This window comes from Musa acuminata, chromosome BXJ3-4 (assembly GCF_036884655.1).
Source record: "Musa acuminata AAA Group cultivar baxijiao chromosome BXJ3-4, Cavendish_Baxijiao_AAA, whole genome shotgun sequence".
Classification (NCBI taxonomy): domain Eukaryota; kingdom Viridiplantae; phylum Streptophyta; class Magnoliopsida; order Zingiberales; family Musaceae; genus Musa; species Musa acuminata.
The window spans coordinates 30,677,171-30,749,259 of record NC_088352.1 but is presented as its reverse complement, the minus strand read 5'-3'; the positions used below and the strand labels follow the sequence as shown (position 1 = coordinate 30,749,259).

Below are 72,089 nucleotides of genomic sequence, written 5' to 3'. Positions count from 1 at the left end.
TCTATCAACTTCGTTTGGTCCAAACCACTAGCAAAAATGCTTAAACTGAAGTTAATAGTAGTAAATTCATCAAACCCTTATAAGTCAATCTTAGTCTTGCTTACTTCTAATGTAGGACTAATCGGAGTGTTACATGTGCTGGTCATAGGTACCCTACAAGCCAATCACGTGAGTGATGGCACGTGCGACATGATACATATTCTTTTTACTTATTATATTTTATATTTGATCACTTTATATTGCTTGTTACATGAATATATTATGATGTCCATAGATTTGTGTAATGAGAATTCGATTATGATAAGATCATGATAATGAGATCAATTCACCTTTAAATATAGATCTAAATAATCCCAGTCATAGATTATTCGAGAGAGACATTGAGATAACTGGATAGACTAATGTACTATATACCCATCTATATAATGAAGGCAACTAGTCTCATAGCTGCTCATATGCGGAAACTAAGGATACAATGCTTGTGCTCATTGAAGAATGAGTTTACTGATTGATCCGTTCATGGAATGCTGGATAATTGATTATGCTTTATTGTTGGACAGTCATTTCTTTGTCTTAGTGATATATCTGATCCTTAGACTTGAGATATCAATGATGTCTTGTATAAGAACTCCACACTTTGATGCCAGACTTATATGCCTAGAAGTTTCAAATTTAGGATACCCGATCATTGGGAGTGGCAACCAACCTTACGAGGGCTATTGAGTGTCAATAGAGGATCATCCACTCTCAATGTCATGAAAGAAATATCTTATATATTCTTGCTTAGACAAATCCCTAGCCAAGGTCATTCGAATTGAGAGAGAATGAGTTCTCCGGGAGAATCCGATTAGAGCGAGACTCGAGTAGAAACTATGTGGGTCTAACAATACCATACCCGGTATACGGTCTTTGGGATATTAGATGAATGAGGGACTATAGATACATAGTAACTAATGACAAATAGGTCCAATGGATTAGATTCTTCTATATCGTCTAAGGACTATGGTGTAGTGGCCTAATACCTCCGCAATCGATGAGTCAAGTGAATTATTATGGAGATAGTAATTCACTCATACAGAAGGAGTTCTAACAGGTATGACTCATGGCCAACTCGATATTCAATCTAGAGGGTCACACACATATGATAGGTATTACGACAAGTAGAGATTCAAATATGAGATATCCGTTGGAGCTCATATCTTATTGGATATCCAATAAGCCCCTAAATTATTGGATCTAATGGATGAGATCAAATAAGAGTCAATGAGATATTATTGGGTAGAGGCCCACTAATCTAAGTAGCATGGGTAGTTGGATGGAGATCCAACACATAATATTGTATGATCCATTAAGGTAAATTGATAAGGGGCCTCTATAAATATGAGGAAACCAAAGGGCCATGGGCTAGGTTCTATTTAGTTGTCTCCTATTCTCCTCTTTCCCTCTCCTCCTTATACTACAGCTCCTATTTAAGGCATGTGGATAGCAAGAAGTGACAGCCCGCTCTTGATTGTGTGGTGCACGCGATAAAGAGATTTAGGCAGCGATATGAGGAGCGACTTCGTAGCCCCTATAGTATGGATCACCACTAGTGAGGACAACAGTTGACCTCCTTCATCCTCTCCCATAGATCTGTAGGTTTTCAGGGATATACGATCTCCCTATGTAACATATCTTTCTTATACATATAGTTTTTTGGTTTTACGAGTTTTTACGCACCAATCTTTGCACAATAATGAAACATTATTATTTTATGGGAATTCTATGATTTTATTTTCTGTTCTTCCATTGCACAGAGCCCAAAATTTCCCAACAACATGTGCTATAGTAGAATAAGATTGTTGAAAGGCAAAATCAAACAATTATAAGAGCTTGATAAGTTATTATTCGGTACTTGAATCAATATAAGGAAAAGCTTTAAAGACGATTATATATATCTTAACATGGAAAGCTCTTTTGAGTTAAGGATTGATAGAAAACTCATCTTGAGACATTTACATATTTGAAATTATTTTCATCTTCAATTCACATGAATAGAAATTTCATTCAATGATTAATTTTAAATATTTTATTAGTAATCTAGGAAAATTTAAATAAGTATAGATTTTATTACTCTAATCATATTACAAGAATAGTTTAATTTGGTAACAAAAGATTCCTAAAAAATAAAGAATTAATAGAAGTAAAAATCTCAAAAATTAATCTTAATATTGAGGAGATAATACTCGTTTATCATTTTATATTTAAAATATTATTATTTCTTAAATCACTAAACTCTTTGATAAAAATGAATAATAAAATAACATGAACTCACTCATAAAATTGATATCATTGTTGATGGGCTTGTAGAATAAATCATAATTGATAGTTTTAATAATATCTTAAAGAAAAGGAGATATATCATTTTTTTTAATTATGTATATCTATAAGAATCAAATTATAATATATGAATTAAAAGGATCTCTCATTGTTTTCATAAGTTATGAAAATTAATTATTCTGAAACATTATATGATACAATAAAAGAAAAATTAAAATTAATAGGCCAAAATGGTGTTTGAGAACTCATTAAATTATATAATAACTGTAAAAGAAACTATTATATAAATATTATTCAAAAGACAATATCAAACGATATAATGACTAGACTTGTGATCAAAAGTTTTACTCATAAAGAATATATTCATCATAATAAGATATTTTTTAATTTTTTAAATAAACTCATTAAGAATCATCATGATATTAGTAGCTCATTATGATCTTAAATTGTATCATATAGATGTAAAAATAAGTTTTTTGAATATGGATTTAGATTTATATAGGTTCACTTAGATGATTCATAGAGAAAATGAAAGAAATACAAAATTTGATATGTAAATTAAAAAATCTATTTATGACCTTAAATAAGCTTCTAGACATATATAAAGTTTCTTGATATTATTACTTTCTCTAGATTTAAGAAAAATACTATTGATTAATATAAGCAAGTTTATTATATTGGTCTTATATATGGATAATATTTTGTTTGCTAATAGTGATTTTGGTTTATTATACTACACTAATAAATTTTTCACTAAAAATTTTAAGATGATTGATATGAATGAGGTATCTTTTGGTATTAGCATTAAGATGTCCAGGGATAAATCTCGAGGATTATTAGAACTATCTCAAAAAGGATATTTTAACTCTTAGAAAGATATACTATACAACTTTATTCGATAAATGATAAAATTAAATATTTTAGTCAAAATAAGTGCTTTTATAATAACTTAAAAAATAATTAGATAAAAAAATATTCTTTATGTGTGCATAATTGGAAGTCTATTATATACTTAAACCTATGCCAGATCATATTCTAGTTTTATTATTGAAATACTGAGTAGATATTAGAATTACCTAGGAATAAAAATACTAAAGGATTACTAAGAAAATAATAAGATATTTGGAAGAGACAAATTATTATATGTCATATATATGAAATAAAATTAGTTTGAAATGATGATATTTTTAAGTGTTGACTCTCTAAATTATCTCAATAATAGAATGTCCACTTTATGATTTATATCTATATCGGTTGGAGGGATAATTTATAGAATAAAATAAAATAATATATTATTATATTATTAATAATAAAAGCTAATTTTGTAATATACTTTGAGACCATTAATCAAGTTTTATAACTATGAAATTGTATGATAGGGCTTGGTGTGGTCAGACTTAATTACCAATTCGCTAAAAATATTTTATGAGATATCATTGTAATTTTTTTCTCTAAGAATAACAAGTACTATTGTATCTCTATACATTATGGTATAAAATACTTAATGATCAGAAAGAAAAAGTCTAGAAATAATTAATATCAATTAAGAACTTAATTTTTAATATATTGATTACTACTTCATCCACTTATGACTTATAGCCTAGAATGTTTAAAAGAATATATTATTATGATTGAGTTTATGAATAACTTATAAAATATATGATAATACATGTCTTAGTGGATATTATAATTAACATTCTTATTTGCATAATCAAAATTATTTGTTTTTGCTATCATGTTCATTTTTATGCATATACATATTACGGTTGAACGTGAATACTATTGATAAGATAAATTACATAGTTCATTTTGGACTGCATTAGGAAAGACTAATAATATTATAATATATAGAAGGAAGTATGACATTGATAGCATGTAATCACTATAACTCGTATTGCTAATCACACTTAATATACTATTATTATATTTATTAAAATTAGTATCTTTTTTTTAATTCATGCACACATAAATGATTTTCAAATTTTCAAAATTCAATTGAGTAAAATTATTTTTAAATAATTTTTTTTATTTTGAACCTTTTTATATCTTTCTAATTAATAGGTTAAGTGAGAAAATATTAGATTATGTGACTCTATTTAATTAGATAAAATATATTATGGATATGATTGGATTTCGATTACAACCATCGACCAATAGAAATGAAGTTCAATTATTATAGAATTCCTTAAGAGATAATCATGTGAGAGAAGCTTTTTTAATTAATTATTCTAGATCTTTTGCACTCATTTATAAAAATACAAGACCTCCTAGGAACTTATTGTGAATACATGGATATGTAACATTATTGAGAGATTATAAATCTTCTCTTATCTACCCTTGGTTACGTGAACTAGTCAATGAGATATTATAGTTCTTCTCTCATTTTTATTTTGTCCCTAATTCATCGCTCGTAATAGTCCTATGAAGAATAGGAAGAGAAGAGAATGTAAGTCTAGTTCTCCTTACATATCGGTATTGCTATAGCTTTCAGATCCAACGATGATGCGGCTATAGATCAGATAAATTTTTTTTTAATTGCATCGAAAGGTATGTATCATAAATTGAATATATTGTTTTTTAATTTTATATTTTGATATTAAATTTTTTTGCATAACAATAGCATAAGAATGATTTTTATACTTACAATAGTGACCTTTTTGTATTTCTTCATAATGTGTATGACATCATAATTTTGGATCACCGATAAAATATATCATTGCTAATGATACTATGGAATCTTTTGGTTTGATCACTCTGAAGTATTATTCTATATTGAGAGTTTTTACTCTTAATGAGAAATGGCCATGAAACATTTCTCCGCTCATATGCACTGCTTGCATAAGTATTAACACATGAGCAATCAATTCCCTTACTTTTGTAAGTATTGCACAAACTCTCTCATGTCATTCATCAACCTTTTGACTTAGATCTCCAATTGATCTAGTTGTGATTCGGACTCTACCACCTTGAAGTGTAACCTGCTTAGAGAGTTCTACCGACTGTTAGTTTATAATGTCAAGCTGTAATTCTAACTTAGTCCTTTCTTTGGTACTTTTATGCCACTCAGGCTATCATTCAACTTGTGTCTCTTTTATAATATCAAGCTGTAGTTCTAACTTAGTCATTCTTTCTTTGGTACTTTTATGTCATTTAGGCTATCATTCAACTTGTGTCTCTTTTGCATGAGAGGACTTTTGTGTCGTGGAAACATCACTACAAATGCCATGCTTCTCTTGAGTCTATATGAGTGCTTATCTAATTCTCCGAAATGACTATGCATTGTCATTGTCCATCTTATACAATATTGCTAGTTTTGTCATGCTACTCTACTATGGCAATTCGATATTTACATAGCCTTCCTTAATAGCACTTTATCATGTCTTTAGTTGGGATTATCCAAGGCTTACAATACCTAAGCAAAATTTGTTCATAAGGGATAACCCAAACCTTAACCTCATGCAGTTCATAAAGGATCTATACAATAAGAAAATGTTAGAAAAGTGAAAGTATAAGCAATATGTGCATGAAAAGAGCAAGATAACTAAGATTGCAAGTAACATAAAACAACCAGCTTTTATTAGCACAAAAGGCTTTCGAAAATGGGCTAAATGAATGCACACAAATGGGGTTCTAAAGGCAAATATAAGCCTAATATTCACTAACACTTTTGTTGAATAAAAATAAGCACACCAAAGATATTGCATCACTCTTGGAGGTCTCAAGGTGCTTAGAATAGGATTGTTTTGGACTATTTTCTCCTTTACGTGACACTCACACCCAAAAATATTTTTGAGTTTTACAAGACAAACACACAAAATAAAAACATTGATGATAAATAAAAATAGGATTAATAGTAGTAAATTCTGCCACATACATGCTACTTTACATAAAATACTTGAAAACACTAAGAAACGATAGAAAACAAATCATGAACATGTGTCGATCACCTTGACTGCATAGGCAAGGCGATGGTGGTGAAGGCAACAGACAGAGAAAGAAAGGGAAGGAAAGGACATTTATGAGATTATAAAACATCCTGCACTATTTAGGAAAAACAAAAACAAAGGTACATTATGAGAAAAAAAAAAGAGGATATTTTCAATTAACTCATAATGTTTTGTGCTAATATTTTATAAAATATAATTATCCTAGCTAATCACAATTTACCATCTTAATTTTTCTTTAAAAATGATAGCAATTTGATAATTCTTGGTTAGAACATGTACCATGCTAATTATAATATCTCAAATTCTCGAATATATTGGGACCTAATAATGTCAAACCCTTAATCAGAAAAAAAAAATATAATATCTCTAATTTAATCTCATATTTGAAATAAAAGTATATTTGAATTGGTTTATAAAAGTTTATGTATGTGTTACCATGAATTAATTTGGACTTAAGGACTTTATCATATGGTTTAGACTCAACAAACTAATGGGTCATAACAGAATTATAATTCTTATCTGTTTATATCCTATAATGTCCATTACAAAGAAAATACAAGTTTTTTTTCACTTATCGAGTGATGCAGTTGAATTTTCTTTTCTTTTTTGTGCTAATAAAAGATATCTATTGTAATGCACATAAGAGAAGATTTTGTTTGGGTTATAAGGTTTAAATGGATCTACTTACTACTAATTTAAATTTAAATATTTTGAATAATGTGATTGTAACTTAAATTGAAATCATTTTATCTCAGAAGGATAAAATGCAACCGTATTTTCTTGTGAGCCTACAGCTAAAAACTAGTCTTCTCCTGTCCTACATGTCATAATTGTATTCCTTAGAATAGCTTGTTGATGGGGTCCTTTAAATGATGCCTTTATTCACCCAATAAAAAATAACATACGTGGATAGAAATTAATATCCTCGAAGGTTGGCTCTCACAATATTGAAAAATCCAAAAATCATGATCATTGATATAATGGGTCCATTATCCCCCATTTACATAAATGACATATAAAAGGTGTTTACTATAGACTTAAAGACAAGAAAGGCGTAGTCATGTCAACAATGTTGTGAGGCTTAAATTAAATGTGTTGGACAAATTAATTAACATCTAGAAATGGACATCATACTTATTTAGGATTGTAAAGCTTTAGTTATTGGCTTACTGAGAGAAATATAAGTTACCAAATTCACCTTTGGATTATAGTGTGGAACTTCAGACCTCATTTCCTTTTAGAATACTTCATGTTTAGCACATAATTTTTGTTTTTTTTTTATCATTTAATTCTTACATGGCTCATTTCTTGCTAATGCACAGTAATGAGAGAGAGAGAGATGTGAGTTCAATATGCAGCAGCCTGAGGAACCTTGTTCAGTGGTACTGCCGATGCGTTCAGTAGACGTGAAGAGTATGCATATATATGGAGGCAGTATGCTTCACATTGGACGTCGATGATTCACTGACAACGGCGCAGTGGTTTCGCGTGAGGCTGAGGAGGTCCGGTTGCAGTAGAGGAGGGCGTCCGGAGCCTATACTACATACCACAGGCTACGGGGGGCTCTTGACGACCACGATGTCCCACAGAAAAGGGTCCAAGTTGCTGATGTCCCAGAGATAAGATTCCATGATGTTGGCCGTGACGACGGTGGCTTCGCCCAGCATCGGACCGTGTGACGGCGACCGGTCCGCCGCCAGGAAATTGCCGAAGAAATCCCTGAGCATGAAGTGGAGGCCGACGGGAATGGGCGCCCAGTCATTGCGGGCGCCGAAGGCGTGGTGGGAGGACTCGGGTGAGGCGCCGCTGCAAATGAGGCGATTCAAGATACTGCTTCTGTTGTCTGCCATGGTGACCCAGCGGTCATGGCCAAGGTAGCGGTAGCCCATGAGGTGGTGGCTGAAACGGAGTCGGACATGGTTTCTGCTGTTGGTGATGACGTCCACGGTCCACTGGGCTTCGGACGGGACCCGACCTTCGTAGTCTCTGAGATATATCGATCTGCCGTCGGTCATGAGGGACCGTCTGCAGCTTATGTTCAGCAGGCTCACGACATTCTCTCCATCGAGGAAACCGCATATCCCTGTGAATGGGAAACCAGTCAAGGATCCGTTTTCCTACCTTCCAATTATCACACGGAGAGATGGATATGTAGAGAGAGAGAGAGAGAGAACTACATGATGATGATGACGATGACGATGATACCAAGAAGAGCTAAAACAAGGCATGGCCATACATATGCAGCCATGAGGAGATGAAGAAGACGAAGGAACTCACCTCCCCAGTTGACATCGAACACCGCCAGATGATGAATCAACTCGTACTTGGGTGGCAGCTGTAAGTTGAGCGGTGCAAAGCGATGGCTTAACCGGTTCCAGGCGCACACAAATATGTCATCAAGCTTTGTTGCCGCCTTCAACGCGTTCGTCAACTCGGCGGTGCTGGTTCTTGTGAATGCCAAGGTACCAACTCCGCGTTTCTCATTTACGTTCCCAGAATTGTCCGCCATAAGATAGCCGATGTTCCGCTGGCTCACCTGGTGCTTTCAGCAGAAAAAATAGATCCAGATTCATCTATGACGGAAAGCTTCAAATTAAAGCAGATGGGCTTCTGCTTGACAAGGAAAGAGAACAAGTTTCTTGATAGTCCCATTGCTTTAGAAATAACACAATCCAAGAACTATCAAGATTACCAAGTGCAAGAAGATCATGCTCATGCAGGGCCGCTTTGTGGTGAGACCAACGGACCTTGATCCCAGACGGGGATGCCTTCGCTGCTCGGGACGGGGGCGGGCATGGCAGCCGCTCGAGGATTTCGACGTGCCACAGATAGCATTCCATGCTGTCGCGCCCCCAAGGAATGCCAACCGCCACCGAGTCGTTCAGGTCGTCGTCATCGTAAACCCGGAGGTAGCGGAACAAGTAGCACCTGAACAGGAAGCCGAGGCCACCTTCGACCGGCTCCCACTCGACGTTCATGCTCAAGGGATCCGGGAGCTGCTTCAAGACCGGGTCGACGGCGGCGAGGTAGTGGCCGCACCAGCTCCGGAGGCGGAGTCGGCGCTTGTTCTTCACATTGGTGATCACCTCGACGGTCCACCGGGTGCCGACCAAGCTGCCATCTGCGTCCTGTATCACGCTACTCTTATCTTGCGCCGCCAAAAGGTAATTGTTGCAGAAGCTTCGCAGGCGGACTACTTTGGCATCGGTGAAGAACTCCATGCGATCCGACTCCTGCAAACAAGACACTGGTCCTTGATATCCAAGAACCCAAGATATCTGTTGTATGACAAGAATCGGGAATCAAGCTACTTGGTTTCCTACCTCCTAAATGTCAAAGGGATGGAGATGAAAGGACACCTTGATTCTTATCCGTTTGTGCCTTTCATTAAGAGGGATTGTTATGAACCTAGCTACGCTGTAAACAGAGGGCGGGCGTGCGTGCAGCGAATAGTGGCGGCGCTGTGAAATGATCGAGTGGTTAAACTTTATTAATTTTACCTTAAATTTTATGTGAAGAATTCTTATAATAAGTTCTATAATTTTACGATAACTGATACATAGTTTATTCTTTCTAAGATACTTTTCTATTATATCTATTTTATAAAATTCATATGTGATGATGATGATATGTTATGATTGAGTCAATATCTATTTTCTTGATATTATTATGATTCTTTAATTATTCTGAAGAAGAATCATAAAAGTTTGAATTGGACTACGGTCATGATTTTTTAGTTTTTCACGTAAAAATTTCAGTGTCTCATTTTATGATTGATTTATTATTCTATTTTTTAATAATTTTTCACGTAAAAATTTCAATATCTCATTTTTCACGTAAAAATTTCAGTGTCTCTCGTTAATATTTATTTTTTATAATAAATTGATATTTTGATTAAGAAACCATTTTGATACAGGGAAAAAAAATTATTTAGCTAACTTTTCCCGATTGGAAACATCTTGACGTTGGAAATTTCCGCATCACAGTCACGAAGAACCCTAGGATCAATGAGACGTCTCCGAGACCTGATTCCACTGATCTCTTCCAACGTTTTTTTGCACTAATATCCAGAGACATTGAGGAGGGCCCGGCGCTGGCGTCCTCGGAGGACGATGATCCTGTGTTCGAGGAGGCGCTCTCGAGGATCTCGATGTGTCACAGAAACTGATCCAAGGTTTTGCACGAGGACGGGCGTCGGACCCCGGATAGAGGTCGAAGCTGCACCTGAGCATGACCCGGGATCCCACGCGGATCAGCGCCCACTCCTTGCGGGCATCGTGCATGTCACTGACCTGCTGGAGGACCTCAGAGTGCCCCTTTGCCTTCGGAGAGGCGTTGCAAGGTGAAGTCGGTCAGGGGAGCGGCAAGGTGGACGCCGAAGCAATTCCTGAAGCGGAATCCGAGCTGGTATCAGTGGAAAATGCGCTCGACGCACCACCAGGCACCCACCAAGGAACCGTCTTGCTGCTGATCCAACCGGAACATGTCGTCGGCCGCCACCGTGAGGCACTAGTCGCGGATGTTTCGCAGGCGGACGACTCTCGCCGCAGCGAGCAACTCCGATACCCCTGTAAACAAGAAGCGGTAGTAGAGGAGTTGTAATGCTACCTTCCAAGTGCTAAAGGAGAAGGGGAAGAAAAGACCTCGGGGATTGGCATCGAACACCGCCAGGTGATATTTGGAATCGAACTTGGGTGGCACCTCCTTTTGGAGTGAGAGGAACAAGAACGGTGCCGGTTTCCCATCTCCGAACGCAGACATATCCGTCGTGGATCCCTGTTTGCACCTCCATGCTGCTCATCAATTCAGAGGTGATCGTTCCGACGAATGTGAAGGAATAAAATCCACCTTCCTCATCTACGTGTCCATCGTCCTCCGCGACGAGAAAGCTGATGGGCTGATGGTCCAGCTAGCTCATTGAGCAGAAAAAGAAGGCGACGGAATGCTGCAAGAAGATTTCAGATTCCTGTGTGAGACAACATCCCAGAAGATTTCAGGTTCAGGAACTCCGGAAAGAACACGGTCCCAGAAGATTCAAGACTAGCGATATCAGAAAGAAGATTGATAGTATGACTCATGACGAGAGGATCAATGAATCGGGGTTTCTGGCGAGCGTGGCGAGGCAGGGGAGGAGGGAGCAGCTGAGATGCCGACGCCTAATGTGCAGAGGGAGAGGACTACGGTGGAAGAGGATGCTTCGGCTTCCATGGAGAAGGCGGAGAGAGAGAGAGAGGAACGACTGAGGGAGCAAAAGAAACGGTTTATTTTGATTATAATCAATTGCAATTGGAACTTCTTGATCCTTTCGATTATAGAAAAATCATCACTAATCATAATAATAGCTTTTGTGATGAGAGGAAAAAAGAGAGATCATGTCTTAGTGACTGCTCCATTGATCCAAGTGTTCTTAGTGACATTGATGCACATACAGACTTCAATGGCTGATCAAAGCAAAGGAGTTCTCATTTCCTCTGTTACGTCAAAAACATGTTGCTGTAACATGAGACGGTGCAGATGCACTATGGTCGTGAGGAGGGCCCGGCTTCGGCGGCGGCCAGGGAGGAGGAGGGTCCGACAACCATGGACGAGGAGGCGCCGGCATCGCTCTCGAGGATTTCGACGTCCCACAGAAACGGGTCCAAGGTGTTGGACGAGGACGGGAGTTGGACACCCGCCGCGTCGCTCCCCGGCAAGGGATCGGCCCACAGGAAGTAGTCCTCGAAGTTGCACCTGACCATGAACCGGGAGCCCACGGGGATCAGCGCCCACTCCTTCCGAGCGTCGTGCAGGCCGCGGATCTGCCGGAGGACCGCAGAGGCATCCTTGCCGCCGGCCAGACGCTGCAAGAAGAAGTCGGACAGGGGAGCGGCAAGGTCGACGCCGAAGCAGTTCTGGAAGCGGAGTCGGAGCTGGTTTCTGTTGTCGGTGATTCTCTCGACGCTCCACCAGGCGCGCACCAAGGAACCGTCGTGCTGCTGCCTCAGCCCAAGCATGTCGTCGTCCACCGTAAGGAACTTGTCGTGGATGGTCCGCAGGCGGACTACTCGCGCCCCAGCGAGCGACTCATATGCCCCTGTTTACCGGAAGCCAGTAAAGATCAGAGAGCTTAGGATCTTTGTGAAGCATGTTGACTCACCTCTGGAGTTTGCATTGAACACAACCAGATGATGAGTGCACTCCAACATGGAAGGCACCTCCTCGTGGAGAGGAACAAACACATTCTGGTCTTGCCAACTCCGAGCGCAGACGTATACGTCGTCGAGCCCTGTTCTCTCCCGCAATTTGCTCGTCAATTCAGACGTGCTGGTTCCTAACAATCTCGAGGTAAGAACTTCCTGCGGATCATCTGCCTTTCCAGCATCGTCGGCGATGACATAGATGAAAGCCCGGTCCTCCGCCTGGTGAATTGAGCAGAAAGAGAAGATCACTGAGGGTCGCAAGAAGACATCGGATTCATCTCCTAAATCATTCGTTCGGAACAAGAAAAATGGAAGCTCTCAAATCAAGGTGACGATTAATTTCAAGAACATCCGGGATACCTATCTAATAGAAAAGATTAAAGATCGATTAACATCTCCGAAAAGAATACGATCCAAGAAGCATCAAGATCACAAAGAACGGAAAGAAGATTAACAACATGACCCATTTGATCGTTGACAGGCGTACCCTGAATCCAGACGGGGGTGATACGGTAGAGGAGGAGGGACCGGCTGCCATGGCGGAGGTGAATGCTTCACCTGCCATGGAAACTGCTGCAGGTACAATCTCCGATGAGGAAGGGATGGCTGCCATGGAGGAGGAAGCACCGGATGGTTCTGCTGCTTGGGACAGGGGTCGGCGAGGAGGGGGCTCGTCCAACCGGATGATATGTACCTCCCACAGATAGGAGAGTCCCATGTGTTCACCTGATGGCCTGTCGACCATCACCGAATTGGGGAATATCAGGTGGCCAACTCTCCCTCGGAGGTAGTCCCCGAATGAGCATCTGAGCCGGACGAAGAGGCCCTCTCGGACGGGATGCCACTCCGCCAAGATTCTGCGGCCGTCACGGTGCTCCTGGAACACGTTCTGATCTTTGAAAATGCCGTGGAAGCAGCGGCGCTTCGAAGCGTCGGGGGCGAGGTAGCAGTTCACGTAGCTCCTCAACCGGACACGGGGATAGTTTCGGTCTCTGTTGACGATTTCGACGTTCCACAAGGCGTTGTCTGAGGCGTCCGGCTTGCTTAGGCTCACGTGCTTCTCGTCCTCGTTCGCCATGAGGTACATGCCATAGAAGCTCACCAGGCGGACCACGCTCGCTCCGGTAAAGAACTCCATGAACGATTCCTGCAAGCATGAAACCCACCGGATCTCCGAGTCCAAAAATCGAAGAATTTGTTGTGTGACAATCAATACTGGGGATCAGAGCATTGTATTCCTACCTCTTCGTGCCAAAAGAAGAGAGAGAAAGAGATGGGAGACTGGCTGAGGAAGACAACAGACGATGCAGTGAAGGAAAGAAATGGCTCAAGGAAGACGAAAGAGGAGGAAGAGATAGGAACGAGAAAAGGTTCCTCAGAAGATGGATTCAGTCTTGGTTTCCCGCCATCTCTAACTAATTAGTTACTATCTACTTAATTCCTCCATCTATCTAAATTTGAAATTTCACAAGGACATATACGTAACATTATTGCGGCATAGGACATTAATCGACATCACAGACAATAACAGGGGAATACTTGGATTAAATGAAATATAACACACAATAAACTCGGCGTTACATCATACATGATTTGCTGCAAGTAGATGGATACGATTAGGTCACCCTTGATTGCTTATATAACAAGTCAACCTTGATTTGACTCATTCTTAATGACAAGTCAACCTCTCTCTCTCTCTCTCTCTCTCTCTCTCTCATACGACTAAAATCTTTGATTCTTGGAATCAAAGACTTGGTTTCTTTGTAGTCCATGGAGTTCTTCGCCGGAGCGAGAGTAGTTCGCCTGCGGAGCTTCAACAACAAGTACCTCATGGCGGAGCACGACATGAAGCGCGTGAGCCTGCACCAGCGTGATGCCTGGCTCGGTGGCCGGTGGACCGTCGATGTCATCACCAATCACCTAAACATGCCTGCGCTCCGTTTCCAGAGCTGGTGCGGCCATTACCTCGCCGTGGACAGGAAGGTCTTGCGGCAGATCCCCGATGGTTTCAGTGAACATGTAGGGTGGCAGCCGCTCCAAGAGGGCTCCCGTGTCCTTCTCAGGTGCAACTTAGTGGACTACCTCCGGGCGCATGACAGCCACATGCCGTGGGAACCCTCTGTGACGGTCGGCACCCCGTCATGGCGACAATACCGGAACTGGTATCAGTGGCACGTTGAAGTCGTCGAGACGCAAGAGCAGCCGCCAATCCCACCGCCGTTCCAACCAGTAGAAGCAACCTTCGGCACTGCCATTGCCTCCACATCCACGGAAGCCCGACCCTCTTCCTCCCGAGGAGCGGAACCATCCCACCGTCCCAATGTTCCTACCCGAATTCTCAGCGGCGCTGGTGCTCCCTCCTCATCCATGGTTGTCATCCCCTCCTCATCGGCCAATGCGCCCGCTCCGGCGACCGGAGGAGCTGCTGCCTCCTCGTCCATGGCTGCCATCCCCTCCTCATCGGCCAATGCGCCCGCTCCGGCAACCGGAGGAGCTGCTGCCTCCTCGTCCGTGGCTGCCATCCCCTCCTCATCGGCCAATGAGCCCGCTCCAGTAACCGGAGGAGCTGCTGCCTCCTCGTCCATGGTACCCGTCCCCTCCTTGTTGACCACTGACGCTGCAGCCTTCTCCTTGACGGCCAGGGCTGCTGCTCCTTTACCCCTTACTGCATTCCAGCAGTTACAGGTCTGTTGGTTTCGCAGCAAACTGGCCATGTTCTTGGACTGTATTCTTTCTGAATCTTGAAGATATTCTCTGCCCGATGATGTTCTTTAACTTACTTTCGTCTTTCATTTTTCTTGCTCTAAACGTGCTTTTCTTCTGCTCGATGCACCAGACGGAGGATCGGACTATCAGCTATTTGATCGCGACTGATTATGGAAACGTATATGAGGGACGAGGAGTTGGCAGCTTCATCTTCACTGGATCCAGTACCTCTGAGTTGACGCGAAGGTTGCAGGAAGAAACAGGTCTCAACGACATCTACGTGTGCGCTTGGAGCCGGCTAAACCATCACTACATTCCTCTCGGCCAGCAGCTGCTACCCAAGTACGAGTTCACTCATCACATGACGGTGTTCAATGCCAGTTCCAGGGGTGAGTTTTCTTCTTTCCATGGCTGTGAGTTGTGTCTTCTTCTTTTCGGGACTGGTTTCCTTCTTGGTTGCAGCTGTGTACGGTTCGTTCGCCGGGAAGGATATCCGCCTGCGCAGCGTCCAGGAAGAAAAGTACGTCGTGACGAACAGGTGCCGGAACCCGGACAATCACGATGGCCTGGTGGACCGTGGCCGATGGACGGCGGAGGTCATCACCAACAGCAGAAACCAGCTCCGTCTCCGGTTTCGGAACTGTTGCGGCAGGCACCTTGCTGCTCGCCTAGAGTTGTTCATCTTGGATGGGCTCCGCGACGACGAAGCAGCGCAAGTGCGCAGCGCCCGCTATGAGTGGTCGCTGGTCCCCGTGGGGTACCGGTTCCTCCTGAGGTGCTTCTCCGACGACTTTCTGAAGGCGGTTCCGGAGCCGCAGTATGTGGTGGTTCACGAGACAGCCCTAAGGTTGTACAAACTATCGAACTGTCACATGCAGGGCATCCACACGTTGGACCAGTTTCTGTGGGAAATCGAACTCGACTTTGCCGATGCATCTTCTTCGTCCCCACCCTCTTCCTTCCAGCCAGCATCCATGCCCAATAATATCGAACCACGTTAGTCGATGGGACCACCCTCCGCCGCTTGTTGTCTCTCAATTCCGTATGAATGTTGTCCTGATGCAAATCTGTGGATTCTCGATTGGTCTGTGTTGCAGACTGGCATCCTTGCTCGTTGTTTGAGCTCAAGTTCGATATGTCATCAATTTTAGTAGTGCTGAGATAAACTGAACCGAAGTTGTTCAGTTCAACCAAAATAAATTTGTTTCGCGGAGGATAAGTCTTTGTTGAAGCTTTTCACCGATGGTTACAGTGCACATATAAGATATGCTCCACCAGGTCAAAGATGTGCGATCATCAGATACAGCTCCACAAGTGAATGAACTCAAACAGTGATCAAACACAAAGGTTCAACTAAGACATAACTATTATACTCGTCTAAAGTATTTTGTTCCTTGCATATATATATATATATATATATACTTCAATCAATCTCTAAAGATTAGGTGGAAACTTAACGAGGGGTAGAAGTAACTTCTCCTCACATGTACCATGGTGAGTGAGGAAGTCAGAAGGCTAGTTCGCTTCAGATGGGTGAAAGAGAATATTACTTGTTCAAACCTCTATCGAATCAAACTCAATTTGCTCAAGAATAATTCAACAACTCAATATATTCAAGATATTCATTGTAACTTTAGAATCGGACCACAGGTGGAAGGAGTCAGATTCTTAGAGCTAGCTTTCAAAAGACCTAGTAAGATAGTGTGTAACTCGTGAAAAAGGATGAGACTTCTTTGACTATTTTTGTCGCCACTATAACTATTGACATACCCATATGATCTCTGAGTACTCCACCTAACTCGGTTCTGAAATCAGATAACAAGGCATTTGCATGTAGAATAACTAAATAAGTGATCGAGTCCAATGATGCCAAGTGTACTCGAGAATCTTAAAAATGGGGCGCAAATTTCAATTTTCAGTGATGGCTGCATTGTTCTTCAACATAATTGAGACATCTCTATAATATTTTTGTAACATCATCAATTATTACAGAGAAGATAAGGTCTAGAGATCTCTAAGTATTTTTTAAAAATCTATTATTTCTCTTAGCTTATACATAATAAAACTATTATTTCTCAGCCAACTAAAAAAACTATCGTTTGTCACTTTGGCTACTTTTATCACTTTGGCTAGATAGGTAGAGACAAAGTATATCCCTCATTTAAATAATCTATCCATAGTATTCAGCCTATTTAAACAAGCTAACTAAGAGATAAAAGAAAATTGAGGAACGTGTCCTTTGAATCAAATAAATTTACGGCCTCCAATGTTTGGTAAGTTGATTTCAAAATGAATTCACTAGAATTTGAAAGCTTCCAAACCACACAGATCTTTCTAGGTTATAAAAAAAGTGTTAGTTACACGGAGACTATCCCAAATGGGAATGAGGGCCGGGGAACGGGGGTGGTTGACCTTCAAAGCTCGTTACTTGTGAATAGGAAGGATATGATATCTAATATTATTGGAAAAAATCTGTTAAAACGGAATATTATTTTTTCTCTTTGTCCTCATCAAAATACCAACTTAATATCCAAATATAAATATTAACGAGCACAGCATAAACAATAAAGCAAATAATCAATCACACAGTGAGACCAAATCTTTTTAACGTGAAAATCCCAATGTGGGAAAAACCACGGAACCGTAGTCCACCTCGAACTTCCACTATCAATAATAATGATAACAGATTTACAGTAAATCTTCTCTAGAATAACTAGAAGATTACAATAACATCAAGAACATAGATCTTGCCTCTACAGTATCATCATATAGGATGAATCTTCTTAAAAAAAAATTATAGGTCTCACAAAATGATTATCGTAAGAAAATACCTTAGAGAGGGTAAACTGTAGATCAACACCGTTAAGATTATAGAGTTTACTACAAGGATTCTCCACATAAAATTTGGATTGAAACTGACAACGTTTAGCCACAGATCATCAAGCAGAAAACTTAGAAATCTAATCTTTCTCTCTCCTCTTTTCACTGCACGCGTTCACTGTACGCACACCCAAACTGCCATCATCCAAATTTGCCCGTCCCAAATTTGTCCAAGCTAAGCTGGACCCAACACATATTATATAAAATCTCCGATGACAAACTTTAAAACTTGTTAATAGTCAAGTCAGATATAAATATATTCCCCATCATCAATAATATTAATAATATTGTATAATTCATTACTTTGAACCTACAATATGCTTGTAAAGCTCTAGGAGCAAATACTAGGGATAGAAATATGATTGTAAAGTTACGGTTCATATACCTTCTTGTAATCTATCAAACCCAAAGTGAGTCCTTTTTTAAAGCAACTATCCAAATAAACCATTACAAGGATTCTTGGTTGAGGGATTTGGTGTTTTGAAGACCAATCCCACATGTATGCAGTGATTTACATACAGCTTACCTAGTGACCTTATGAAGTCCCTTAGATTCTTCTCCTTATTATAGGAAATAGATCATCATTTGCTCTAACCGATGGATAATTTTCTAACGGAGAAAAAATATGCTACTTAATATATTATTTTTTCAATAATAATTTCTGGAATCAATTGAATACAGCCAGCATAGGAGAGATGGTGACTCTTTCAACACCTAGATTCTGTTCATAATAGACTGCACGAGGGATATGTAATCTAAGTAGGATAATATCTTGCTAATCAAATGTATGTCTAAGAAAGTGGTAGGAAGAGAACCAATAGGCATGTGCAATAAGTTTGATACATCTGAGTATCTCATAGACATCTTGGAAAGAATAGAGAGACTTTTCTACATTGTCTTACAGTCCAAAATCATTACCATGGCTTATGACAATGATAATATAGTTGAAATTTTTCTTAGATATTTGTATTATTTAAGTGATTGGTTAGATTCTGCATAATAATTAAAAAGAGATAAGGGCCATATGACAACCTTGTTTGAGACCCCTAGTCCCCTTTAATAATCTCACATTAATACTATTTAAGTTAATAGTGAAAGAAGTGATTATGATATTGTTAGGATCAAGAGCAATAAGAGGGGGGGGTTAATTAGTAAAACAGAAAACTTTTGACGATTAAAAATAGAAAAACGATTTCGGTATGAAAGCTTATCGGAAATTACTTTAACTTGTGATTAAGCGAGATGCAGTTAAAGTAAAGATCTAGAGGCAGTTTGCAGTTAAGATAGAGAATATAATGTAATTGTAAACCAAAATATGACGTTCGTACGATAAAAACGATTTCGATATGAAAGCCGATTCAGAAATTGCTTTAACTTATATTAGGCGAAGTGCAGTTATAGTAAAGCTATAGAGGCGGTTTGTAGTTAAGATAGAAAATAGAAAGTAAATGCAAACAGAGATTTAGAGTGGTTCGGTCAATCTTGACCTATATCCACTTTTAGCTTCCTCCTCCGATGAGGTCACCGATGTCCACTAGAGGCCTTCCTTCAATAGACGAAGGCCAACCATCCTTTTACAGTTTCACTTCTTTTGATGGGCTTAGGAGACAATCCTTACAGAATTTTCTCTCCTCTCTTGAAAGATCAAAACTTTTGAGCTCTAAAAATCACAGAGTAAGATTGGATTTTCAACACTTTTGAGGGAGGAGAACTTCTAGCCTTTACAACACTTTTGAGCTCTAAAAATCACAGAGTAAGATTGGATTTTCAGTGCCCTTTCATACAGGAAAGGGTAGGGTATATATAGGCCCCAAACTGATTTGAATTTGGAGCTCAAAAATGTCATCTCTAAGATTTTCAGGGTCCTAGCGGTACTACCGCCATACTAGGTGGTACGATCGCCTGACAGAGCTCGGAGACCGAGCTCTGGCGGTGCCACCGCCTGACCGGGGCGGTTCCACCACTCAGTCTTGCTCGGAGACTAAGCCCAAGCGGTGCCACCACTTGACTAGGGCGGTTCCACCGCCCAATTTTCTTGGGAGACTAAGCTCCTGGGCGGTGCCACCGCCGGCTAAGAAATTTAGGTCTAAATGGGCTGATCCATTCGGCCCAATTTGGATATGTCAAGGGCCCAATTGCTCCCAGATTAAGTTAATGGGATCACCTCTCATTCCTAGCTTAATCTACATGCTAACTACGATATTTCTTAAGACATTTACTGCAACTTGCTCTGGTGCGTCAATTGCTTCTTCCAACGAGCTTCCGGCGAACTTCCGGTGAACATCCGACGAACTCTCGATGATGCTCCAGCAGACTTCCGACAAATCTCCTGGACTTGCGATGATCCACTTGGCGAGTTCCGATGAGCTTCTTTGGCAAACTCCTGGACTTCTCGAATTTGTTCCCGCAGAACCTCCAACGACCGTCCGGACTTCCGTCAAACTCTCGAACCCCCAACGTGATCATAGTCTTGACTCCGGCGTAACTCCTGCTGCATGTCTTACTTTCATCGTAGTTAATCCTGCACACTTATCTCACCATATGGATAAGATAACAAATGACAATTGACTTCATCATCAAAATCCGAGATTCAACAGATATGTCATACCCAATTGATGAACTATGTTAAGAATTTATATATTTTTAGTAAATATAGAAAAAAAATCTCATCTAACATAATCATAGACCTTGTGGAGATCAATTTTCACACCCATTCTTGGAGGAGCTTTATGAAGATTAAATTTTTCTAACACAAGACTATATTTTCACAAGTTGACCAACCCTTGAATAAAGCATGTTGGTTTATGATAATATCATCACGCACCTTAACAAGCCTATTAGATATAATTTTTGAAATAAATCTATAAAGTGCTCTACAAATGAAAAAGTCTAAAGTCAACAAAAGATTAAAAATTCTTCTTAGGAATAAGGGTGTAACATCCCCTGTTTTTGAAAATTTAGTAAAAGATTTATTTGTAAAAAATAATGATTATTTAATAATTATTTTATATTAAATGATTAAATATTTATGGCTAGGGACCTAAGAGTAAATATTAGAAGTTTGATATAATTTATTTAAGATTCAGATTTAAGTTTTAAAAAAAAAATTAGTGGACATGTGTCACTAGCTAACCTAATGGTGCCACCTAAATTTGCTCTAAGGATGACACCTAGCATTTTTCATGCATGCTTGCCACCTTGCAACTTTGCAACCCTGGTGTTAACCAAAAGTAATTAAATAAGAGATTAAAGGAGAAACTAAATGTAACCTTCAGATGAAGAAGCTTTGATTGAGGTTTTGCATCAACTCCCCCCATTTGGGAATCAAATTTGCTTAAGGCAAGTGATCTAACCTCTTCCTACATAATTCTTAATCTCTGTTTTCCTTTTAATTCTTCATAATTCAAAAGATTTCAGCTTAGTACCAAACCGTTCTTTCCTTTTGATACAAAGCCATGAATCTGAAATTTTTCGGTAATCTGACTTCTATATATTTTTTTGGATCTAACTTTTAGCACTAAACTCTGATTTAGGAAAAAACTAATCCATTTGAAAGCAGACTCAAATATCTTTATTTTGACACTAAGATTGAATGATTTGGAGTTTAAATGCCTACTAAGACTTCTATTTTAATTAACTCTACAAATTCTATAAAATAGGGACTGAAATTTTTGACCTCTTATTGCATAACTACTTATAACTTTCTGCTGTGAACTCAGATTCATACAAAGTATGATTTATTCGAAGGTAGACTCAAAATGCTTTCTGTATATACCTGATTTGAAATTTTTGGAGTATAATTGCTAACTGAAACATCTACTTTCATCGACCCTATGGATTCAGTAAAATAGAGCTAATATTTTCAGACCTTTTCCTATGAAATTATCTGTACCTCCCTGTTGTAAATTCCAATTCTTGTTAAATTTGATTTGCCTCAAATTAGATTGACAAAGCTTTCTAATGATACCTATTTTATATAAATTAGAGTATAATTGTTTATCCAAATCGTTCATATAATGTTCCTATCAAATTCTGCCAGAATCGAGCTTTGGTCGATTTCGGCTTTCCTTGTTTCTTCTCTTTAGAAATCGATTCGGCAAACACTCTTACTTCAGTTAAGCTTTACATTATTACCTTAAATTCCAGTATACTTTTGTCCTTTATTTATTTGTACATCTGCAGCTATCATCTAAAGATCATGTTTGCATCGTAATGATTCGACACATGCATCCCATTGTTCCGCATTTGCTTTCGATATGTGCCTCTTCCAGTTTCATTTCTTTGGACATCGAATTCACCTAACTTTTGTATTTCAATTGAGCTATATGTGATTTCTTGAAATCTTTGTATGCTCTTGCTTTTGTTTTCTTTCAAATATGAATACATTTATGAAAGATTATGTTTGTATTGTATTGACTCGAAAGGCATATGTACATTTCGTTGTTCCGCATATGCTTCTGATATGTGTCAATGTTATTGTTCATACTACCCTTTTTGTACTCTGGTGTCTTGTGGGATATTGTAGACCTTTGCCAGAAATGGTAAAGGGAGTTATGCTTAGAGCCCGCGATTGCTCTGCCGGCCCCATTGACTTCACTCAGACGTGGATGGATGGAGCTTCCAGACGTGGGAGACTTATGTTTGGTGGTCATCCAGAAATGGATGGACCATATTATGTTATGATCCCACTTCACCTTCTATCTGTTTGATATAAAATTCAGAGCCGACCTAGCACTTGGGCAGGGTGAGAGGGCTCGAGTAGGAAAGGGCTCCCTGTGGATGGAGTCGAGAACTCATCACGGCGTGGAGCCACCATTGAGTTAATCCTCACATGCACTATGCTAGAGTACGACGTTTGAGCTTCTATTTCATATTTGTTCTTTGATATGTTCTGAAATGCTTCTTATGCTTCCGAAATATTTCCATATGCCATTGATACGTTCTGAAGCATTTCATTCACCATTGATATGTTCCGAACTGTTTCATATGCTGTAGATATCCAAAATGCTCCTTACGTCTTTGTTATGCCTTGAAATTATCATATGTCATCGATATGCTCCTTATGCCAATGATATGCTCCAATTTCCTTTCTCCTATTGTTATGTCTAATGCCTGTTTTTGAATGAGGTAAACCTTTGTGATTTTATATCAAATGAGATGACTTCAAATGAACACTTGTATTTCTTCTTTTGTTATCTTGATACTAAGCCTGCTTGAACTTCTCCTATCGCCATGGATATGTTAGTCGCTTGCTGAGCTCTTTATGCTCACCCCGTTGCTATATAAATTTTTTCAGGGTAGCTTGTTATGCACTGAAAAGCTAGAATTGTGTTGAGGCAGTGGAAAGCTAGAAGGTTTTGGGGCAAATCTTTCGTAATTAATAAGTTGATATTGTATAAGTTCTTTTGTGTGTATCAATGACAAATCTAGATTGATGTATCTTGTAAATATTTGGAAAGTACCTCTTGCGTTGGGATTTTGGGAATGTTAAAGTTTAAACTGTGTAATGATATAAACATGTAATACATGTTGGTTTTATGATTGTATAGATTGCTACGCTTATGGATTTATGATGTGGTTATGGTTTAGTTTAGTTGGCTTTGGATTTTGTGAATCATTAAGTGATATTATAGTATGATTATAAACTGCACAGGTTTTATGAATTGGAAAATTATAGATATGAATGACCTGAATGTTTTCTCGGTATCCTCAAATGTGTGAACGGCTCCTGGAATGAATTGTTGTTGAATTATAATACAAAAAAAAAGAAGAAAAATTCAGCGGGGCGTGACAGATATGGTATCAGAGCATGGTTTGAGGATCACTGAAATATTTGATATGTTGACGTGCAAAATATATCGAGGTCTAGTGAACTATAGTGATTGGTGAAAATTTTCTTTGATGCATTTTAGGAATCTAGGATGACGAGGACATTTAGTCCTCCTAGTTCATCTACTTTTGATTAATTAAGTGCGATAAAAGAGTTGATCGGGGATATTAAATCAGAGTGGCTCAGTAGAAGCATGGTGAACCTAATACATTGGTAGCAAAAAAAAAAAAAAGATGATGCAATTGGAGAAAATATTTGATGTACGAAATTGTTCTGATGATCAAAATAATTTTTAGAGATCAAAGATAAGAATAGCAAGGACAAGTTTAAAAAAAAAAAATTAGAAATGAATCAGAATGTGATAATAAGAGGGTCAAGACATAATCGATTTGAAAAGGGAAGTCACCACAAAAGATTTATTGGACCTTTTGAGATTCTTGAGAGGGTTGGTTCTGTCGCTTACAGGATTGCCTTGCCACCATCATTGTGCCATATCCATGATATATTTCATGTTTCAATGATCAGAAAGTATATACTTGATCCCTCTCATATCATTAAGTATGAGCCGATGGTGATTGATAAAGACTTGTTTTATGTGGAAAAGCCCACTCAAATTATTGATAAAAAAAAAAAAAGATCTTACGGAATCGGGTTATCCCTCTAGTTAAAGTGATCTGGAGATATCATTCTGGAGAGGAAATAACTTGCGAGCTTGAGGAAGAAATGATGAAAGCTTATCCTCATCTTTTCGTTTTCGTTGAATGAGGTATGATAAATTTAGAGGACTAAATTTTTCTTTAAGGAGGGGAGAGTGTAACATCCCCTATTTTTGAAAATTTAGTAAAAGGTTTGTTTGTAAAAAATAAGGATTATTTAATAATTATTTTATATTAAATAATTAAATATTTATGGCTAGGGACCTAAGAGTAAATATTAGAAGTTTGATATAATTTATTTAAGATTCAGATTTAAGTTTAAAAAAAAAAATTAGTGGACATGTGTCACTAGCTAACCTAATGGTGCCACCTAAATTTGCTCTAAGGATGACACCTAGCATTTTACAACTTTGGAACCCTTGTGTTAACCAAAAGTAATTAAATAAGAGATTAAAGGAGAAACTAAATGTAACCTTCTACAGCTAACATGAGTTTAAGAAGAGAAGAGAAGGGAAGAAGAAGAAGAAGAAGACGAAGAGGAATTGAAGAAGAAGCTTTGATTGAGGTTTTGCATCAACTCCCCCCATTTGGGAATCAAATTTGCTCAAGGCAAGTGATCTAACCTCTTCCTACAGAATTCTTAATCTCTGTTTTCCTTTTAATTCTTCATAATTCAAAAGATTTCAGCTTAGTACCAAACCGTTCTTTCCTTTTGATACAAAGCCATGAATATGAAATTTTTCGGTAATCTGACTTCTATACATTGTTTTGGATCTAACTTTTAGCACTAAACTCTGATTTAGGCAAAACCTAATCCATTTGAAAGTAAACTCAAATATCTTTATTTTGACACTAAGATTGAATGATTTGGAGTTTAAATGACTACTAAGACTTTTGTTTTAATTAACCCTACAAATTCTGCAAAATAGGGACTGAAATTTCTGACCTCTTGTTGCTTAACTACTTATAACTTTCTGCTGTGAACTCAGATTCATACAAAGTATGATTTATTCGAAGGTAGACTCAAAATTCTTTCTGTATATACCTGATTTGAAATTTTTGGAGTATAATTGCTAACTAAAACATCTGCTTTCATCGACCCTATGGATTCAGTAAAATAGAGCTAATATTTTCAGACCTTTTGCTATGAAATTATCTGTAACTCCCTGTTGTAAATTCCAATTCTATTTAAACTTGATTTGTCTAAAATTTTATTGACAAATCTTTCTAATGACACCTATTTTGTATAAATTGGAGCATAATTGGTTATCCAAATCGTTCATATAATGTTCCTATCAAATTCCGCCAGAATCGAGCTTTGGTCGATTTCGGCTTTCCTTGTTTCTTCTCTTTAGAAATCGATTCGGCAAACACTCTTACTTTAGTTAAGCTTTACATTATTACCTTAAATTCTGGTATACTTTTGTCCTTTATTTATTTGTACATCTGTAGCTATCATCTAAAGATCATGTTTGCATCGTAATGATTCGGCACATGCATCCCATTGTTCCGCAATTGCTTTCGATATGTGCCTCTTCCAGTTTCATTTCTTTGGACATCGAATTCACCTAACTTTCGTATTTCAATTGAGCTATATGTGATTTCTTGAAATCCTTGTATGCTCTTGCTTTTGTTTTCTTTTAAATATGAATACATTTATGAAAGATTATGTTTGTATTGTATTGACTCGAAAGGCATATGTACATTTCGTTGTTCCGCATGTGCTTCTGATATGTGTCAATGTTATTGTTCATACTACCCTTTTTGTACTCTGGTGTTTTGTGGGATATTGTGGACCTTTGCCAGAAATGGTAAAGGGAATTATGCTTAGAGCCCGCGATTGCTCTACCGGCCCCATTGACTTCACTTAGACGTGGGTGGATGGAGCTCCCAGACGTGGGAGACTTATGTTTGGTGGTCATCCAGAAATGGATGGACCATATTATGTTATGATCCCACTTCACCTTCTATCTGTTTGATATAAAATTCAGAGCCGACCTAGCACTTGGGCAGGGTGAGAGGGCTCGAGTAGGAAAGGGCTACCCGTGGATGGAGTCGAGAACTCATCACGGCGTGGAGCCACCACTGAGTTAATCCTCACATGCACTATGCTAGAGTACGACGTTTGAGCTTCTATTTCATATTTGTTCTTTAATATGTTCTGAAATGCTTCTTATGCTTCCGAAATATTTCCATATGCCATTGATACGTTCTGAAGCATTTCATTCACCATTGATATATTCCGAACTGTTTCATATGCCATAGATATCCAAAATGCTCCTTACGTCTTTGTTATGCCTTGAAATTATCATATGTCATCGATATGCTCCTTATGCCAATGATATGCTCAAATTTCCTTTCTCCTATTGTTATGTCTAATGCCTGTTTTTGAATGAGGTAAACCTTTGTGATTTTATATCAAATGAGATGACTTCAAATGAACACTTGTATTTCTGCTTTTGTTATCTTGATACTAAGCCTGCTTGAACTTCTCCTATCGCCATGGATATGTTAGTCGCTTGCTGAGCTCTTTATGCTCACCCCGTTGCTATATAAATTTTTTCAGGGTAGCTTGTTATGCATTGAAAAGCTAGAATTGGGTTGAGGCAGTAAAAAGCTAGAAGGTTTTGGGGCAAATCTTTCGTAATTAATAAGTTGATATTGTATAAGTTCTTTTGTGTGTATCAACGACAAATCTAGATTGATGTATCTTGTAAATATTTGGAAAGTACCTTTTGCGTTGGGATTTTGGGAATGTTAAAGTTTAAACTGTGTAATGATATAAACATGTAATACATGTTGGTTTTGTGATCGTATAGATTGCTACGCTTATGGATTTATGATGTGGTTATGGTTTAGTTGAGTTGGCTTTGGATTTTGTGAATCATTAAGTGATATTATAGTATGATTATAAACTGCACAGGTTTTATGAATTGAAAATTTATAGATATGAATGATCTGAATGTTTTCTCAGTATCCTCAAATGTGTGAACGGATCCTGGAATGAATTGTTGTTGAATTATAATATTAAAAAAAAAAACAAATTCAGCGGGACGTGACAAAGGGTAAGAGACAAAGGGTAAGAGAAAGAAGTCCTTATGGTAGAAACAACATCATTCTTAATAATATGCCAATAGGAAATATAGAAGTGAGCATTAAAATAAGGCCTTGTTCGAATTAACATTAAGGATAAGATATTCAATTTTTTTTTAATTTTTTTTGAAATATATCACTCAAGGGCATACTTTGAATCAAGAGAAAACTTTCTGATATCTAGAATTATAGTTCCCATAAGTACAAAGAGATTGAAAGAAATGAGGGGTATTAGCATCCTCATGACTTTAATCGAAGGTCCCTAGATTTCTATATAAGGATGGATTTTTTTGACATCAAGGAGTTTGCACAGCTCCATAGAGAGAGTTTGTTCATGTTTTTAAAGACTTTCTATCTGAGGAAGAATCAATATTTGTTTGAATAAAAATTAATTGATCTCGAATAAATTGGAGAGAGCTATTATGATATAAATAGATAGAACTAGACCGAGCTTAGTTTTAAGTACTGTCAGTTTTTAAATCAAAATAAACATATGAGTGGGAGAAATATGGTTACTATGAATTATGAAAAAACCATGTTACTAAGTCCAAAAGTTGAAGAAGTGAAAACTCCTATTCTCCCTTCTAAGTTGACTAAATCAATTAATTGTTTTTGAGTAATTAGAAATATCTTGGGGTAGAAATCAAGATTCAAAATCAACAATTCTAGATATCTAATTTTGGTTCACCAACATTATATCTAACTTATGATTCGTTGTGCTCCAATTGCTTTATTAGATCGTAGTAAATGTTGTCCTTTCATTTTTGAGGAAACATTTATAAGACATTTCTAATATCAAAACATATTGTTTAGTATAGAATTTACCTTAGTTTTCTAAATATATGAAAAAAAATATTTGATATGATTTTTGACAATAAAATCTCTAACAACCTTTTGTTTAATAAGGGCATTGAGGCCCCTAATATTTTAAATTCTAAATTTGATTATAAGGAAAATTAAAGATCATATGGGTACTCAAGGGATCCAGAATAATGGGGGTGACTGTTTGCTTTACTACACATAATTACATTTGAGAACCTTATTTTTAAAATAGGAGTTTCATCATTGATCTTGTCATCCTCGTTTGAAGGAGAGAAGAACTATCTCATTAAGTTCGTAGAATCTGATTTGGAGGTCTTGCCTTTACCGTGATCTCTAGTGGACTTTATCTCACCAGTTTTGGAGTAAGAAATGCTAACAAAATTGATCATATTCGTATTCTCAAAAGAGGAGGAAGATCCAAGTATACAAATTACTATAAAATCTTTAGGGGGCACATTCCCCTTAGAATTCTCCTCAATAACAATAGCCTCAACTATCTTATATAGGAAAGTAGATGTAAATGAAACGAGTGCATTAAGAGTTTCAAGCACGATTGGAACATCTTTTTGTCATTGCTTCATTTGAAAAATCATTTGGACCTAATATTATTAATAGGACAATTCTATATAGCATGACTAAATATATTGCAATAGGAGCATCTTATTGGCTTCTAGTCATAATCAATCATGATAGTATAATTGTGCTTGTCATTTAGAAAGATCCGAAGATAATCGAGTAATTCTCTTAAAGAAGAGATATTGATATACACATTTACAAATTCAATTTATTCCCTTTTGCTGGTAAGCTGATCCATAAATAGGGGCCGCCTATACTACTAGCAATGGAACTAATAAACTTTGGAGTCTACATAAACAAAGGAAGATGTGGGATGACAGTGAAATCTATTTTTTTCAATTGAACTTAACAGCCCTTAAGAGTAAATAATAACAAGTCTATTGTGTATGTACCAAGGATGATTTTATGACTTTAATAAGATAATCCTGATTACTAAATTTAAAGATTAAGAAGCTCGTTTCCATAGAAAATACATCAAGAGGACAAATAAAATTTCAAAGGGACATATTATGACTTTTAATAACTTAAAATAGTGATCGAGATTCAACAAAGCATTGATTTGTAGAATACCTTTATTTGAGACAATAAATTTTCAATGGAACAAAGAATTGGTCTTAAAGTAATTTATTGTTATAAATAAGTAGCTCTAAGTCCAGTTCTAAGAAATCTTTCTAGCATATTAAGAAGAGGAGGAAGGGGTAGCCTCCTCTACTCTAGCATAATTCATTGAAGCAACCTTTGGAGAGACATTCACAATAATGGTAACTTATAATTTTAAGTGAAGAGAATCTTTACCCATATTTACTTAGCCCCGTTTATTAACTAAATGAGGAATAGGGTTAACGCTGCTACTAGATGGAGCTATCTATAATCAACGTATAAACTAATTTGGATTTGATTTGTATTTTGAAATCTTGATGTTGAGATTATTATAATTTTATAATATGATGTTTTAATTTTAAATTTTTATGATTAGTAAATAATGATAATTATTTTATGACGTTAGAATGATTATTTGATTTATATTGATCTTTAAAGCTTAAGTAAATTTTAATATTGATTTAATTATTAAATTCTTATTTTTGAATTAGCATAATAGTTTTAATTTATTTAATTAGATATATCTATGTTTTTAAGAAGTACGTGTGAATTTCTATAATGTAATTAGTTTTAAATTTAAAATTATGAATTTAAAGTTTTAATTAATGTGTTTGAGTCATTCTTTAGTTATTTTAAGAGGAGTTCAATTGGGGTTTGACTTAAGTCAGGTTGATCTATAAGACCAAATCGACTCAACCCTGATGAAAATAATAGAAGATAAGAACAATTATTGAAAAAGCTTTATTGAAGAAGTAAAAAAGCTTTATTGAAGTAGCTTTAGCTTAAATACATTAATATGTCCCTCTCCTATTTATACATATTAGGAGGGAGGATTTTCTCAACAGAATAGAGGATTTCCCTCAACAGAGTAGAGAGATTTCCTCATATAGTTGGGAAAATCTTATCTGCTACCATGCCCCCGCAAGATGGTGCTCTTGTCAAGGATACCAGTCTTGGATTGATGCAAAGCAAATAGTTTACGAGCCAGAGGCTTCGTGAGTAGGGCAAGAGCAGATCACTACGGTTGTTGTTGTTGTTCCTACGGCTACGACGGTTGAGAAAACTACAGTAATAGAAAAAGCTATAGCAATACTGTAGCAAAGGAAGAAGCTACAGCAGAGAAGTTGCAGCGATGTTGCAGCTATGCTATAGCAGAAGAGGAAGTTACAGTAGAGGTACAGTAGAGGAGAAAGCTACAATAGAGGTGTAGTAGAAGAGGAAGTTGCAACAAAGGAGGAAGCTGCAGCGATACAACAGCATTGCTATAGTTGGAAAAATCTTATCTGCTATCAAACCCATGTGATTATATATGGCCTAGCCCATGTGGTTAAGTACAACCTAGCCATTGTATGTAGGCATGACCCAGTACATGTGATTAAGTAGAAACCTGCCCATGTGATAAGGTACGACCCAATCCATATGGTCAGGCATGACCCAACCCATGTGGCCAAGTATGATCCAATTCATATGGTTATATATATCCCAACTCATGTGACTAGGTACGACCCAGTCCATGTGGTTAGATACAACCCCAACTCATGTGTCTATGTATGACCAACTCGCGAGTTAAGCATAGCCTAGTTCAATGGTAATGCTCAGCTCAACTTATGAATAAGGCTTAGCTTAGTCCATGAAGTTAAATCTGTCCAACTATGTGATTAGCATTAGACACATCATTGCTCCTCTATCTAGCCCGTTGTACCTCAACTCAACCTATTACTTGGAGCAGACATATGTGACATATGTAGCGTATGTGACCCATTTAAGACTTAGGTGGGTTGGTTCGATTTAGACTAGCACTATACGACATAGTCCAATTTCCTCTCCTTCTATTGGTTTGAGCTCATTAATTGACTAAATAAGATAGGTTTGAACGATTAAAATCAATTTAGGATAGTTCTAGACTAACTTGACTAGTTCAAACCTACTTGATCTAATCGAGATCAATCAAATCTAGATTAGACTAGTATAGGGTGATTCCAAATCGGTTCTATAAGGATTTGAGATTGTTTCTGTTAGATCATAATCGAATTGAGTTTGGTTTAAGTCAATTGAGCTATTCGAATTAGGGTTTTGGTTAATTGAGGACTATTGAGAGATTGATGTTTCATGCCTTTATGATTTGATTAATTTAAAAGTTTTATATGAAGATGTCATTTGAAAATAATTATTGATTATATATTTTCTTAAGTTTATGATATTGATATGATTATGTAGTAGATGTGACTATGCTAATAGTTCACATTCGAAGTGCAACATGTGAAAGGAGCTACGGGCCCATCACAAAGCCACCAATGAACATAGTCTAGTAAATTTACATCAAGTATGGTCTCTCATAATATTTAATTATATTGATTTCTTAATGCATACATGAGTGAATGAATGAATGTAAATGAATGATCATGGATATTTATATATCCCTACCGAGGGTAGGTATGATGATTCCCTTTGGAGATTAACGGGCCATCAGACATGATGGCTAGATAGTTCCTCTATCTGCTATTGGGAGTGCGATATGGATTATCTCCATCCGCTGTTGGGAGGAATCTATCCCATGGAATATGCCTCTCCATCTGCTGTTAGAAGAGTGCACCATCGGGTGTGATGTACGCCTTTGTTAACTAGCTATTATGTATGTGCTATATGTGGCTAATGTATGATTTTATTTATTATGTAAAAAATTATCATCATTTTTTTAAACATAAGTTTTATGATGAATCGATATATTATCATTTCTTATTGAATTATTGATATTTATTTATATTTCATGAATATTGAAGATTATTTTTATGATTTTTCTGAAGTTCATACATGATTGCTGATATGTTTTATTTTATATTTATTTTCAGAGTAATAGATTTGAAGCTTTGGTAGAATAGACTTGTGATCTTACCAAGAACATGTGATTATTTTTTTTCTAATAGAATATTTGCTATTGTAAAGACAATGATTTGAATTAAAAAAATATAAAAAAATATATATTATATAAATTATAGATAATAAAATATTAATTTATTATTTTTTTTATAAATCTGAGATGTGACAAATATCCCTACGTTTATTAAAAAATATATAACAACACATGCATGAAGAGATATTAATCAGACGTGCACATAACCCAACAAAATATATTTAATATAAAACTTAAATTTAATATACGAAGACAATATTCATAGATGATAAGTGATTTTAAGTCTGAAAAAAAAAAAAATAAAGAAAAGTCTAAAAATTAATTAATATTTATATTAGTTGTTATATAAACATGTAGATGTTGGTGGTAGAGGATGTGAGAAAAAAATAATTAATGATCAGCGCCGTCTAGAAATGAATGTAGGCGGCTCTGATCAGACCAGTCACATAGATAATTTTCACTTGTGGGTTTGGAAGACCATCACTTTAGACCGGGTGGCATTCTAAACCCCTCAATTTGAACCGAACCAACATGGAGTCATTGGCTTATCAAACACAAACAGTACCTTCACCACCGTCTCAACTTTTATCCATTACCCTTCACAAGCTTGCAGGGTTCTTGGGATCAAGAATTCAAGATATCTGTGTCCGCAGGAGTCGTCCATGGAGTTCTTCACCGAGGTGAGAGTGGTCCGCCTGCAGAGCAACCACAAGAAGTACCTAGTGGCGGAGGAGGACGGGAGGCGCGTGAGGCAGCACCCAGATGGCTCCTCCGACGGTGCCCGGTGGGCCGTCGAACTCGTCCACAACGACAGCGACTGCGAAGACGAGGCCCGGATCCGGCTCAGGAGCTGCCTTGGTCGCTACCTTGCTGTTCCCTTCGCGAGCCATCCCCGCCTCGACCACTTCACCGACAAGGTTGTCCTCCAACTCGTCACCGGCAATCACGACGTGGACTGCGTGGAATGGCAGCCGCTCCCCGTCGGCTCCGGGTTCTTCTTCCGCTGCTGCTTTGGAGACTTTCTCTTTGCCGACGCGGGGTGGCGCAACACGGTGATGGTTAGCAACTCGAAGCGCGTCACCGGCGACAGCTCCGACTGGTTTCTTTGGGACGTCGAAGTCCTCGAGGGTAATGTCAGGAGGCCGCTTCCGCCGCCTTCCTTCAAGTTTCGCGGCAAATCTCGAGCCCGCGACGGCGCCTCCTCCTCCGCCCCGACCAATGTAGTCGGCGACTCCGCACCTTCTCCCAGATCATCACCCTGTCGTCGCAAGATTCACCACCAATCTCGAACCAGCGACGTCGTTTCCTCCTCTTTCGCGACCATTCCAGCTGCTGTCTTTCCCGTAGCAGCCGACGACTCGTCTCCTTCTCCCAGCCCTCCACCCCGTCGTTTCAAGATTCGCCTCAAATCTCGAAGCAGCGATGGCGCTTCCTCCCTTTCCGCGACCAATCCAACTTCTGCCTTCCCCGTCGCAGCCGACGACTCGTCTCCTTCTCCCAGTCCTCCACCCCGTCGTTTCAAGATTCGCCTCAAATCTCGAAGCAGCGATGGCGCTTCCTCCCTTTCCGCAACCAATCCAGCTTCTGCCTTCCCCGTCGCAGCCGACGACTCCTCTTCGTTGGATGATCCCACACCTCCACCCCGTCGTTCCATGACCCGCCTCCAAGCTCCAACAAGCGACGGCGCTTCCCCCTCCAACGACGGTGCTTCCTTCTCCTGGGTAGTTGTCCCCTCCTCTGCCACTACCGTATCTGCTGCTTCCTCCTCATCCACCGTGGCCATAGGCTCCTCATCGACTGACACAACTGCTGCCTTCTCCAAGGCGATCGACGAATTCGTTTCTGCCTATGATCCCTCCGTGCTTCTCACAGGTCGCCATGCCTCCTCCTCCATGGCAATCGTCCCCTCCTCTGCGACCAGCGACGCCTCCTCCTCTTCCTCCACAGTGGCCATTGGCTTCTCAGCAACCGACACAACTGCTGCCTTCTCCAAGGCTGACGATGAATCCTTTTGTCGCTATGTTCCCTCCTGGCTTCTCACAGGTGGCAATGCCTCCTCCTCCTCCTCCTCCTCCACGGTGGCCATCGGCTCCTCAGCGACCGACACAAATACTGTCTTCTCCAAGGCGACCGACGAATCCTTTTCGTGCTATCTTCCCTCCTGGCTTCTCACGGGGGGTCATGCCTCCTCCTCTGCGGCCAACGACGCCGCTGCTTCCTCCTCCTCCACGGCAGTTGTCCCCTCCTCTGCGGCGAACGATGACGCTGCTTCCTCCTCCACGGTGGCGATCCTCTTCTCCCCAACAAACGCAGCTCCAGTCTTCCACAAGGCAGCCGACAAATCCTTTTCTTCCCATCCTCCCTCCTGGATTCTCACAAGCAGCCATGCCTCCTCCTCCAGGACAGTTGTCCCCTCCATTGCGACCAACGACGCTGCTACCTCCCGGATTCTCACAGGTGGCGACGCTTCCTCCTCCAGTGCAATTATCCCCTCTGCGACCATCGATGCTGCTGCCTCCTCCAAGGTAGATTTTCCCTCCTCATCTTCATTGCACCGACTCGATCTTGAGGATTTTGTTCGACGAGCTTCTCTTGTACCCTATACGTATTGTCACATCGTACTCGTTTCTCTCATCATCAAGCAGAAGACCATCAGCTTCATGTCAACGCATTTACTTTCCCCTGAATGCACAGGTCGAGGGCCAGAGCAAGACTTTGCAGTGGAGAAATAAGAACTTCATGGACCTCCATGCAGCTTAAATTACTCCCTTCTCTTTTCAGACATTGCAAATAGATTTGAAGGACAAAATCTAAAATGGGAGCAGCAATGGAAGATTGATTCGGGTCCATGTTCAAGTTCAGTTGAGATCGAATTATGCCAGCGAATTAAGATGATCCAACTCGATCAGGTTCTCATTAATTATTACTTTTACATATTTATTCCTAAAAAGTTTCAAAATAATGTGAACGTCCCTATAAAATTTAATGTAACATATGTATATTAATTGAAGTTTCATGATTCTCCACCCCTCCCATTTAACAACCATCCAAAACTTACACTAAGAAGCTATTAATCATATTTACTAATTCTAAATTTATGTAAAATTTCTAAAACATCCTTAACTCTGATTGTCCATAAGACAAATATGTAAGATTTTAAGTATTACATGAATATATATATATATATATATATATTATATGTAGAATTTGGGATCTAATCATCTAACTCATCCCACCCGTTAAAAGAAAAGATCATCCTCATGGCACTAATCTTAAAGCTTACAAAGAAGCCGTACCTTTTCAATCGCCATAACCTAATTTGAACTGTTGAGATTTCCAAACCGCCCGCCGAAACTTCAAACACATCTCTTCATCGGGAGAAGTGAAATGAGAGATCAACGCATCAGTTGTCTCCACAATCCGCTTGCGGTCCGCTTCGCTTCATTTATGTCCGACATCTCCTCGGCCGCAGCATCTGCCCGAGTTTGAGGCCCGTCAGCACGGCCGTCTCTTCTCCTCTTTCCGTTTCCAGGTCCTCCTCCTCCTCCTCCTCACCCAACACCAGGCCTTCCTTTTTTTTTTTCTTCTCTTTTTTGATTCTCAAACACGACATTAAAAAGATTCTTCGCTCTTTAAGACGAAAATTTTCACGATCTGCGTGCAATGTCGAACTTGTCGGATCTGTTTATCATCCTAATCTCTAGATCCGCGTTTTACTTTCGAGTTTGTTTCTTTGGATTTCATCTATTTATTTGTTGTGACCTTCCTTTCTGATTTCTTTGTGCAAAATGGGATTTTTTTGAACCCTTTCGCGTTGTTTTGATGAATACGTTGTGGTTACTATCTCTATTTAATGAAAGAATTAATGCTGCTGCAATGTGTTTCGTTTTGGATGTTCTCACTGCTTTGCCCTTAATTTGGTTGACGCATTGTTCACGCTGTGTTTTCTGGAGTTTCATCCGTTCACCTTTTGCGACCGCTTCTGACGATTTCCAAAATGAGAAACTTTCTCGTTGCTTTGGTGATACGGAACTTTGTTCCGGTGAATTAATTTGTAATTTCCGTTTAGCAGCGGCAGAGCCAAAATTACTGTGATGTGTTGCCTTGTAGTATGTGTGTTGCTTTTTTCCTTATTTGACTGATGCAATTTGAGGAAAATTTCTTTCTATAAGTTCAATGGATTCCTCCTGTGACTAAAGAACTGTGACAAATTATTTTAGGTCGGAGATCAAGAATCATAGCTGAACTGGAGATGGAAGAAGTGTGCAGAAAATTGGAGGACTTGAGGTCTGAAATGGAGACCCTCAGAGAAGAATACCGGGCCAAGTCTGAGTTGTCCGAGAACTTGAGGCGAGCCCATGAAGCGCAACTTGCTCGGCTCCAAGAGGCGAAGGCACAGATTGAGAAGCAGTCTGCAGAGATTGATGGAAGGGTGGAGGAGATTTCCTTGTCCAAGAAAATGTACGAGGATCTTGAATCTCGGTTAATGGAGAAGGAGTCTGCTCTGAAGCAGCTAGCTCTCCTGAACGAGAGCCTCAGGGCCAGTACTAGGGAGAAGCTGATGGATTTGGAAGGGAGAAATAGAGAGCTTGCCTCGGCTTTGGATGAAGCAAACACAAAATTGGAAGAACAGGAGAGAGAAATATGTTCCTACAAGGAAGAGATTAAAGGGCTCAATGGTCTTCTGATCAAGTCTCAGAAGCAGTGCTCTGATGCAGAGCTTAGAGCTCAGGCTTCTAAAGAAGTGAGACGAAGAGGAGAAATGCTGCAGAAATTAGAGGAGGAGAAAATGGATGTTGAGAATCAACTAAAATGGAAAATGGAACAATTTATGCATCTCGAAGAAGCACATGGTAAACTTCAAGATGAGTTTCGGGTGGCCAAGAAGTTGTGGGGATTGGAGAGATCTACTTTGGTCGACAAGATTCAAACTTTGCAATTGAACTTTGATTCTCAAGCTGTAGTCATTGAAGATCTGAGTTCCAAGCTGAAGATGTGCAACCAAGCATTGGCCCATGAGGAGAGTCGAAGGAAGCTGCTTGAAGTTCAGATTTCTGAATCGAAAGCATTGTATGACAACATTTTCTCAGAATACGAAGAAGCTAGATCAACAATTGAGGCATTGACAGAAAAAAGAGATGAGGAGATCGTCTCCTTGAGGATTTCTTTGGCTACTAAGAGTACACTCATTAAAGAGATAGAATTCAAGAGTGCGCACCTCGAACAAGAAAATCAGGAGCTGCAAACATCTTTGAGAGAATACCAAGATGCTCAAGCAATTGAAGCTGATACTGCTTCTTCCTTGAAGACTCTAAGAAACAAATTTCGAGCTCTGGAGCATGCCCACAGGAGATGTTCTGAGAAGCTGAAAGCCAAAGAAATTGAATGGAGGACCCACGTAGTGAAGCTAGAAAAAGATTTGGATGATTGTCGTTGCCAATTAAATTCGAAAGATAAGCGGCTTTTGGATTTGCAGCTTGAGTTGGAAGACTGCCAGTCTTTATTAATGCAACAGAAGTTGGATATTGAAGAGATAGCAACTGTTCTTTTGTTGGTTGAATCGAAGTTTTCCAAGTCTTGCTCAGTTATTGAGAACTTAAAACTTGAGATGTCACAGCATAATGCAATATATGCAGGGAAATTTGATGTTTTGATGGGACAATCGGAGAAGAACACTGCTCTTATTCAAGCACAAGCTGAGACACAAAAAGAACATGATGCATTTGAGTCATTGCAGAGAAGGGCTAACTATCTAGAAACTGTCGCTCAGAAGAATGGTGTGCTGGAGAAAGAGCTGGAGGAATGCAGATGGATGCTTGAAGAATCATACAGGAATCTTGGTTACATAAAAGAACAGGCTTCTAAGAAGGAAATCCACATCTTAGATGACCTTCGAAGTGCATCAGATGAGCTGGATAGAGCAAACTATGCTCTTGCTGAGAAAACGACTGAACTGAGTAAAATGCAATGTGAACTGCAACAGCAAACTTCCATTATGGAGAAAATCAAGCTTGATTTAGAAACTGAATTGAATAACTACAGAGATGATAACAAAGCAACTCGAAAAAATTTGGATTTTGCAATTGTTGACAAGATGGAAGCTGAAAATAAACTCAGGCAAGTAAAGGAAGATCTTCTTGAACTGACAAAAGAGAAAGACAAGATAATAGAAGAGCTCAAGCAACATGTGGTCTTACTTGAAGAAGATAATGGAAGAATAGAGTCTAAGTTTGCCTCTCTGTTTAAATCAGAAGTTAAGAAATTCTCTGAAACAGAGAAGAAGTTTCTTGAATTTGCAAAATACACTCATAGGAGACTAAAAGAAACCCTGGGGCTAATTAATAAGCTGGAAGAAAAGTTCATATCAAGCGAAACTACAATTTTGATGACATTCGAGCAAGAAATATTTAAGTATTTACAAGTCACGGAAGATTATGACAAGAGTATCACTGGACTTCTGCATGATGTTCTTTCACTTGAAGAAGATGTTACCTGTTCTGTGGAAGCGACCACTGATTCTCAACTCAAAGACAAGCAACTTGAGATCCACTCACTTCGTGATGATTTGGAGTATATGGCTGCGACTTATGTGTTAATGGAGCAAGAGTCCAAGTTCCAAAGCATCTTTTCTGTTGAACTGGAAAAGGAGATTAACATGCTGCTGTTGAACTTGAAGTCTGAAGAAATTTCATCATTAAATTCAAAGAATTGCATAGAACAACTTAAAGTTCAACTGTCCATGCAAAGTTTGGAAAATGAGAAGAAGCATGTTCAAGTACTGGATGAACTAAATTTCTTGCAGATTGAGAAAAGAACTTTGGTGGACCAATTAGGAAAACTCAAGGACAACATAGAGGCCCTTCATAACATAAATGCGAAGCTCTTATCAGAAAAGGAAGAGTTGATTCAACAGATGATGGGGTTCAACAATATGATAGGCATGATGTATCATGCAGATGAAGAGCTGATGAGAAACTGGGATGAGGTCTTGCAGAAAGCTGAAGATGAGAATTCTGTCACAAAATTTGATAAGAAATATCCGTTCAACTCTGACATAATTGATGATAGGAAGTATATTTCTTTAAAGAACAGCATACAACTGGTTTCTGGTAAAAGATCACCTCTAAATGAGCATAACTGGTAGATGCTGGAAGGATCAGAAGGTTGCAAATTTTACTTAGACATAGGTCTTGTTGTATCTCTAGTGAGCATTTATATGCGCTGCTTTAGTCACGGACAGTTGTTTACATAAATTTTTAATCACTGACCACTTTATTTAAATACATCAATATTACTCTGTGATGTAAACTTCTTGCTTTTTTGTTTAAGCAAGTTTAAGTTATCTTTTTTTGTCTGAAGTTTTTATCTTTACTTAAGTACTTTGGACAAATTTGAAACCTCATATTTTATCAACTACTGTGTTATTTGCCAGGCTAAACTTGCACAGCTTGTTTGATTGATCGATGGCAATATTTTGCATTATGCTGGATTGTCATTTAAAGATGCCTTTTCTGGTCTATCTTCTAAGGTTTCTGATAATTTGAAAAGGCAAAAAGGATGGAGTAATGGTATTAAAATTTTAATGTCTCTTTCTGAACAAGTGTCTTACCTGTTTTAATCAATTTTAATGGTATTAATTAAGAAGATATTTATCAATGTCTCTTTGGAACATGTATTGTTGGTTTCACAAATAGAAAGAAGAAAATAACACTTTGAACAAAATAACAACCAAGAATTACTGCCCTCACAGTCCCATATGTAGCCAAAGTATCTGATGTGTCCTCGATCTATTGACATGTGAGGACAGTGATTATCCTGAGTTGGATAATATAAAAATCTCATCTTATGAGTCTATATTCTTTATGTTTACAGTATGAACATTGACTTCTTTGGTATAAATTTATTGAATATGGTTGATATGTTAAGTTTAGTTTCAGAAAATATCTAACTAGTTTTTCGAATCTATGTTGTTGAAGTACCCTTGCTGCAGTTATCTTGACTTCAGTGAATTTGCTCTTTGTAGAAGAGATCTTCCCATATGTTAGATAAAGTGCTTAGATTACTGTATGCTTATAGACCTTTTATTTGTGGCAGCAAATTTTGATGTTATAAATCTTACAAACTGTTTTTATTCTAAATGTTTTTATACTTATTTATAGGTTCTATCTAGTGAATAAGCTATTCTGATCAAAACAACCATGCATATACATTGAGTTGAGTCCATGCAGTTATTTTCTTTCCTCCCTTGCCAGTTATATGTCTTCATAGCTATGCCAGAACCAAGTGCATGTTCTTTCTAGTTTTTTTTCTCTGTTAGACAATAAAATGTGATCTTCTGCATGTCTCTGGCTAGACAGAACATATTCATGGCCTCAATTTTATTTAGGCATCATTTAGTGTGATTGCATTCTGGAAATTTGCATGCTAGATCATCCATTTTTTATCTTCTTTGTTTCTCTCCTTCCATTAGTCCTCAGAGTACCCTATTCTGAAATCTATTTCTTAGTATCAAATCTCTCCAAATTGATAAGATATTGCAGACCAACATGCATCTAATTGGGAACTAAATACATAGTGCCATCCTTTTCTGAAATCTATTTCTTAGATCTTATCAAGGCTCTTCAAATTGGTAAGATATTGCCGACCAAGATCCATCTAATTGGGAACTAAGTAAATAGTGCAACTAATTGAAAAGTTGTACTAAACTCTAAAGCTTATGAGAACCAGCTGTTGGGAGTTGATGCAAACTTCATTGAATGGAGGACTATGTTTTGCTTTACATCTTTCAATTTAGCATATATGCACTATTATCTTGTACGAGTTTCACAAAATTATGGTTCATTTGTTCTAGCTATTGTTATCAATCTACATCTCTGCACCTTCAGTTTCAATAAATGGTGTTCCATTTTATCAATTCAGCATCTCTGTGATTTAAGAAAACTTTTTTCTATGTATGTAGGGTTTCCTGGGACTAAGTGGGACGATGCTCAATTGCAACCTAAGCTCTTTCATACTGGATGCTTGCGTTGCTGTTGCCGCCAACTCTTTTCACATCATTGTTGGTGCCTTTGCCAAGTTCACAGCAGAGCTGGAGGGTCCAAGAAAATATTTCTTGATGCTTCTCCACTCATTGCTATACCAGCTGCAGGTAATAATCTCATGAAGCATGACCCTGTTGCACCTGACAAAGTACTGAACTTCAACCTGGCACTGTCCATGGCCTCAAGTAGTTGTGATTGCTGTTCTTGACCAAGTAGGAGGTTCTGTTGAATTCAGCAGTTTTGGACACAAATAGTTTGGTTTCTCTTTAAAACATATGGAACATCTCTGATTACTTCCTTGAACAGCTCTCCTAACACTTGCAGCCATGAGTGCAGGTCACGAAGTCATGTCTACTGGCCTTCACTTGTTCTTCAGTGAGCACTCAGTCCCCAGCATCACATTTGAACTGTTTGGGCTATAAGGCATTTTGGTGCCATCTCCAGCACAGTACCACTGCGGTTGCAAACTTGGATCTTATTTGACTCTGGTAACTTTTAAATTTTTTTATCAATGTCATTGCATCTAACAGTATAAACCTGGAGTTAGATCATATGAGTGTCAGGTTGACTCATCTGGATCCATACATGCTTATATAGATACACAATTTTTTGTACATTATTCATGTTCGTATCATCTGGATCTAATTGGCTCTATTGATTCCCATTCCATTTGTCTCTTCTTATATAGCCCATATCAACCATTGTTTTCCACCATCATTTCTCACCCCTCCTTTATTGATATCATCCCTAATAATGATGAATAAGTACTATAAATATATGTTTGAGATGAGAAACGAGGTTGGGAGGGAATAATTACATGATGGAGTTTTTTTTTTTCTTCATAGTTATCATAACCGAAAATCGACCTTACCAAGTCTTGGATTGTAAAATTACTAATTAAGTTGGTGAATCAATTGATTAGATCAGTAGATTTTTAATGAAAAACATTCAAATTATGATTATAATTATTTTACTTCATATAAATGTTATGATATAGTAGATGTATTAACACAATATATAATATATTTGAGGAAAGAGAAATTTATCATTGTTCTCCCTACTTTGCTTTATATTTGTTTACCTATTTCCTCTATTTCTTTCTTTCTTTCTTTTTCATTGTCTCTTGATGCCTTTTCTTTTTCCCTTCCATCTATCAATCCATACTGAAGAGAATTTTCTTTTCTTGTTTTGTGCATTCATATGGGCATTAAATAATAATAACAATAATGATGATGATGTTATTATTTGAACAATATCATCACACAGTTGGATGGTGGGTTTTTAATCAACATTCAAATAATAGTGCTACTATTTATTTCATTATTTATTACTAATGTTATGTCATATTAATTGTAGAACATATTTTACAAAATAAATAAATTTTATATTATTTCTACTTGTTCTTTTTCTCTTATATTTTATTTTTTCTTCTTTCGTCAGACGGAAGTAGGATTCTAAAGCTGTATGAACAGGAGTCTCAGACATTGAAACACCACTCCCTTAAACCAAACCAAACCAAACCAAATTATGTAGATACAAACGATGATTGCTAAAACTTGCAATTGCAAACCCAAATTTATTTTTTGAACCATTTTGATACACTAAAATCCAATGAGTTATTCACTATTTTTAGTACTATCTTGTTCAGTAAATGATACAAGTAGATGCTGCTGTTATAGCATACTACTGCCATGTTTTCTTATTGTGGTTGAGTTACGTGGTGTGCCGTTCCTCCTTGCTGAGCTTTTTAGTCATCTGCAGAGTCTTCGACGGAATACGCTTCGTTTGCCGTGTACACACGAGCACTGCCAACTTTGACATGGCTTCCACAGGCAGACGAATCGTGGAGGATGACATAAGAAACGGAAACAAAGAGACAAGGAGCGTCCTATCGAAGATGGAAAGAAGAAGAAAAGAAAAGAAGAGACAAAGTGGATGACGACAAATTCTAACAGGTATCACCGACTCATCATGTTTACTTGCCCTTGTTTGACCAAAAATTACGATAGTATTTTTTTTGCCGTTGTTATCAAAGATGACAACGTGATGATAACATGTTCTTTTTGCCTTCAACAAGAAGTTTGATGCATTGCTACAGTAAGTATAAATTGCTGATAGGTCTGAGACATTTTAATCCTATCTTTTGTCGTCTTGAATGACTCCGGTGCTTATTTTTTATTTATGTTCTTCTTAGTTATCGATAATACTTTAATCTAACTTAAATAAATAGGATATATATATATATATATATATATATATATATATAAAATTCTTGAGAAATCCAGTTAATCTTATTTATAAATATACAATAAAATTTTCTATGATGCGAGTTTTGATCTTTAAGATGATAAAAAAATATCTTGGGATTGCACAAGATCAAACCTGATGAAATATAATCTATTAATATCCTTGATCATGCAATTTGAAGCAATGAACCTAATGTCACTAATTTGGATGATAGTCAAATTTTGATAGATCCCAGAGTTGGAACTCTTTAATCATATACAAATGTCAACTTCATTAAATTACCATTTCATTAATCAACTATATATATATATATATGACTCGGTCAACGTAACCCCAATATTATTCAAATATAATTGAATTGACGAGTTGGAATCCTATTGTTCCTTTGTCATAGTAAAAGATGCCGGATCGGATCGGAGTCCAACCCGGATCCGAAAGGAACAACCACAAACGACAAGACAGTATCGATGCGATCTACTCGCTCTCCACGGTCTCGTCCACGCCACTGCCTTCGTCTGCCTTGGCCGCCGCTACCCGGGCCATTTCCAGTGCCTGAATCAAGCCCTCGAGGCGCGAACCGGCATCGTCCTTCACGGACTTGGTCATCAGGTTCTCCGCCACGTCCGCCGGCGTCATCTTCACCTCCTCCATCAGCCCCTTGATGGTGTCGAACAGCGGGTGCGAGTCGATGTCCAGGTAGTTTTTGGCCAGCACCATGAACGCCTCGAAGTGGCAGTAGGACAGCTCGATGTGCTTGTCCATCCTCCCCCTCCGTATCAGCGCCGGGTCCAGCTTCTCCACGTGGTTGGTGGTGAAGATTATGAGCCGCTCCCCGCCGCAGGCCGACCACAGGCCGTCGATGAAGTTGAGCAGCCCGGAGAGCGTCACCTTGCTCTCCTCCTTGTCCTCCTTCTCCCCCGGCAGCTTCGGCTTGTCGTCGCCTCCCTCGTCCTCTTTCTTGCTCTTGGTGCTCTTCCGCTTGCCGGTGAGATCGAGCGAGCAGTCGATGTCCTCGATGACGATGATGGACTTGCTGGTCGTCTCGATGAACAGCTTCCTCAGCTCGGTGTTGTTCTTGACAGAGGTCAGCTCCAGGTCGTAGACGTCGTAGTCCAGGAAGTTGGCGATGGCGGCGATCATGGTGGACTTTCCGGTTCCGGGCGGGCCGTGGAGAAGGTAGCCCCTCTTCCACGCCTTGCCGATCTTGGTGTAGTAGTCCTTGCCGTTGCGGAAGGCGATCAGGTCGTCCATCAGCTCCCGCTTCTTCCCGGGATCCATGGCGAGCGTGTCGAAGGTGGACGGGTGCTCGAACACGACGTGGCTCCACACCGTTCTCTTGTACCCATACCAATCGTTGCTGGGGTTGTTGGTGTACAGCTTGCGCTGTCGTTTCCGGAGCCCCACCTCGCGCCCCTCGCGCAGCACGTGGGCGAGGTACTGCCCGACTACGGAATCGCGGTGGCGGCGATGGAAGGTCAACCTATAGTACCGCCGGGAATCGGGCGGCGGGTACCAGGAGATGGACTGCGAGGGAGGAGAGCGAGACACGGAGGCCCACCAGAGCTTGGCGCCCTCAAATTCGTCGGTGACCTCCTCGTGCTCGTCCATGCTGAGCGTGAGGCTGCCGCTGTCCTTGCCGAGCTCGGCCTTGAGCCTGCTGGCGTTCTGCGAGCAAGAGTTGCTGAGGTAGGCCTCGATGTAGGTGTAGGCCTCGCTGCGCTTCATGCGTTCGCCGGAGAACTCGGGGATGGTGACCTGGACGTAGGGGTAGACGAAGGCGAAGAGGCGGCGGGAGTGCTTGGTGATGGAGTGCTCGAGGTGGTGGAGGGGGACGTAGCGGCCGACGACGGCCCACAGGAACATGATGCTGGCCGCGAGGGAGCCCAGGCTCGCCCACTGATCACTCAGCGTCGCCATAGGCGAAGTAGGCAATTGTTCCGTGGGTTATCAAACGTGGCAGCGCGGGCCGTCCTTTATAGAGATGGGATCAGTGTAGTCATGGTGTTGAAGTAGAGCCACTGATGGAGACGGCCGTGTGACCTTTGAACGTTCGTCATGGTGTGCCCTATTCTTAATTGTTTTGTTGACTTGATTGTTCTGCGTCTCGCAGACCAAACTCTACGCTGGGCGGTGGATACTTGGAGACGAAGTCATCGGCCTATCTTGCGCTGCCTCGATCAGGGTTTGCCGAATTACCCTTCACGTTGGTGGTGGGACCACGACCCGTCCCACAATCTCAGTCTGTGTTGTTTCGAGAAACGCTGTACGCTGGCGCGAGAATCCCAGCCTTCCTCGTCTTCTTCTTCTTCCGCGAGAGGGAAGGTGCGTCAGATGATGACGGAATGTCTTGCGCTCGGTTCCTTTATCTGGTTGTGTTAACGTAGGAAGACGTAATGAATGTGGTGATGTACATATAATTAAAGAAGCACGTCACGTTCGATTAAAGAGTAGATGTAAAGGGAACGTGTATGTACCAAAAATGAATAGTATCTAATATACGAGTAATCAATCCTAATATTACGGTAGAATAATCAAAATAAATGGTAGGTAAGTTCTTTTTTCTTCATCAATAGTCACCACTTGTGACGTGCGATGAGTTAGCTTTCCTATACAAAGTTGACCATGTCTTTAGAATAAAATTTTCCACTGGGATATGAGATCATGTGAACCATTTTTTTACTTTTTTATTTTTTGATTCCTTATATATTTCTTGATCTTCTAAAAATGCCAGCAAACTATATATTACATACATCATTTTCATATTTCAAAATATTATTATTATTATTATTATTATTATTATTATTATTATTATTATTATTATTATTATTTAACGTACGATCTTGATAAGAAGAAGAGATAGAGTTATCAAATACAGTAAGAGTAGGACAAGCTTCAATCTTCTATATTTCTCTCAAGAAAACTCTTTATAATTTCAAAAACTCTATCCCTTCTTCTTATCAAGATTAACATTTGGTATCAGAGCGTTAAGCTATGACCTCCTCTTCTTTAAGTACAATTCAACTCCAGATTCCCAGATTGACAAAAGAAAATTATGATATATGGTGTATTCAAATTTAGGTTCTTCTAGGTGTTGGGCTGATGGCCCATATTCAGCCCATGTGGGCTTTATCAGCCCACAGCCCACACCCCCTCTTAACCTAACCCTAATTAAGATTAGGGGGTGTGATGGCTACGTTTTAGAGGCAGATTAAAGCTATAAAAAGGTAACAACGAGGCAGATCTTTAAAGCGACGAGATTCCAAAGAGAAGAAGGAGAACAAGGCAGAAAAGGAAGAGAAAGAAAGGGAAGAAGACAAGGACAACGCAGAGAGACTGTTCACAATCATCTAGCAGTGTTCTCATCTCAGGTTAGATCAAATCTACAGTAGACTCTTGTTGTGATTACTTGGGGAGGTTTTAGATATTGTGGGCAGTGACATAATCCTTGTATCCCAGTTATTCTCTTGTGGTTGTTGCTAGGGTTTTGGGCAAGAGATTTGAGATTTGTATATTCATTATTCTCATAGTGGATTATCTCTAGTTTGCCCCGTGGTTTTTACCCTTCACATTGAAGGGGTTTTCCACGTATATCTTGGTGTTCTGTTTGATTGTGTTTCCATTTTATTCCGCTGCGTATTTTGGTCTTCTAGTATTTGTTCCTATACAAAAGTTATTCTTGTTTATATCCCCATCAACTAGTATCAGAGCGGGGTTTTGGTGATTTAATTTTTGTATTTGAACATGGAGGCCAGTAATATTTCTCGCATGATTAGTTTGAATGGAAATAATTGGATGATATGAAAACCAAGAATGGAAGATCTCTTGTATTGCAAAGATTTGTATGGACCTTTGCAAGGGGATAGCGCAAAACCTACAACTATGACAGATGATGAGTGGATGAGGTTAGATCGAAAAACAATTGGGTTTATTAGACAGTGGCTTGATGATAGTGTCTTTCACCATATTTCTACTGAAATTTCTGCATATTCTCTTTGGAAAAAATTGGAAAGTCTCTATGAAAGAAAAACAGTTGACAACAAAGCTTTTTTGATCAGAAAACTTGTGAACCTAAAATATAGAGAGGGTGCTTCTATTGCTGAGCATTGTTGAATCTCGTATTTTGATGATGAAACTACTTGATATATGTTTATGATTTAATCTGCGTTTTGAGTGACGCAGGATGCTTCGATCAGGATGAGACAATTAAAGCAGGAAAATCATGTTGTGCCGAAGGAACATGTCAGAAGATTGGACGTCGGGCCGGTGGATCGGTCGGCGTATCGACAGAAGGCTTTGGGCCGTGGACTCGGGCATTCGGCCAAGAAGAGCAGGTATTGTGCCAAGGATATCGGAGTTGCGGAGTCAACTGGCCGATTGGGCAATAGGCTGCAGGAGAGGACGATGCGCCGAAGAATCGGACGAAGCGTCGAGAGACCAATGACATGTCGGACAACTTGGTTAATTGCTTAGGATTAATTGTCTCGATCGAAGTTTTGTTTTAATTGTGCAGGATTAACTATGATAACGATGAAGACATAAAGCGAAACAAAGTGTCGGAGTCAAGCGCGAAGGATTTGTTGCGAGTTCGAGAGTTCGACGGAAGTCCGAAGATTCGTTGGGAGTTCGTGGAGCTCGCCGAGAAAGATCGGAGCTTGCCGAAGAAGCTCGTTGGAACTCGCTAAGAACAAATCGTGAAGTCTAGGAGCTTGCCGGGAGTCCGCAGAATGGTTTCCGAGAGTTCATCGGAAGACCGCCGGAAGTTTGCCGGAAGCTCGCTAGAAGAAGTCTTGACTTGCGGACTTTGTAATAGCTTAGAAAATGTCTTTAAATTCATAGTTAGCACGTTAATTAGGGTTAGGATTAGGTGTTAATCCTATAACCCAAGTAGGGGCCAATTAGGCCCAAGTTCGGACTGGTTTGGAGCCAAACCAAGTGAGCTGGAATAGTGAAGAGGTGCCACCGCCAGGGTTGGAGGTAGCACCGCCCAGGCTATGTCTTCCTGCGAGGTTGGGAGGTGCAACCGCCCCAGCCAGGAGGTGCAACCGCCCCAGCCAAGAGGTGCAACCTCCTCTGCCAAGAGGTAGCACCGCCAGAGCTCAAGTTTCGAGCTCTGCCAGGCGATGCAACCACCGAGCTCAGTCTTCGAGCTCTGGCAGAGAGGTGCATCAGCCTGAGCTCAGTCTCGAGCTCTGCCAGGTGATGCATTCACCGAGCTCAGTCTTCGAGCTCTGGCAGAGAGGTGCATCAGCCTGAGCTCAGCTTGGAGCTCTGCCAGGTGATGCAACCACCGAGCTCAGTTTCGAGCTCTGCCAGGTGATGCAATCACCAAGCTCAGTCTTCGAGCTCTGCCAGGTGATGCAACCATCGAGCTCAGTCTTCGAGCTCTGGCAGAGAGAAGCAATCGCCTGAGCTCAGTCTTCGAGCTCTGCCAGGCGGTGCCACCTCTCTAGTCAAGAGGTGCAACCGCCTGATCCCAGAATTCTGGGATTTGATCGATTTGATCGTTTTGAGCTCGAATTTTGAATTGGGTTGGGGCCTATAAATACCCCACCCATTCAGCACTGAAAAGATACAGACCTACACCGAAATCTTGATCTTTTCTGTGATTCTAAGAGCTCAAAAGTGTTGTAAAACCTTTAAGTCTCCTCCTTCTGTTCTTCAAGTTTTCAGTTGTAAAGTGAGGAGAGAAAGGTCTGTAAAGGTTGTCTCCTAAGCCTGTCAAAAGGAGAGAAACTGTAAAAGGGCAGTTAGCCTTCGCCCATTGAAGGAAGGCACCTAGTTGACGTCGGCAACCTCGTCGGTGGAGGAAGCCAAAAGTGGAGTAGGTCAAGGCTGACCGAACCACTCTAAATCTCTGGTTTGCGTTTATTTTCGAGCACCTTATCATTACTGCAAACCTCCTTCATTACTACTGCTCTCTGCGCTTTCACGAACAAGTTCTAAGTGCTGTTCTTCCGAATCTGCATTCAGACGTAAATCGGCTTTCCTCGCTCAATCATCAGATTTCAGTTCACGTTTACGTCTTGATTTCAACTGCATACTGTCTTCTGCGAGTATACAAACAAGTTTCAAAGTTTAGACGTAAATCTGCGTTTAGACGTAAAACTGCGTTTAGACGTAAATCCGCGTTTATACGTAAATCTGAGTTTAGACGTAAATCTGCGTTTAGACGTAAAACTGCGTTTAGACGTAAATCTGAGTTTAGACGTAAATCTGCGTTTAGACGTAAAACTGCGTTTAGACGTAAATCTGTATTTAGACGTAAATCTGCGTTTAGACGTAAATCTGCGTTTAGACGTAAAACTGCGTTTAGACGTAAATCTGAGTCTAGACGTAAACTGCGCAAAACTGCGCTTAGACGCAATCTGCGCTTAGACGCAAACTGCACTTAGATACAAACTGAGAATTTGCTTTTACATCATAATAGTTTTTGAACGAACGCAGCTTTTGGTTTTTAATCGCTGTAAGATTTCCGCTGCACTAATTCACCCCCCCCCCCCCTCTTAGTGCTCTCGATCCTAACAATTGGTATCGGAGCGGGGTATTTCTCATTTCGGATTTACACCCGAGAGAAATGACTTTTCAAGAGGGCTGTTCGGTCTTTCGTCCACCGTTCTTTAACGGATTGGACTACACTTATTGGAAAACTCGAATGAGAGTTTTCTTAATTTCTCTAAATCTGGATTTATGGAATATCATTGAAAACGGTTTTCAACTTCCCTCCAAACCGATGAACGAATGGTCGGTTTTGGAGAAGAAGAATTTTTCTTTAAACGCAAAGGCTATGAATGCCTTATTTTGCGCATTGGACAAAAATGAGTTCAATCGGATTTCTACGTGTGAAACGGCTTTCGATATTTGGCGCACTCTTGAAATCACGCACGAGGGAACTAGTAGAGTCAAAGACTCGAAAGTTAATATTCTACTGCTTGATTTCGAGCTTTTTCATATGAAACCAAGCGAAACCGTTGTTGACATGTACACCCGTTTTACGGATGTCGTCAATGGTTTAAAATCACTTGGTAAAAGCTTTTCGGATTTTGAACTCGTTAACAAAGTTTTGCGCTCACTTTCTAAAACTTGGGATTCAAAAGTAACTGCTATTCAAGAATCGAAAAACTTGAACCATTTTCCACTTGAAGAACTAATTGGTTCATTGATCACATATGAAATGACGTGCAATGCACGTGAAGAACTTGAGAACCACCTTCCAAAGAACAGGAAGGATTTGGAACTCTGGACAAATGAATGCCACTTGAGCGATGACTCAAGTGATGAGGACAATGATGAACAAACCAACCTTCCAAAGAACAGGAAGGATTTGGGACATAGAACATTTGAAGACCACTCGAGCATAAGCTCAAGTGATGGTGAACTTAAAATGAAACGAAAATTAAAAAGCAAAAAGAATGGAACTACTTGCTTTAAACGCAAGAAGAAGAACAAAAATTGGGATGAATCGAGCTCCTCCGAAGAAGAGAAAGTCAACAAAAGCAAGGCGGCAAACTACGCCTTAACAGCCTACAATGATGAGGTAATCGAAATCCCCCTAATTTACTTCGAAATTACATGATGCTTTTCATGATGCACTTTTCTTTTTCTTTAAATTGTGTTGAAAATTATATTTTTAATAATTTAACAATGAAAATGCAAAAATATGATCATGCTTGTAATCTTGAAAATGATAATGAAAATTGCATGTCTTATGTTAATGCAAGATAGAAATCTAATGATTTTACACCTAGTGAGATTAATCTTATGTAAGCAAGAATGTATATTTTGATGATTTTCATATTGCTTTTCAATGACGATACATGGCTTTTGTCTGGAAGGCTTGATATTTTTCATTGTCTTTGTTTATTAAATATAATGTATGGTTTTGACATAAGAATAAAGATTTGAGCATGCTATTATAAAGTCAATCATAAATCAAAATTAAAGAAGTTTTAGGCATTTATAAGAATCATTCAAAATTATCTTCAATGAAACCTTGCTTAATGTTGCAATGAAAATATTAAAGTTATACTTGATATGAATCATTCTTCAATCAGATTAAATGCTTCAATCATTTTTCTAACTCTAGAGTTCTCGATTTTGGTGAAATACAAGTGATAAATTCATTTATGATATCTTGTAAATCACTTGAATTATGAATGAGTTTTTCTTTTTTATGATGTGTTAAAAGAATCACTTAAAAAGAAAATGTTTTTCCCATTTTATCGAGATTAATGATTTCATGATATTATGTGAATCTCGAAACTAATTTTGATGAAATAGTAATAACGTTATTCATGTTATGAATCTTAAAAATGATAATATGCTTCATGTGATAATATGAATACATGAAACACTTATGATATTCTGTGTATTCATAAAATATTTATCTCATCATCCAATAACTCTTCTTGATATTCCTTATGAGATGAAATGAAATAATGCATGAAATACAAATGAGGAGTTAATGATCATGCATAATAGGATGTAATGAATTCTAGATACCATCGTTTGAATATCTATGATCATGCTGCCAAAATGATGTATCATGAATGCTTGAATATCATGTTTGATATGCTCATGATGATGATTGATTTTTCGGTATCATGCATAAATTTTTTGAAATGTAATGTTAATAAATTTGTGCATTGAAACTATAATGATGCACAAATAAGAATGATTACTTACCTTTGTCATGATTTAAAAATTGATGTAAAGGGTTTTTCCCTTGTTGACAATGACAAAGGGGGAGATAGCTAGCTTGTACAAGTCAAGAAGATGAAAAAACTTGATTGCTAGCTTGCCTATCTCAAGAGGCAAAAATGCTAACTTGCACATCTAGCAAAACTTGACAAATTTGCATATATCAAGAAGCAAGAGTTGCTTTCTTGAACATCTCAAAATTGCTAGCTTGCGGGCCTTAAAATGTACAAATTTTTTGCTAGCTTGTATATGGTAAACCTGCTATCATACTATCATGATGATGAGTATGTCTTATCTTTATGATTGAATTTGAAAAACAATGGCAAAAATACGTCTTAATGATTGAACGTGTTAAAATTATTTTTCGAACCTTCTTGATTGAATGATTGAATCACTTGACTGGCATAATGATTTTACACAATTACATGTTGAAAATTATGTGCTTGAATACAAAACTTCCATGATAACAAGCATGCTTTACCTTCATGATTGTAATTGAATATCTATAGCAAAACCTTGTTCGAATGGAAGAAAGACTCAAATTTCATTTTCGGATTCTCTTGAGTCTAACATATCAAGTTCACTCTCTTCCAAACTTAACAAGCATATGCCATATCAAGTTTAGTTCATATCATTGATTTTTGACATATGTAATTGACTAGCAAATACATCTCTCATACACACATCATGTGAAAAATATTTTTTGAGAAATGGATTTGATGAATATGGATGAAAGTGTTTTTACTTGCAAGGATTTATTTCACATACATAACAACAAGCACTTATGCTTAAAATTTGCTTATATCGTTCTCCGTTTTGTTGATGACAAAGGGGGAGAAATATATGAATTGATGCTATGAACACTGATGATAGGCTTGCATCATCAAGAGATATATGAATTGATATGATTGCCATATTTGCAATGCTTGCATCATTAAGAGATATATGAATTGATGCTATGATTGCCAAACTTGTATTATGCCATGTTTTCATCATGCGTTAAGATATCAAGAACTTGTATCGTAATTTTACGCGTTGATATCCTACCATGTGATGAAATGCTATAATTGATAAACACTTGAAATGTTTGCATTATGATATCAAAAGCCTACATCGCAATTTTTCATGTTGGTATTTGATATTAGCAAACTTGCATGATGATAAAACTTGATATTATGATTTTCATGCAATGAGTTGAACCAATATCACACACACTTGATTGTAGTACTTCTCCTTTTTGTTGATGACAAAGGGGGAGAAGTATGTTGATGACATGACATGTGATGCATAAGTTTATGCATAAGTTCATGTTGACGTGTTGCAAGTATTCATGATGAATATTGCAATGACTTGAATTCAGTTTGAATTCAAGGTTCTATCAATATGGCATATTGATAGGGGGAGTTTGTTTAAACTCCGGGAGTTAAGTTTAACTCCGTCATCAAGTGGTTGTCATCATCAAAAAGGGGGAGATTGTTGAATCTCGTATTTTGATGATGAAACTACTTGATATATGTTTATGATTTAATCTGCGTTTTGAGTGACGCAGGATGCTTCGATCAGGATGAGACAATTAAAGCAGGAAAATCATGTTGTGCCGAAGGAACATGTCAGAAGATTGGACGTCGGGCCGGTGGATCGGTCGGCATATCGACAGAAGGCTTTGGGCCGTGGACTCGGGCATTCGGCCAAGAAGAGCAGGTATTGTGCCAAGGATATCGGAGTTGCGGAGTCAACTGGCCGATTGGGCAATAGGCTGCAGGAGAGGACGATGCGCCGAAGAATCGGACGAAGCGTCGAGAGACCAATGACATGTCGGACAACTTGGTTAATTGCTTAGGATTAATTGTCTCGATCGAAGTTTTGTTTTAATTGTGCAGGATTAACTATGATAACGATGAAGACATAAAGCGAAACAAAGTGTCGGAGTCAAGCGCGAAGGATTTGTTGCGAGTTCGAGAGTTCGACGGAAGTCCGAAGATTCATTGGGAGTTCGCGGAGCTCGCCGAGAAAGATCGGAGCTTGCCGAAGAAGCTCGTTGGAACTCGCTAAGAACAAATCGTGAAGTCTAGGAGCTTGCCGGGAGTCCGCAGAATGGTTTCCGAGAGTTCATCGGAAGACCGCCGGAAGTTTGCCGGAAGCTCGCTAGAAGAAGTCTTGACTTGCGGACTTTGTAATAGCTTAGAAAATGTCTTTAAATTCATAGTTAGCACGTTAATTAGGGTTAGGATTAGGTGTTAATCCTATAACCCAAGTAGGGGCCAATTAGGCCCAAGTTCGGACTGGTTTGGACCAAGTTTGGAGCCAAACCAAGTGAGCTGGAATAGTGAAGAGGTGCCACCGCCAGGGTTGGAGGTAGCACCGCCCAGGCTATGTCTTCCTGCGAGGTTGGGAGGTGCAACCGCCCCAGCCAGGAGGTGCAACCGCCCCAGCCAAGAGGTGCAACCTCCTCTGCCAAGAGGTAGCACTGCTAGAGCTCAAGTTTCGAGCTCTGCCAGGCGATGCAACCACCGAGCTCAGTCTTCGAGCTCTGGCAGAGAGGTGCATCAGCCTGAGCTCAGTCTCGAGCTCTGCCAGGTGATGCATTCACCGAGCTCAGTCTTCGAGCTCTGGCAGAGAGGTGCATCAGCCTGAGCTCAGCTTGGAGCTCTGCCAGGTGATGCAACCACCGAGCTCAGTTTCGAGCTCTGCCAGGTGATGCAATCACCAAGCTCAGTCTTCGAGCTCTGCCAGGTGATGCAACCATCGAGCTCAGTCTTCGAGCTCTGGCAGAGAGAAGCAATCGCCTGAGCTCAGTCTTCGAGCTCTGCCAGGCGGTGCCACCTCTCCAGTCAAGAGGTGCAACCGCCTGATCCCAGAATTCTGGGATTTGATCGATTTGATCGTTTTGAGCTCGAATTTTGAATTGGGTTGGGGCCTATAAATACCCCACCCATTCAGCACTGAAAAGATACAGACCTACACCGAAATCTTGATCTTTTCTGTGATTCTAAGAGCTCAAAAGTGTTGTAAAACCTTTAAGTCTCCTCCTTCTGTTCTTCAAGTTTTCAGTTGTAAAGTGAGGAGAGAAAGGTCTGTAAAGGTTGTCTCCTAAGCCTGTCAAAAGGAGAGAAACTGTAAAAGGGCAGTTAGCCTTCGCCCATTGAAGGAAGGCACCTAGTTGACGTCGGCAACCTCGTCGGTGGAGGAAGCCAAAAGTGGAGTAGGTCAAGGCTGACCGAACCACTCTAAATCTCTGGTTTGCATTTATTTTCGAGCACCTTATCATTACTGCAAACCTCCTTCATTACTACTGCTCTCTGCGCTTTCACGAACAAGTTCTAAGTGCTGTTCTTCCGAATCTGCATTCAGACGTAAATCGGCTTTCCTCGCTCAATCATCAGATTTCAGTTCACGTTTACGTCTTGATTTCAACTGCATACTGTCTTCTGCGAGTATACAAACAAGTTTCAAAGTTTAGACGTAAATCTGCGTTTAGACGTAAAACTGCGTTTAGACGTAAATCCGCGTTTAGACGTAAATCTGCGTTTAGACGTAAATCTGCGTTTAGACGTAAAACTGCGTTTAGACGTAAATCTGAGTTTAGACGTAAATCTGCGTTTAGACGTAAAACTGCGTTTAGACGTAAATCTGCGTTTAGACGTAAATCTGCGTTTAGACGTAAATCTGCGTTTAGACGTAAAACTGCGTTTAGACGTAAATCTGAGTCTAGACGTAAACTGCGCAAAACTGCGCTTAGACGCAATCTGCGCTTAGACGCAAACTGCACTTAGATACAAACTGAGAATTTGCTTTTACATCATAATAGTTTTTGAACGAACGCAGCTTTTGGTTTTTAATCGCTGTAAGATTTCCGCTGCACTAATTCACCCCCCCCCCCCTCTTAGTGCTCTCGATCCTAACAAGCATTTGAATGAAATGCAGAGTATTACTAACCAGTTATCCTCTATGAAAATGTCTCTTGATGATGAGTTGCAAGCATTGTTACTTCTCAGTTCATTACCAGAAAGTTGGGAGACACTGGTGGTTTCCCTCAGTAATTCTGCACCAGATGGTATTGTCACTATGAGTCAAGTAACAAGCAGTTTGTTGAATGAGGAGTTGAGAAGAAAGAGTTCAGCAACATCTTAGAATGATTCACAGGCACTTATCTCAGAGAATAGAGGAAGGTCAAAATCTAGAAGCAGTTCACGTATGGGTAGGAGCAAGTCAAGATTAAGAAAAGATATTGTTTGCTATAACTGTGGTGAGAAATGACATTACAAGAACCAATGTAAGCAACCTAAGAAGAACAAGAAAAAGGGAAAAGAAGTGGAGTCTATAGAGTCAAAGGATAATACTACAACTATAGTGCAGAGTGGTGATTATTTGATTTTGTCTCCTTCTGATGATATTTTTTCTTGTGTGTGTCAGGATCTTGAGTGGGTGATTGACACAGGTGCTTCTTATCATGCTACACCTCGGAGAGAGTTTTTTGCTACATACAGGTCTGGAAACTTTGGTGTTGTCAAGATGGGTAACTATGGCACAGTAGACATCATTGGCATGGGTGATATCCATTTAAAGACCAACCTTGGCTGCAAGTTGGTACTTAAGGATGTGAGGCATGTGGTTGACTTGAGGCTGAATTTAATTTCAGTTGGAAGACTAGATGATGAAGAGTATGAAAGCAGATTTCACAGAGGGCAATGGAAGCTCAGTAAGGGTTCTCTTGTTATAGCTAGTGGAAAGAAATGTCATACTTTGTACAGGTTGCAGGCTAAAGCTTATGGTGAGCAGTTAAATGCTACAGAGAAAGACTTCAGTATGGAGTTGTGGCATAGGCGATTGGGACACATGAGCGAGAAAGGGCTGCAAGCTCTTTCCAAAAGAGAGGTATTACCAGATCTCAGAGGTATATATCTGAACCCTTGTATTGATTGTTTGGCTGGTAAACAACATAGAGTTTCATTTGCTAGTGCTGCTTTGTCTAGAAAAATACATGCCTTAGACCGTGTTTATACAGATGTATGTGGTCCTTTGAGGACAAAAACTCCTTGTGGATCTGTTGATGTTCTTGGTATAAGTGGTGCACTTTATTTTGTCACTTTTATAGATGATTTTTCTAGGAAAGTTTGGGCTTATGCTTTGAAGACCAAAGATCAGGTTATTAATGTCTTCAAAGAGTTTCATGCCAGGGTTGAAAAGGAGACAAAAAGGAAATTGAAATGCATAAGATCAGATAATGATGGTGAGTATACGAGATTGTTTAATGACTATTGCAGGTCACATAGGATCCAACATGAGATGACAGTTCCTGGTACACCTCAGCATAATGCAATTGCAGAGAGGATGAATCGCACCATCATGGAAAAGATCATATGTATGCTTTCACAGGCCAAGCTACCCAAAAGGTTTTGGGATGAGGCTTTGAGGACTGCAGTTGATGTGATCAACTTATCACCATGTACAGCCCTAGATGGTGATGTTGCAGAGCATGTATGGTCAGAGAAAGATGTTTCCTACAGGAATTTGAGAGTATTTGGTTGTCGTGCATTTGCACATGTTCCAGATAATGAGAGGTCCAAGCTGGATGGTAAGTCTAAAGAATGTATTTTTCTTGGTTACTCACATGATCAGTTTGGTTACAGACTTTGGGATCCAGAAAAGCAGAAGGTGTTCAGGAGCAGAGATGTGGTCTTCTTTGAGGATTAAACCTTTGAGGATTTGAAGAAGAAGGCACCAGCCAAGACTTCTGCAGAAGGATTAGCAGATTGTGACCCAGTTATTCCTCCAGTATATCAGGGTGATAGGGGAGATGTGTAGGAAGATAGTGTAGAGCCTGATGTTGATCTACCTGCAGGACATGTTGAGCAAGAAGAAGTAGGAGAGCAAGTTCCCGCAGAACCTCAGTTGAGAAGATCTTCTAGACAACGTCAACCTTCCAGAAGATACTCTACAGATGAGTATGTGATGCTTACTGATGCAGGTGAACCAGAGAGTTACTAGGAAGCAGTTGAGAGTGAGCAGAAAGAGAAGTGGTTAGTTGCTATGCAGGAAGAGATGTATGCTCTTCAGAAGAACCACACTTATGATTTGGTGCTGCTACCAAATAGAATGAAGGCCTTGAAGAACAAGTGGGTTTTTAGGTTGAAGACTCAAGAATATTGTTCTCAACCAAAGTACAAAGCTAGATTGGTTGTGAAAGGCTTTGGTCAAAAGAAAGGTATTGACTTTGAAGAGATATTTTCTCATGTTGTTAAAATGTCTTCTATTCGTGTTGCTCTTGGTATTGCTGCTAGCCAGGACTTGGAGGTTGAGCAGTTAGATGTGAAGATAGCTTTCCTTCATGGTGATTTGGAGGAGGAAATTTATATAGAGCAACCAGAAGGCTTCAAAGTCAAAGGTAAAGATAATTTTGTCTGCAAGTTGAAGAAGAGCTTGTATGGGCTAAAGCAAGCTCCAAGACAGTGGTATAGAAAGTTTGATTCATTAATGATAGAAAATGGATACAAAAGAACGGCTTCAGATCATTGTGTGTACATCAAATGGTTTGGTGAGGATTTTATTATTCTCTTACTTTATGTTGATGACATGCTTATTCTTGGGAAAGATATGTCTAAAATTGACAGGTTGAAGAAGGAACTGAGTGAGTCTTTTGCAATGAAGGACATGGGGCCAGCAAAGCAAATACTAGGCATGCAGATTTCTCGTGACAGGAAAAACAAGAAGATTTGGTTGTCATAGGAGAAATACATCGAGAAGGTATTGGAAAGATTCGGTATGAGTAATGCTAAGCCAGTTGGTTCTCCTCTTGCAGGTCACTTCAAGTTGTGCTTAGAACAGAGTCCGTCAAATGATAAGGAGAAGGAGAAAATGCAAAAGGTTCCTTATGCTTCAGCAGTTGGAAGTTTAATGTATGCAATAGTATGTACGAGGCCGGACATCGCATATGCAGTGGGTGTTACTAGCAGATTTCTTGCAAATCCAGGCAAAGAGCACTAGGCAGCAGTGAAGTGGATTTTTAGATATCTCAGAGGGAGCTCTAAGGTTTGTTTAAGCTTTGGAGGTGGACCACCTGTGTTAACAGGTTACACAGATGCAGATATGGCAAGAGATATAGATACGAGGAAGTCTATTTCAGGTTATGTACTTACTTTTGCAGGGGGAGCTGTGTCATGGCAATCCATGTTACAAAGGTGTATTGCTCTCTCCACCACAGAAGCAGAATATATTGCTGCTACAGAGGTATGCAAAGAAATGTTATGGATGAAAGAATTCTTACAAGAATTGGGGCTGAAATAGGAAAATTATGTGGTGCATTGTGATAGCCAGAGTGCCATCCATTTGTGTAAGAACCCAATGTTTCATTCCAAGTCAAAGCATATAGATGTCAGATACCACTGGATTCGAAATGTATTTGAAGAGAAGCAGTTGCAGCTTCAGAAAATTCATACAGATGACAACGGAGCAGACATGTTGACGAAGACCTTACCAAAAGAAAGACAGGAGATATGCCGACAGTTGGTCGGTATGGCTTCACATTGAGGAGTCATGGGACAGCCTCCCTTATGGGCTGAAGGGGGAGGTTGTTGGGCTAATGGCCCATATTCAGCCCATGTGGGCTTTATCAGCCCACAGCCCACACGCCCTCTTAACCTAACCCTAATTAAGATTAGGGGGGTGTGGTGGCTGCGTTTTAGAGGCAGATTAAAGCTATAAAAAGGCAGCAATGAGGCAGATCTTTAGAGCGACGAGATTCCAAAGAGAAGAAGGAGAACAAGGCAGAAAAGGAAGAGAAAGAAAGGGAAGAAGACAAGGACAATGCATAGAGACTGTTAGGATCGAGAGCACTAAGAGGGGGGGGTGAATTAGTGCAGCGGAAATCTTTCAGCGATTAAAAATGAAAGTTGCATTCATTTGATAAAACTATTTTGATGCAAAAGCCGATTCTAAGAATACTTATGATTAAGTGCAGTTTACGTCTAAACACAGTTTGCGTCTAAGCGTAGTTTACACAGTTTGTGTCTAAATGTAGTTTACGTCTAAATGCAGATTGCGTCTAAGCGCAGTTTGCGTCTAAACGCAGTTTGCGTCTAAGATCAGATTGCGTCTAAGCGTAGTATAGTTTGCGTCTAAACATAGTTTTACGTCTAAACACAGTTTTACGTCTAAACGTAGTTTTACGTCTAAACGCAGTTTGCGTCTAAACGCAGTTTTATGTCTAAACGTAGTTTTGCGTTTAAAAGTAGTTTATGTCTAAAACATAGTTTTACGTCTAAACATAGTTTGCACAGTTTACGTCTAAATGCAGTTTTAAAGGGATCTGAACTTAGAAACTTCGTTCGTAAAAGCGCAAAAGACAGTTTTGCAGAATCAAAACGTAAACGTAAACTGTAATGTATGAAAACACCGATTTACGTCTGAATACAGATTCGGAAAGATCAGCACTTAGAAACTTGTTCGTAAAAGCGCAGAAGACAGTTTTGCAGAATCAAAACGTAAACGTAAACTGTAATGTATGAAAACACTGATTTACGTCTGAATGCAGATTCGGAAAGATCATCACTTAGAAACTTGTTCGTAAAGGCACAGAGAGCAGTAGCTATGTAGGAGGTTTGCAGTAATGATAAAGTGTTCAAAATAAACGCAAACCAGAGATTTAGAGTGGTTCGGTCAGTCTTGACCTACTCTACTTTTGGCTTCCTCCACCGACGAGGTCACCGACGTCAACTAGAGGCCTTCCTTCAATAGGCGAAGGCCAACTGCCCTTTTATAGATTCACTCCTTTTGATGGGCTCAGGAGACAACCCTTACAAGACCTTTCTCTCCTCTCTTTACAACTCAAGACTTGAAGAACAGAAAGAGGAGAACTTTAGGACTTTACACAAATTTGAGCTCTTAGAATCACAGAAAAGATCAAGAATTCGGTGTAGGTCTGTATCTTTTCAGCGCTGAATGGGTCGGGTATTTATAGGCCCCAACCCAATTCAAATTTGGAGCTCAAAACGATCAAATCCCGGAATTCCGGGACCAGGCGATTGCACCTCCTGATTGGAGAGGTTGCACCGCCTGGCAGAGCTCGAAGACTGAGCCCAGGCGATTGCACCTCTGTGTCAGGGGCGGTTGCACCGCCTGAGTCTGGCTCGGAGACTGAGCCCCAAGCGGTGCCACCTCTTGACTGAGGCGGTTGCACCTCTCTGCCAGAGCTCGAAGACCGAGCTCAGGCGGTGCCACCTCTCTGTCAGGGAGGTTGCACCGCCCAGTCTAGCTCGAAGACTGAGCTCCGGCGGTGCCACCTCCTGGCTGGGGCGGTTGCACCACCCAGTCTCATTGGGAGACTTAGCCCAGGCGGTGCCACCTCCTGGCCTAGGCGGTTGCACCTCCTGATGCAATCAGGGTCCGAATGGTTAGCTCCATTCGGCCCAATTTCAGTCTTTCAGGGGCCCAATTGCCCCAAGATTAAGCTAATGGGATCACCTCCCATTTTCTAGCTTAATCAACGTGCTAACTACGATTAGATCTAAGACAATTTCTGCAGCTTTGCTTCGGTGCGTCAATCGCTTCTTCCTGCGAGTTTCCGGCGAACTTCCGTCGATCATCCGATGAACCCTCGGTGATGCTCCTGCGGACTTCCGGCAAACTCCTGGACTTTGCAACGATCCACTTGGCGAGTTCCGACGAGCTTCGCTTGGCAAGCTTCTGGACTTCTCGGATCTGTTCTCGCAGAACCTCCGACGACCGTCCGAACTTCCGTCGAACTCTCGAACTCCCAACGTGATCATGAACTTGACTCCGGCGCAACTCCTACTGCTTGTCTAACTTTTATCGTAGTTAATCCTGCACACTTATCTCAATACATAGATTAGACAACAAATGACAATTGACTTCATCATCAAAATCCGAGATTCAACAATCTCCCCCTTTTTGATGATGACAATCAATTGATAATGGAGTTATCCTTAACTCCCCCTGTCTATATGCCATAGTTGAGATAAGTCAACCTTGAATTCAAGACCTAAGAATTCAAGTGACGTATTGATAAGTTAGATCAGTTAAACTTATCAATACTCCCATCATGATACTCATCATGATGTATCTCTTCAAAGATGATGTCAAGGCTTGACATACATCATCAAGTTTGTATGATTGTGTTTGTAACTATTCATCATGTAGTTTGAACATTATCATATAAAGCTGTGAAGCACTATTACATGATGCACACATTTGAAATATTCTAGCAAGTTTTGCATTTTCTTCACGTGATAAGATATCAACTCTGGGCATAATGCAAACTTTAGCACATGTTCATATATCTCTTGGTGATGCAAGGATGGCATAATCATAGCAGTGTTTATAGCATCACTCATAGTATTTCTAATCATGGCAGTGTTTATCAATTCATATATCTCCCCCTTTGTCATCAACAAAAAGCATAGTAATTATGATACTAGGAAAATAATAATAGCAAGCTTATAGAGGAATTTTACATAGATTGCTTTAAATACGTCTTCCCCTTTTTGTTATAATCCATTGTCTATGTAAAGATTTTGCAGGATGGAATACATACACATGAATCACTTCATCAAATCAGAAACTTATTTTTCATGAAAGTGTACGAGAAAATCTGTTTTATAGCTTTCGAATAAATTCGGACAAGATTTTGTTGCAGATTTTCACATATAATCATAGAAACATGACAATCAAGTGATTTGATCATTCAATATAGTCCGAAAAATAATTTTAACAAATTTATCTATTCGGACACATCAACATTCCTAATTCTCTTCGAATGAAATCAAATTGTTCTTCACTTAGAGGTTTTGTAAAAGTGTCAGCTAGTTGATGTTTAGTATCAATGAACTCTATGGTTACATCATGATTAGTGATATGATCTCGTATAAAGTGATGTCTAATATTAATATGTTATGTTCTTGAGTGTTGTATAGGATTCTTAGTTAAGCATATTGCACTCGTGTTATCACATTTAATGAGAATATCTTTAAGATTAACTTTGTAATCTTCTAAAGTGTTTTTCATCCATACAACTTGTGCACAGCATGCACTTGCTGCAATATATTCAGCTTCGGTTGTTGATAGAGCAACCGAGCTTTGTTTCTTAGATGACCAGGAAATAAGGGCATGTCCTAAAAATTGACATGATCCTGATGTGCTTTTTCTATCTAGTCTACAGCCAGCGAAGTCCGCATCAGCATAAGCTGTTAACTCAAAATTTTCTGATTTTGGGTACCATAATCCTAGATTTGTGGTTCCATTAAGATATCTAAGTATTCTTTTAACTACTTTGAGATGAGATATCTTAGGGTTTGATTGAAATCTAGCACAAAGTCCTACAGTGAACATGATGTCTGGTTTGGTGGCAGTGAGGTAAAGTAAACTTCCTATCATACCCCTATAAGTTTTTTGATCAAAGCTTTCTCCACTTTCATCAATTTCTAACTTAGTGGAGGTGCTCATAGGAGTGTTACTAGCCTTTGAGTTGTTCATATTAAACCTTTTTAATAAATTCATGGCATATTTAGTTTGACAAATAAAGATGCCATTGATTAGTTGTTTGATTTGTAAACCTAAGAAGAATGTTAATTCTCCCATTAAGCTCATTTCGAATTCAAGACTCATAGTTTTAGCAAAAGATTCACAAAGAGATTCATTTGTAGAGCCAAAGATAATATCATCAACATAAATCTGAACAATGAGAAAATTATTTTCAAAATTCTTGATAAATAATGTAGTATCAACCTTGCCTTTTGTAAAGTTATTTTTGATAAGAAAAGAACTAAGTCTCTCGTACCAAGCCCTTGGGGCTTGTTTTAAACCATAGAGAGCTTTAGTTAATCTAAACACATGATTAGAGAGGCTATTATTTTCAAATCCAGGAGGTTGTTCAACATAAACTTCTTCGGAAATAAAGCCATTTAGAAAAGCGCTTTTAACATCCATTTGAAATAACTTAAAATTATTACTACTAGCGTAGGCAAGGAGCATCCTTATGGCTTCCAATCGAGCCACAGGTGCGAAGGTTTCTTCGTAATCGATACCTTCTTCTTGGTTGAAACCTTTGGCCACTAATCTAGCCTTGTTTCTAACCACGATACCATTTTCATCTTGCTTGTTTATGAAAACCCATTTAGTACCAATAACTAAATGGTCATTTGGCCTAGGAACAAGCTTCCACACCTCATTTCTCTCAAATTGATTCAATTCATCTTGCATTGCGATAATCCATGAATCATCTTTCAAGGATTCGTCAACGCATTTGGGTTCAATTTGGGAGAGAAAGGTGGCGTTTGCACAAAAAGTTTTAAGAGAAGATCGTGTTTGAACCCCCTTTGACGTGTCTCCTAAGATTAGCTCCTTGGGATGAGCATCTACATACTTCCAATCCTTGGGTAAGGATATTTCGGGAGTGGATGCATCCAAGTTACTAGTTGGAGAAGGGGTTTTATTTAAATTCAAGGAATCAAAATTAACATCTTTGTCAAGATCATTTTTCGTGATTTCGGAAATCTCATTGAAAACAACATGAATGGATTCTTCGATAATTAAAGTTCTTTTATTGAAGATACGAAAGGCTTTAGAAACAGTAGAATAACCAAGAAAGATTCCTTCATCGGATTTAGCATCAAATTTTCCTAAGTTGTCCTTTTCATTTAAGATAAAACACTTACACCCAAAGACTTTAAAATATGAAACATTGGGTTTTTTATTGTTCCATAACTCATAGGGAGTTTTGGTTAGTAGAGGTCTTACTAGAACTCTATTCAAAATGTAGCATGCAGTATTTACGGCTTCGGCCCAAAAATATTTGGGTAGGTTGTGTTCATTCAACATGGTTCTTGCCATTTCTTGTAAATTTCGATTTTTTCTTTCTACAACTCCATTTTGTTGAGGATTTCTAGGAGTAGAGAAATTATGGTTGTATCCATTGAGTTCACAAAATTCCTGGAAATCATGGTTTTGAAATTCACCACTATGATCACTTCTAATTGATGAAATCATAGACCCTTTCTCATTCTGAACAAGTTTGCAAAACTTGGTAAAAGATCTAAGGCACTCACTTTTCTGTTTTAAGAAGTAAGTCCATGTGTATCTGCTATAGTCATCCACGATGACGAAGGCGTATTTGCTACCTCCTAGGCTTGATGTGGCGATTGGTCCGAACAAGTCCATATGGATCAATTGTAAGGGCCTAGAGGTGCTTATTTGATTTTTAGATTTGAAGCTACTCTTAATTTGTTTACCTAATTGGCAAGCATCACATACATTATCTTTGATGAACTTGATATGAGGAATTCCTCTTACAAGTTCTTTGGATGATATTTGAGTGATTAGTTTCATGCTAGCATGACCTAATCTTCTATGCCATATCCAAGCATCCTCATTCAAAGCAGAAAAACATATTTCATTACACAAATCATTGATGTCAATAGTGTATACGTTATTTTGTTTCAATGCAATCATAGATATATTTTTGTGTGGTTTTTCAATGATGCAAGCATTAGATTCAAATCTTATAATATATCCTTTATCACATAATTGACTAATGCTCAAGAGGTTATGTTTTAAACCATCAACTAGCAAAACATCTTCAATAGAGAAGTTGGATTTGTTACCTATGGTTCCTTTGCTAATGATTTTACCCTTGTTGTTGTCTCCGAAGGTGACATATCCTTCGTCTATGCTAGTGAGCTTAGAGAATTGAGATGGATCTCCGGTCATATGCCTTGAGCATCCACTATCAAGGTACCATCTCTTGCTCCTAGCTTGCGAAGGTTTAGTTTTCTACAAGAAAGGATGATGTTTAGGTACCCATTTGCTTTTGGGTGCCTCATAAATAAATCTACATTTCTTATCATGTTGCATAGAATTTGTCATGGTTCCTTTAGGAACCCAAATCAATTTGTTTGGACTTATTTTCTTGAATGGACAACAATGTGTCTTGTGTCCAAATTTACAACAGAAGTTACATTTGTCTTGATGTCGAATATGTAAGATGGAGCCTTTTATGAAGGTGGTTGGATTTTGGTGAGGACTTCTCATGAATCCAATTCCACTTCTTTTGGGAACGTGACCCTTGTTTGTAAGGATCATGTTCAATGACTTGCTACCAACCTCAAATTTCTTCAAGGTGTCCTTAAGTAGCAAGTTTTCTTTTTGGAGAGTTTCTAGATCATGGGCTTAAACTATCATGATGTTCAGCATTTAACTTATCGAAATTACAAATAAGATTATCATGCTCCTTTTTTAGCAATTTGTATTTACTACTGATAGTCTTACACTCATCAAACAATTCATGGAAAGCATTTAATAATTCATCGAATGATAAATCTGCATCTATTGAATTTGTTACCTCATCTTCGATGGCCATTAAGGCGTAATGAACAACTTGCTCGGTGTTGGACTCCTCTTCTTCGGATGCGCTCGAGTCATCCCATGTTGCTTGAAACGCCTTCTTCTTTGATGTTCTCCTTTTGACTTGGGGACAATCACTCTTGTAGTGTCCCGGCTTTTTGCATTCATAGCAGATTACTTGGTCCTTCTTGGGTTCAAGTTTATTTTTTGCATCATTCTTAAACTTGTTTCTTTTAAAGAACTTTTTAAACTTTCTTGTTAGAAGTGCCAAGTCATCATCACAGTCCTCATCACTTGAGTTTTCTCTCAAGTGGCATTCAGAAGTTTTGAGTGCCATATCCTTCCTGTTCTTTGGAAGGATGTCTTCCTGCTCTTCATGAGCTTTACAAGTCATTTCGTAGGTCATTAATGACCCGATTAGTTCTTCAAGAGGGAAATTTCACAAATCTTTTGCCTCTTGAATAGCAGTGACTTTAGGATCCCAACTCTTAGGAAGGGATCTTAGTATCTTATTAACAAGCTCAAAATCAGAAAAGCTCTTTCCGAGTCCTTTTAGACTGTTGACGACATTCGTGAAACGGGTAAACATGTCGCCAATGGTTTCACTCGGTTTCATCCGGAAAAGTTCAAAAGAATGTAACAACAAATTGATTTTTGACTCTTTTACTCTACTTGTGCCTTCATGGGTCACTTCGAGTGTGTGCCAAATATCAAATGCAGTTTCACAAGTTGAAACACGGTTAAACTCGTTTTTATCAAGTGCACAAAATAAGGCATTCATAGCCTTTGCATTAAGAGCGAAAGCCTTCTTCTCCAAATCATTCCAATCGATCATTGGAAGAGAAGACTTCGAAAATCCGTTTTCGACAAGATTCCACAGTTCAAAATCAATAGAAATAAGAAAGATCCTCATTTGGGGGTTCTAGTAGGTGTAGTCCGTCCCACTGAACATGGGTGGACGCGTAATAGAATGCCCCTCTTGGTTTCCGGCGTATGCCATTTCTCTTGGGTTTTAATCCGTTAGAGAGTTAACCTTGCTCTGATACCAATTGTTAGGATCGAGAGCACTAAGAGGGGGGGGTGAATTAGTGCAGCGGAAATCTTTCAGCGATTAAAAACGAAAGCTGCGTTCGTTTGATAAAACTATTTTGATGCAAAAGCCGATTCTAAGAATACTTATGATTAAGTGCAGTTTACGTCTAAACACAGTTTGCGTCTAAGCATAGTTTACACAGTTTGCGTCTAAATGTAGTTTGCGTCTAAATGCAGATTGCGTCTAAGCGCAGTTTGCGTCTAAGCGCAGTTTGCGTCTAAGATCAGATTGCGTCTAAGCGCAGTGCAGTTTGCGTCTAAACGCAGTTTTACGTCTAAACACAGTTTTACGTCTAAACGTAGTTTTACTTCTAAACGCAGTTTGCGTCTAAACGCAGTTTTACGTCTAAACGTAGTTTTGCGTTTAAAAGTAGTTTACGTCTAAAACACAGTTTTACGTCTAAACACAGTTTGCACAGTTTATGTCTAAACGCAGTTTTAAAGGGATCTGAACTTAGAAACTTCGTTCGTAAAAGCGCAGAAGACAGTTTTGCAGAATCAAAACGTAAACGTAAACTGTAATGTATGAAAACACCGATTTACGTCTGAATACAGATTCGGAAAGATCAGCACTTAGAAACTTGTTCGTAAAAGCGCAGAAGACAGTTTTGCAGAATCAAAACGTAAACGTAAACTATAATGTATGAAAACACCGATTTACGTCTGAATGCAGATTCAGAAAGATCAGCACTTAGAAACTTCTTCGTAAAGGCGCAGAGAGCAGTAGCTATATAGGAGGTTTGCAGTAATGATAAAGTGCTCAAAATAAACGCAAACCAGAGATTTAGAGTGGTTCGGTCAGTCTTGACCTACTCCACTTTTGGCTTCCTCCACCGACGAGGTCACCGACGTCAACTAGAGGCCTTCCTTCAATAGGCGAAGGCCAACTGCCCTTTTACAGATTCACTCCTTTTGATGGGCTCAGGAGACAACCCTTACATGACCTTTCTCTCCTCTCTTTACAACTCAAGACTTGAAGAACAGAAAGAGGAGAACTTTAGGACTTTACACAAATTTGAGCTCTTAGAATCATAGAAAAGATCAAGAATTCGGTGTAGGTATGTATCTTTTCAGTGTTGAATGGGTGGGGTATTTATAGGCCCCAACCCAATTCAAATTTGGAGCTCAAAACGATCAAATCCCAGAATTCCGGGACCAGGCGGTTGCACCTCCTGATTGGAGAGGTTGCACCGCCTGGCAGAGCTCGAAGACTGAGCCCAGGCGGTTGCACCTCTGTGTCAGGGGCGGTTGCACCGCTTGAGTCTGGCTCGGAGACTGAGCCCCAGGCGGTGCCACCTCTTGACTGAGGCGGTTGCACCTCTCTGCCAGAGCTCGAAGACCGAGCTCAAGCGGTGCCACCTCTTTGTCAGGGAGGTTGCACCGCCCAGTCTAGCTCGAAGACTGAGCTCAAGCAGTGCCAACTCCTGGCTGGGGCGGTTGCACCGCCCAGTCTCGCTGGGAGACTTAGCCCAGGCGATGCCACCTCCTGGCCTAGGCGGTTGCACCTCCTGATGCAATCAGGGTCCGAATGGTTAGCTCCATTCGACCCAATTTCAGTCTTTCAGGGGCCCAATTGCCCCAAGATTAAGCTAATGGGATCACCTCCCATTTTCCAGCTTAATCAACGTGCTAACTACGATTAGATCTAAGACAATTTCTGCAGCTTTGCTTCGGTGCGTCAATCGCTTCTTCCGGCGAGTTTCCAGCGAACTTCCGTTGATCATCCGATGAACCCTCGGTGATGCTCCTGCGGACTTCCGGCAAACTCCTGGACTTTGCGACGATCCACTTGGCGAGTTCCGACGAACTTCGCTTGGCAAGCTTCTGGACTTCTCGGATCTGTTCTCGCAGAACCTCCGACGACCATTCGAACTTCCGTCGAACTCTCGAACTCCCAACGTGATCATGAACTTGACTCCGGCGCAACTCCTGCTACTTATCTAACTTTTATCGTAGTTAATCCTGCACACTTATCTCAACACATAGATTAGACAACAAATGACAATTGACTTCATCATCAAAATCCGACATTCAATAGAGACTGTTCATAATCATCTAGTAGTGTTCTCATCTCAGGTTAGATCAAATCTACAGTAGACTCTTACTGTGATTACTTGGGGAGGTTTTAGATATTGTGGGCAGTGACGTGATCCTTGTATCCCACTTATTCTCTTGTGGTTGTTGCTAGGGTTTTGGGCAAGAGATTTGAGATTTGTATATTCATTATTCTCATAGTGGATTATCTCTAGTTTGCCCCGTGGTTTTTACCCTTCACATTGAAGGGGTTTTCCACGTATATCTTGGTGTTGTGTTTGATTGTGTTTCCATTTTATTCCGCTGCGTATTTTGGTCTTCTAGTATTTGTTCCTATACAAAGGTTATTCCGGTTTATATCCCCATCACTAGGCTCCCAAGATGTATAAGAATTTGTAGAAGATGGATTTATTGAACCAAGTCTAGCAGAAGAAAGAACAATGAATGCAGAAAAAAGAAAACAACTCAAAGAAAGAAGAAAGTGTTAGGATCGAAGCGGCACTAAGAGGGGGGGGGGGGTGAATTAGTGCAGCGGATTAAAACTTCAGTTTTAGAAAAATCTTTCGTACGATAAGAACGGAACTTGAAAAGCTTAACTTGAAAGCATATTCTTAAAGTTGCGCAGCAAAGGTAATAAGGAACTAAAGCATGTAAGAAGGTTTGCAGTAATGTAAATAGCAATAATGAAATGCAAAACAGAGATTACGCCGATTTTAGAGTGGTTCGGTCAAATGACCTACATCCACTTGCGAGGCCCCTCTTCGATGAGGCTCCCACCTTCCACTAGCAAATCTCTTGAAATGGAAGGGTAAATACCCCTCTTACAACCTTTTACAAATAGTTCAACCTCTTACAAATTTTCAATAAGAAAGAAGGAGGAGAACTCTCTAGCAAATTGAAAACAAGACTTGCTAAGACTTTCTAAGACTTTTCTCTTAATCAAAATGCTTCTCAAAAGTTGTAATCTTAGTTGAGATTTGAGGGGTATTTATAGGCCTCAAGAGGATTCAAATTTGGGCTCCAAAATTTGAATTCTCTTTGGGTTCCCGATGCTGGCGGTGCCACCGCCCAGCCAAGCGGTGAGGTGTCACCGCCCAGCTCTCGGGTGCTGGGCGGTGCCACCGCCTGGCTCTCCGGTTCACTGGTTTGGCTTAATTTTAGCCCAAACCAAATCTGACTTTGGGCCCAGTTGGCCCCTAACCAGGATATAGGATTATCTCTTAATCCTAATCCTAATTACAAGTGAACTACATAACAAAACACATCCTAAGCGAGTTTTCAACCGCGAACGTCGAGTCTTGTTCCGGCGAGCTTTTTGACGAACTTTCTTTCGACGGACTCCCATCAAGCTCCCGAACTTGTGATGACTTTAATGAGTAGCCGAGCCTTCTCGGTGATCTCCGTGAACCTCCGACAATCTCTTCGGCGAACTTCCGAAAATTCCGACAGGTTCCTGATTTCTTCTCGGTTGGTTCCGACAGCATCTCCGACGATTCTTCGGACTTTTAAACGTCCATCGAACTTGACTCCGGTATCCTTGCTTTATGTTTTCTGATTATCGTAGTTAATCCTACACACTTAACTTAATAATATGGATTAGATCAATTAACCCACCAATTGATTATATCATCAAAATCCGAGATTCAACAATCTCCCCCTTTTTGATGATGACAATCAATTGATGACGGAGTTAAACATAACTCCCCCTATCTATATGCCATATTATGAGAAGATAAAAACCCTTGAATTCCATCCCATTGGATTCAAGCATAACCCGATAAGTTCTAACCGTAGAGCTTATCGTGATCCTCATTAAACAATAGTAAGTACGAAGCTTCGATGAAAATCATAAGTTAAATGAAAAGGGACGAATTTTACTACGACGACAGAAGATAAAGATTTTCAATATAAATTTCATGATATAGATGTAAGGCATGCTTTCAATATGATCAATCAATCTTGTGATATTTTCAAGGATTTTGCAAGGCATATAAGACATTCATATCACACAAGTTTTTGTAATTCATATAAGTCATGCTATCGTTATGGTGTAAGTCATCACTTAGTCATCACTTCTCCCCCTTTGTCATCAACAAAAAGAGACAAG

The 72,089-nt window shown here is 39.4% G+C and overlaps 3 protein-coding genes across 3 annotated transcripts; 1 reads left to right on the top strand and 2 right to left on the bottom strand.

Moving 5' to 3' along the window:
- Window positions 1-11,785: 11,785 nt before the first annotated feature.
- Window positions 11,786-13,583, bottom strand: LOC135636387 (uncharacterized). Its single transcript, XM_065148076.1, has 3 exons — window positions 12,933-13,583; window positions 12,403-12,664; window positions 11,786-12,339 (listed from the first exon to the last, which is right to left on the bottom strand). Exons 1-3 carry the CDS (start codon window positions 13,581-13,583, stop codon window positions 11,786-11,788), a joined length of 1,467 nt encoding a protein of 488 aa, XP_065004148.1.
- Window positions 13,584-35,874: 22,291 nt separating this feature from the next.
- Window positions 35,875-39,932, top strand: LOC135637042 (uncharacterized protein At4g38062-like). The gene is made up of 2 exons (XM_065149386.1): window positions 35,875-36,051; window positions 36,740-39,932. Exon 2 carries the CDS (start codon window positions 36,772-36,774, stop codon window positions 39,661-39,663), a length of 2,892 nt encoding a protein of 963 aa, XP_065005458.1. The 5' UTR covers window positions 35,875-36,051; window positions 36,740-36,771; the 3' UTR covers window positions 39,664-39,932.
- Window positions 39,933-44,121: 4,189 nt separating this feature from the next.
- On the bottom strand, window positions 44,122-45,752 carry LOC135637043 (AAA-ATPase ASD, mitochondrial-like). The gene has a single exon (XM_065149387.1). It carries the CDS (start codon window positions 45,722-45,724, stop codon window positions 44,282-44,284), a length of 1,443 nt encoding a protein of 480 aa, XP_065005459.1. The 5' UTR covers window positions 45,725-45,752; the 3' UTR covers window positions 44,122-44,281.
- Window positions 45,753-72,089: the final 26,337 nt, after the last annotated feature.

Bases quoted from the DNA above. Each gene is read 5' to 3' on its own strand.
- LOC135637042 (XM_065149386.1), top strand. From the start codon at position 36,772: ATGGAAGAAGTGTGCAGAAAATTGGAGGACTTGAGGTCTGAAATGGAG.
- LOC135637043 (XM_065149387.1), bottom strand. From the start codon at position 45,724: ATGGCGACGCTGAGTGATCAGTGGGCGAGCCTGGGCTCCCTCGCGGCC.
- LOC135636387 (XM_065148076.1), bottom strand. From the start codon at position 13,583: ATGGAGTTCTTTACCGGAGCGAGCGTGGTCCGCCTGGTGAGCTTCTAT. The intron at 12,665-12,932 runs GTACGCCTGTCA...TCAATTCACCAG, and splicing joins CACCCCCGTCTGGATTCAGG to GCGGAGGACCGGGCTTTCAT. The intron at 12,340-12,402 runs GTGAGTCAACAT...TCCGGTAAACAG, and splicing joins GTTCAATGCAAACTCCAGAG to GGGCATATGAGTCGCTCGCT.